Genomic DNA, 50,525 nt, shown 5'->3' on the forward strand with positions numbered 1-50,525 from the left:
CTTTTACAAGTAGAAATTCGGCGCGCGTCGTGTGTAATACTGCTCCCATCTCTGGGCCGGTGTTCCCAAATACCAGCTACTTCTATCGCCATCCATGCAGAAGTGGGCCATTCGCATTGTCAATAATCCCACTGTCACGGAAAGTTTAACATATCTGGATATACGGAGGGACTCCGGTTTACTAAGTGTTTTGTACCATATGTTCCATGAGGAGTGTTTTAAGGAATTTTTTGAGGTAATTTTAACATCCCATTTTTATCATCGCACTGCCCACCACAAGAATAGAGCTTATCCATACTGCCCAAAGGCTATAAAAAATATCAAAATAGAATAGTAATGTTAAAATGGTCGAAGTGGCCGGTTATAAACATTAATCCAGTAGAAACTGTAGCATATAGGTATTGATTTTGATTTTTCTCCTACCTAATTGGTGGCATCTTTGAGGGGCTATTCCAGCTTCACTGGGTTGGTGAGCGAGCTGACGAGGTTCAGCCCGAGAGAGCTGGCTCACGTCCTCCAGCAAAAGAGCAGTGATACGCTACATCTGTCACCGTAACCTATTTGCTTCACTTCGTAATCTTTCAACAAATGCGCGTCATGAAAAAATATGGATTCGATAAGTTTTTTTTTTGTATTGCCTTTGAGGGCAACCAATCTTGCTCCCGCTTGATTTTGAGTGATTATTTTGGACGGTTCAAGTTTGTATAGTTTGTTTTTCTCTTAAAAATGCAATTGTAACACGCTGTATATTGGCGGTCAGGTACTTACTGTCTGTCGTCTAATGAAGACGACAAGGATCCGTCATGTCCAGAACATTCTATACGATGTCCACATTTGGCTTAGAATTTTAATTCGCGGTTCGCACATATAATAACAAATCGACAGCATTAGTCTTGTTCAAGGTCGCAATTAATAGTAACCGTGAACTTGAATTTCTTTCGAGTCTTTCTATTAATAAATGGCCAATTATCATATATATGTATGTTAATTCGTTTAAAACGTATCCACATTTGATATTTAGTTTCATCGCTTTATACGAGCGCTCAACGCCTATATGAGCATTAGTGTTTTAAGCGATCGTTAATTTGTGTTGCTTTTAATAGATAAATTAAAGAAGCCTTAAAGTTTATTATTATTTATTTATTGCATAAATGGATAAACGTGCTAAAGGCTAACTTCTTATTAAGAGATTACAAGAGTCCATAGACATCAAAACTGAAGACCGCTGCTCACTTTGAACATTATTTTTATTGTACGATCTTCACTTCTTTGATAATGGAAGTCAGCCCACTGAGTTTCTCGCCGGTCTTCTCAGTGGGTCGCGTTTCCGATCCGGCGGTAGATTCTGCGAAGCACGGCTCTTGCTAGGGTTCGTGTTAGTAACGTCGTCAGATTTGAACCCCGTGAGCTCACCTACTAGTTAAGGTTACGCTGAAATAGCCTCTCAAGGCTCTCAGCTTAGGTAGGAATAAAAAAAAGTGGAAGTCGTTCGTGAGCTTTTACAACTATATATTTCATTATAAAAATTAATACTAGCCCATGATATTCGGCACAGGCGTATCGCTTAATACGAGTACACCATTATTTCAATGCAAATGAGTCACCAAATATAAATAAAAGTCTCTTCAAAGTCACTAAATAATGTATGACAGAAATTATAAACGTTATTTTTCAAAATAGACAAAGTCTTTGTGATCGTACAGTTCTTAAAAACGAATGTGTCTTTAACTAAGACTGTATTATTGATTTATTAATTCTTAAATCAGTTTGAGTTGAAACATCGTTCAATTGATGTTGTTTTCAAGGAAGCATAGTACAATGAAGGTTAGGAAAGTGACGCGCACGGAAACTAAAATAATTACCTAGTCAGGCCATAAATTCTGTCACATGTTTAATGTAAAATAATTGAAACAAGTTTATTCATTATGTAACCATTCATATAACAAAATGAACTTACAAAACATATATTCTTATGACACTAAAGTTTATTCAAAATGACCTCCGTGATTTTGAACACAGGCCCTCAATCTGCGCGGCAGTCGTCTATCGCAGCACGAACGAGGTCCATGTCAATATCGGCGGCTGCCTTAATCAAGGATGTCTTGAGTGACTCCAAATTGGGATGAGGCTTTGAGCACGCCTTTTCCTCCAAGTGTTGCCATATCTTGTAATCTAACGGATTCAAATCTGGACTGGAGGAGGGCCAGTCTTCGTGCCGGATGAAGTCGATTTCACGCGCCGCCAGCCAGTCTTGTGTGCTCTTCGCTCTATGAGCTGGCGCCGATTCTTGTTGGAATACCCAGTGCCTGTTATTGAACATGGTATGAGAAACAGGTTCCACAAGGTTCGTCAGGACTGTATTTTGATACACTGCATTCGTTTTTACACCTTTCTGACAAAAATGTACCTCTGTTAAGCCCCAATAAGAAACTCCCAACCATACCATGAGCGAGGATGGAAAATGACCTCGTTGGACACGCGGAATACGGTTGTTCGCTTCTTCACTGCTGTGTGCGTACACCTTATCATTTTGTTTGTTGTAGCTCTCTTCTACGGTAAAAAATGTTTCATCCGAAAAAATAATTTCCCGATATTTTTTTCCCGCGTACCGCTTCAACAAAGTGCGGCATCTCTTCAGTCTCAGGTCCATTAGACGAGCATTCAAACGATGTCCTGTTTTTCTTCGATATGCCCGAAGCCCTAAGTCTTCATTTAACACCCTTTTCACCGTGGTTCTGCTTAACCCCATCTGAAGGGCCAACAGTTTCTGCTTACGTTTGGGATTTCTTTGAATTCGCGCCTTCACAGCTTTTATTACTGCTGGAGTCCTAACAGACCGAGGGCGACCACTTCTTGACCTGTCATCTACACTAGAGTCTTCATTGTATCGTTTGATGGTACGATAAACGAATCTTTTGGTTATATTCAAATTTTTCAGTATGTTAAAAATTTGAATTGGCGCGTAACCGCAACGATGCAACGCAATAACTGCAACACGGTCTTCTTTAAGCGTCCACTCCATATTTAAAAATGAGTAAAATTCTAAAAGTATAAATTTTTTTTTTCATGAACAATTCGAAATTCGAATTCAATAAACTTTTTTGTGGCCAGCATTCTAAAAGAAAAGTTTTTACTGTGTGACAATACTTATGACCTGACTAGGTATATAAATTTAAAAACCTAAAAAAATATTGAGAAAACCGCAAGCTGAACTAAGATCTAATTTTTTAACTTAGTTATTCTAATCGCTATGAAGCAAAAGTAATCAAATTAGTGTTGTCACGCTTCAGACGTGTGCAAATTTTCAAGCTAATCAGGTGTCTTCAAGTTGATGAAAATTAATTATGTACTTATAAATGAAAATGTATTTACATCATCTATTTATCTATTTATCTATCGACATACATCGATATATAATTATATATTATTTAAATAATATTTAGACCAAGCAAATAATATTTGGTCAAGCTAGTAAACAGTGGGCTAAAGTTGGTGAATTTCTCAGTCGTGAAATATTGAAAAAGTAAAGCCACAGATTACAAGTCGATGACTCACCGGACTTAACTTGGCATATTGTTGTTCTGAATTAGCATTTGAAAGAATGACCGGTCATCCATTGCTGCCTTTCTTAAAAGAATTGTCAACATTATGACGAAAAAAAAATGGGGACAAACACAAAAATTACAAATCGGGTATTTCCGTTCCATTATTATTTAATGAATAGAAGTTTGGAATCCATTGTAAAAGCGGCTAATATTGGTCGTACAAAAGGTGGCAGAATAACTAATAAAGAGACTTAGTGGTGAACAGAAGCAGTACAAAATACAATTCAAAGAAAGAAAGATACCTTTAAGATAAAGGAATAAAGAAGGAGACTAATAAAATAGTAGCAATGGAGCGCGCAGATTCCCTAAAGACTATGTACGACCACTTGGAAACAAAAGAAGGCCAAAAATGTTAATATAAGCTCGCCAACAGCGTTGTCGGAGCTCGAGGGGTCTCGCAAGATGTAGGAATGTTAAAAATCCAAATAGTGAGCTACTGTACAATAAGATAAATAAGATAAGGATGTCCTATCAGCCTAGCATTAATATTATCAACCTCTGAACTCTACTCAAGTTGCTATACAGTTCATAATAAATGTCGGCAGGAACATTGGACTTATACCTCCAATACGTCCCAATGAGGTCAAAATGGCGCTAGAAAAGATGGCCAACAAGAAAGTCACGGGGCCTGACGGTATTTTAGTGAAGCTTGGAAGTGTCTTCGCGAACACGGAATCGTAACGCTCACCAAACTCTTCAACTGTTGTTGCGCTCTTCCAAAATGCTAGCGGTGTGGAGATTGAGTATCATTCCTATGTATAAACAACCATAGCGGGATCAAGCTGTTAAGCAATACTATGAAATTTTATGAAAGAGTGATTGACAGCCGCTTAAGATCAGAGTGTTTAATATCCAAAAAATCACTATGGCTTTATGGAGGGCTTATGTACCACCGATCCTATGTTTGCTCAAAATACGATCACTGAGGAGTATCGTGCGTAACTTGCGTGGCCATTGTATGTCGCATTCTTGGACATGGAAAAAGCATTTGACCATGTGCCCAGAGATACGATTTAGTGGAGCTTTCACAAGAAGAATGTACCCGAACGTTGTGTTAACATCGTATTTGACATGTACAGGGATGCGAAGTCAATGGTATGAACAGTAGTGGGTTAGACAAAACCAGTACCTAGCGGTTGCAAAAGGTCTCATCAAGGTTCAGTACTGAGTCCCTTCTTGTTCGGCATGGTTTTAGACTCACTCACTGAGTTGGTGCAATCCTCAGCCTCGTGGACTTTCATGTACGCAGACGACGTTGCTATCTGCACTTAGAGAGAGAGAGAGAGAATAGAAATTTTGAATGTGCAAATATCAGATGGAATGAAAGAATGAAGTTTCCTAAAACAAGCAAAAGTGTAATTACCTAAATTCCGGACCTCATGAATGACTTCTCTGATTACTAAATTTAACCATATATTTTGTGGTATATTGTGTAGTTTTTCTAACATACATTTTTCTAATATACAAAACCCTCATTATGACACGACTTCATGGGTATGTTTTGCAAATATGGACAGCTTGGGTACGGGAAAAATGTTTTCAATATTGTCTAAAATATTTCTGTACCAGCACTGACATCGGGTTGCGTACACAAAACATTGTCTTCTAGTTGTTTTGTATTAGATAATGAGTTGAGCTAAAATTTTCTTACGTAATCGGTAGTTGAGCCTTTTGATAAAATTAACCTATTTTCGTGAAGTTGATACGCCACAGACGTCATAGATACTACAAAATTAGTCTGGTTACTCACATCCTTTATTAATGACGTCACTTTATGCATACAGTAAGAAATACTCTGCAAGCCATCGATAAGTAGACTGATGTCATGCTATCTATCACTGTGCTGTAGTCTAAACAATAGATGTTCCTATCTCTGGTGCGATTGTGCTCTTTGCATTTGGCAGTGTCTACTGTTTTAATAAATGCATGTTTGCAAAGAGTATATTATATAATATAAAGTATAGTATAATATAAAGTAAGAGTATATTATATAATATAATTTATATAAACGTTTCGTACTTTACTGTTTTATGCAATAAATAAAAATTATATTATGTTCAACAACACTAAAGTGGAATTATCTTCTAACACGGATACCGGAAATTTATACGAGAGAACAGAATCGTTTTGAAGTCGTCGTGGCTTAGAGAATAAGACTGGGTATACTGGCTTCAAGTAATGCAACTTTATATTTTTGGAACGAAGTTCCTTTTGTGGCGATGCGGAAAGGCACCTTAACCAGGAAAAAACGTCCGTAACGTAAGATTTTTATTAGTAATGCACACAGTGTACGACTTATATATTTAACTTTGTAATAACGTACAAAAAATAACATATTTTTTATCATTCATTGACCACGATCTCAGAGCGTTCGTTTGCGCAATACACTAACTCTTTGGCAAACAACCGTGAATGAAGTATACCACAATAAGCTCGCACGTTACCGAATGACCGTGGGTTGTTGCGAAACCTCTAGTTTTATCTTATCTTATACCTTAAAAGAAGCAATTCTTGTATATATATAATCTGAATCTCGGAAACGGCCCAACGATTTTTATAAAATTTAGTATACAGGGGATTTCAGGGGCGATAAATCGATCTAGCTACAATTTATTTCAGAAAATGTTGTTTTATTCGTGTTTTCAATAATCAACTTTATCGATAATCAACTTTGTGACTCTTCCCGACATCTATTGGTGAATAATAAATAATACTATTTTTAATAATTGAGAGCAACTAACTGCTTTAAAGACACAATAAAACTAAAGCTATTTCAGCAGAAGGCGTTGTTAAGCCACCCGAAGCTAATGAGTGTTTGGTTTTAGAGCAGACCAAGAAAATGAATTGTTTATTTATATTATTTGTGTCTTTTTAATTCACGTGTTCACTTAAAATTTCTTAAACGATCTTGGAATATTTCATCATTTTATCGATACGTAATTCGTATTTAAATATAATTTCTAAAAAACACAATTTATAAAAAAAAAAAGCGCGCAAAGCTCGGTCATCGTCTAGTTTTCTTTATACCTCGAATAGAACTTTAAATTAATATTTTTATAATAAGGAACTTCGTTCCTATCCGGTGTCCCACGAAACCACACATCTTTTTTTTTATTGCTAAGATGGATGAACGAGCTTACGGTCCACCTGGTGTTATACTGGAGCTCTGTGCCATGGAGCTACTAGTGCTCTGTATGCTGCGAGTCCACGAGTAAGGCTGGCTTTAGCCGCGGCGACATTGAGGAGAGTAGATATGATATGATATTTACCTGCGTTATAAAATGATAATTTAATTAAAAAATAAAATCGTGTAAACTAAAACTACAAATATTCAAATATGTGAAAAGAATAACGTTTTATTCGCTTGCAAACATATATATTTTTTTAGTACCCTTGTAGGCAGACGATCATACGGCCCACCTGATGGTGAGTGGTTACCGTCGCCTATGGACTTCAGCAATGCCAGGGACGGAGACAAGCCGCTGCCTACCGTTAAGTACTCTCCAAAAGCCTCGTTTGAAGAAGGATATGTCATAGCCGGATTTCAAAGTCGGATGGTACGTGGCAAAAAAGTTCTTTGGAAACGTACTGTGGATGAACGTAGTGGCTCCAGTTAGTATAAATGAACTCTACTCCGGTGGCGGGCGGTGCTATGGTAAATACGAGATGATGGTATCATCACAAACAATTCCTCAGAGCACTCCCCATGGAACATACGGTACAAAATACAGAGGGAACTGAAGTCCCTCCGCAGACTCAGAGGTTCCAAACGATCAAAGACCGCGATTCCGATCCGGTAGTAGATTCATTCGCGAAGCAGTTGCTCTTGAGTTGTTAGGTCTTCTTCGGAGGCGCTCGGGCAGCTGTTAGCAAATCCCACCCCTTGGCTGAGTCTTGCTCGCCCCCCTGTCCTGGTGAAACTGGAAAGGTCTCCAGGCCACCAGTAATACTTCAATCATAAAAAAAAAGATCCGTGAGAATGGGATTATTGACAATCCGAACGGCCCTCTTCTGTATGAAGTCAAATGGAAGAAGTTGGTATTTGAGAGCCCCGGCCCAGAGATTGGAGCATTACTCTCCACACAAGGCCGGACTTGTGCTTTATAAAGCAAAAGTCTTTGTCCAGGCGTGAAGTACCGCTTCGCTCTGTTGAGGAGTCCCAGTATTTCGGACGCCAACTTGGCTTTGCCTTCCAAATGACTCCGAAATTGGACATCGCTACTCCTTGGAATTGCGGCGCCATCACAAAGTGGTCCTTCTTCGCAGTGAATGCGCAAACATGTGTCTTTAACGGGAAAAAAATACTTTAGGAAAAATACTCATGTTTTTAAACAAAACACTTCTAAATTATATAAAGCGTGCAATTTTTTATTTGTATTTTTTGTAAATGTTGATTTTATTCAAGCGACTACGAATCGACAGAAAATTAGGTTGACATTTGAAAGAGTCATAATTTTTTAATGTTCACCATTAATATGCGGATATCACGGATGCCTGATGAATTACCTTTATAATTTAAGATAGAACGATAGAGCGATTGCTATGTTTATTTTAAACAATCACTGCCATTGAATTTAGTATTTTGTCTCATCAAGTAGTACTAGATTTAACTTTTTGACTTTAACTTTAATTTTTTACTGCTGGTAGGACGTCTTGTAAGTCCGTTGGAAAGGTAGGGCAGCCGTGGTACTGTAAAAACTAAGACCTTAGAACTATTATCTTAAGGTAGGTGGCGGCCTTTACGTTGTATATGTGGGCTGCAGTAGCCACATAACATCAGGTGGGTCGTGAGCTCGTCCACCCACCTAAGCAATAAATAAAATAAAATAAAAACTATTTTTACTATTTTAAATGACAGTTTTTAATTTGCCTCGAAAATATCGTTTTTCGGCCATAAAATTGTACTTCATAAAGAACATAACTTTTAACTATGTTTCCAGGCGACTTTCCATAACGAATGAAATATCTATGAAGTAATATAATTGATACTTAGATCTTACGCCGTTGACAGCATTCAATGCTTAATTTATACGTACACTGATAACCTTGAAACCAACCAGACCGTTAGCTGGCCTACCCATGTATATGAACAAAGAGACCGCAGTTGACTTTTTTAATATAACGTACATTTAATACGTAATTAGAAATCAATTCGTGGCAAAAATAAGCAGGATATTGCCTACTCGTAAAGGCTGATAACATGCCCTACCTACTACCTACGACAAGAATTAACAGGATGTTATGAATTAGAGCAATTACAACATGCGCTATAGTACATAAAGAATTTAAGATATGCATTACGGGAATGTTATGAAATAGAGAATAGTTTTTAACAGACAGACAGTTTGGATTCACGTGCTTTTTTTTTGGATACCAAAAGACTATGTATTAAATGTTCTAACATTTCTCAAAAACATGTTTACTACAGAAAAATGTAACATTTAAATATTGTTTGATTAAGTGTGAATTAAGTCAAATTATTAAAATCTAAAACTAATTTATAAACCAGTTGATAGTAAATGCAAATTGTTTGCCAGTTTGTAGATTATGTTTTAAGTTTCTTCTTCTAGGTTACAAAACAAATAGCTTGGTAGTTGGCAAGGAAATAGTATTTTAAATACCGAATTTTGATTCATGCTAAAGAGAATTTCGAGATATTACGAGGTTTTGCTCACTGACGACACGAACCGAGTGGTTGCTGCCCCGAATTCTAGATAAATATCAGGGATAGTAATATGTAACATTGCACCAAGAAATAATGTGAAATTTTTATCATGAATTATATATACTACAATGCAAATCTGATTATTGCTAACTGAACAGTATTTTTCATTAGTCACTAAAAAATAATTAAAAATATTAATAAAATAAGTCAACATATTATATTTATGGGCTGGAGAATGCTATGATATTTTAAGTTGTTTATAATAGATATAATTAAATTAATAGATTAAAAAATTATAAAGAATGATAAAATAAACTAAAATAAACGATGAGAAATATCAAACTGGTGCAGTTCTGTGATCACGATCCCACTCAGTATGCAGGGTATGCAGCAAATTGCGTCAGAGGTCAGTGCGCACGTGTTTTATATTGCAATGACAATATCAGTTGCGACAGCCCTGGAGGTTAATATGCCCATACGAACTGGACTAGGATGGACACCTAAGTCTTTTTTTTTTATTGCCTTGATGGGTGGACGAGCTCACAGCCCACCTGGTGTTAAGTGGTTACTGGGGCCTATAGAAATCTACAACGTAAATGCGCCACTAACCTTGAGATATAGGTTCTAAGGTCTCAGTATAGTTACAACGGCTGCCCCACCTTTCAAATCGAAACGCATTACTGCTTCACGGCAGAAATAGGCAGGGTGGTGGTACCTACCCGCGCGGACTCACAAGAGGTCCTACCACCAGTAATTACGCAAATTATAATTTTGCGGGTTAGATTTTTATTATTTGATGTTATTCCTTCACCGTGGAAGTCAATCGTGAGCATTTGTTGAGTACATATTTCATTAGAAAAATTGGTACCCGCCTCGGATTCGAACACCGATGCATCGTTCAACACGAATGCACCGGACGTCTTATCCTTTAGGCTACGACAACTTCAGAAGTCATCTTTAGGAATTATTTTTACGGAAACCGATTTCTTTTATCTAATCACATTTTGGGTTTACAAGATTAAAAGTAATTTAATCTTATAATATAAACAAGAAAAAGTTTACAGCAATCAAAGTATTGCTGTTAATTTTTTTTTTTCATTTATTGTTTCTGCCATTTCCTTTTCTGGTGCGTTTTATGACAGTGTGTTGATTTCTTTTTAAATGTGTCAATTTTTAATAAGCGAAAATAAATTGAGACTTGGAAATGCTCGGCGCTTAAAAATGTGTGACTAAGTTATATTATCGTCATATTATTATTATTATTATTTTTTTTTTTTTTTTATTGCTTAGATGGGTGGACGAGCTCACAGCCCACCTGGTGTTAAGTGGTTACTGGGGCCCATAGACATCAACAACGTAAACGTGCCACCCACCTTGAGATATAAGTTCTAAGGTCTCAGTATAGTTACAACGGCTACCCCACCCTTCAAACCGAAATGCATTACTGCTTCACGGCAGAAATAGGCTCGGTGGTGGTACCTACCCGTGCGGACTCACAAGAGGTCCTACCACCAGTAATTTAGGTTGAATGATTCTAATACTTACGAATGATTCTAATACTTACCATGATTCTAATACTTACTCTAATAATGACTTACTCTAATGATTCTAATACTTACCACCAGTAAGTATTAGAATCATTCGTTGCAGAAATAGCTCAATTCCTGGATAAATTTTAGTTATTATTAGAGGCACATTTTGGATTGGAAGTCGTCTATATTATAAAATACAAAACCTTGCAGATATATTTTTATCTATTTTTGTCGACGGTCAGACGAAGTCATGGTACACCTGGAATTTAATAGTAATTCTAGCCTATAAACAATTTGAATGCCACCATCTATAATTAATTCTACTACCTACTTACCTCTTAGCGACAAGATCGCCCATTGCACTTGTTTTGCTTTTGACCGATACTGGTTTCGCTACTGCGATCGCAATGTGTGAGCTTTGTGAATTAATTAGATGAGTAAACTATAATAAAATTTAAATGTCAGTTTCAAATTTCAATAAAAAGATTTATGTTACATCTAGAGCTGTAAATGTACTATTATGTATTTTTAACTAATAGGTACAATGGTTTTTAGGAAAAAAATATAAAGGATTCAAAAAAAAAAACACCCTCTGCTTAAAATTCAATCAGCTATATTTTGCTGATTAATTAACAGTAAAATATAATTGCATTTTCATAATGTTGAAGTGATCGTCTGGGCTTCGTATAAAAAGACGAAGATTTGCAAGGATAGCTTTTATTCAAACGGCGATATGCATATTTGTGTCATTTGTGTATTTATATTATACTAAAGGTCCCGCAGTAGTCGAAATTCGACTATAATTAATTGGAATTGTAAGTTTGTACACTATTATGATTGTATTTTATACTTCTGTAATCACAAATTTCGCCAAAACTACACTATAAAAATATTAACAAAGACAAACAATATTTAATCTCAATTTGACAACAGACGTCAAGAACAAAAGTTTGACAATAAATAGTATGCATGCATGTGTGCGTCAAATACATGGTATGTAGTGTGTGTAATGTTTTCTTTATTGATTTAAAGTATCTTTTATGCATTATTTCAAAAAAATATTAGCATTGTGCACTTCTTCTCTATATTCTCTATAAGTGTGGAAAATTTCATACTGCTCTGTCCGCGCAATTTTCATAAAAAGGGATACACAGTTTTTGCTTCACGTATTAATATATAGATTTGTGTATTTGGTCATAGACTACGAAAGAATAAAAGGACGACCACTACAATTGACACATATTAGGCGAGTGACAGCTGTCAGTTGATATTGATATAAAGATGCGTTTACGAATTATACAATTTATATTATATTTGTGTATTTGGTCATAGACTACGAAAGAATAAAAGGACGACCACTACAATTGACACATATTAGGCGAGTGACAGCTGTCAGTTGATATTGATATAAAGATGCGTTTACGAATTATACAATTCTCATTCCCGATCCTGCGGATCGAATGGAAAGTAGTCGACGTCGCCCAAAACACGTCATTTCGAATCCTCCCGATCCACTCACGGTGCTTTTAGGTACCTCAAGCACCGGTCATCGTTCTCGTCGAACCCGTCGCTTACGACGAAGGGCTTCGCGAGTAAATTAACCGGTGGTAGATTCTGCGAAGCACGGCTCTTGCTACTAAACATCGTCAGGTTTGAGCCCCGTGAGCTCACCTACGAGGTTGGCGAATCTAGAATAACCCCTCGAGGTTACTAGAATAGGTAGAAGAAAAAAGTACAATTCTAACATCATATTCATTGATGGGGACCAGAAACGCGATTGAAAGAAATTAACGATGATGTTATTAATGGGTATAAAAAGTTGGGTTTTCTATTACCTGTCTCGGGAACTCACCGATGTATTTTTCGGATTAAATTAAATTAAAACATAATTAAAAATAAACAAACACGCATCGTTTCCTCGTTTCATTATAAATGTATCACTTATTTGTAATCGGTGATATCGTTTAACATTTTATAACTAGCAAAATAAATTGTTTATTTTAAATAAATCGTTCGTGCTACAACAAATAATTGAAAATCAGTCTTGAGCTGTGTGCTGTCAATAAAATATTAATGATCAATATGGTAACCGAAGTATGCGTATAAGTTGACATGTGATTTAATAGTCTCATTCGCAAAACGAACAAGACTATTTACACAGCGTATTTACTTAATCTATTATTCATATAACAGATGGCCCCTATCGTACGATCGTTGTCTAGTATGGACACCGTTTGTAACTATTGTTACTATTAGTAAATACTACTTTTTTTTCTATTCTATTCTATCAGCCCATGGACGTCCACTGTTGGACATAGGCCTCCCTCAAGCCTCGCCACAAAGACCGGTCCTGCGCTGCCTGCATCCAGCGGATCCCCGCGAACCTCAATAGGTCGTCGGCCCACCTTGTGGGAGGCCTACCCACGCTACGTCTCCCAGTACGCGGTCGCCACTCAAGAACCTTCTGGCCCCAACGATAATCATGTTCTCGTAAAAGATATTTTACAGATCTTATTTTCCCTGCGTCTATCTCGTTCTAGTTGAGTAAGTTATGATTTTATCGTATTTTGTTTATAAATAATCTATGAAGCAACTTCACGAATGTGTACAGGACGAGCTTGTAATTTAAAACTTTGCCTTTGTACATTAATTCCATTGTCCCTTTTCAAGTTGTTGACCCGAGCTTAGGTGTAGATAAATTAGATCTAGAAGCTTTCGGGGCTTTCCTCTAATTAATTGTTTATGTAATTAATGTTTATTTATTTAGAATGTGTGCTTTGATAAATAAACATTTTTTTTAATTACGCTTAAATTAATATAATAATAGTTAGCTTACATTAATTAGTATTACATAAAATTTTCGTGATAGAACAGCACTATTTTGTAAAAAATATTTAAATCTCAAAGTTCAAGAGTAAAATCTGCGTATCAGTATCACTCAAATGTGATAATTTAAAAGCTAATCTGTCTGAACCAGTGAGTGTGTGACACTGTGAAAACATCCGCCTCTGATTTATATAATGAGACGATCCAGCGTTTTCATTTAAATTGAGATTGATTTGCGTTTATCTATGAAAGTGAGATAGCTTTCATTTCCGAATAAGACTTTAACATTGTTTTAATGTTGATATAATTATTCATTACATTGATAATTAATTATTCATTCAAAAACGTAATCCATCGTAAAAATCCATGAAAATAGTAGCAAATTTTGATGAATGCATTTTTCAAATTTCGCTGCTTTAAATACTCTTACTTACTGTCGTACTGCTCTTAGGTTTAACATTGCCTAAATATCGCATCGCCAAATCGAAAATATGATATGCATTATATTATTACATACCGGTTATACAAACAAATTTTAAAAATCGGTTCGCGCTTTATTAGTATTCCAAAAATAAAACTGGTCCAAACAAAGCTCTGAGGAACACTTTTTTTATTTTCTCATAAAACCAGTGGAGAATCTTTAGCTGTATAAAAAATATCGATTTCTGGAAACTACTCGCTTATATTCTTAACTAATCGCGATTCTTCAACTTATCTTAAATTGATGGTCCTGGCTTTTGTGGAGCTAGCTTAAGATAGAGCGAGAAGGATATTTTTTTGGAATGAGAGATTTCTGGTGAACAGGTGAGTAAGTACGAGCTGTAGAAGAGGTCTAGATTTGCTAACACCTGCCAGAGCACCTCCGAAGAAGACCTAACAGATCAAGGGCAGCTACTTTGTGAATGCTTGCAGTACCGAATCGTAATCGCGATCCGCTGAGAAGATACGGAGAGAAACTCAGCGGGCTATGTATGGGTTAGGTTTCACGTCGAACTCTTTGACGAGCTCGACGGACACGGGTCCCTATTAGCTGCAGACGACTAATGATAACATTAGTGAATCAGTTTCAGAGAAGGTTGGTTGTTCTAGGTGCCACACAGGGACGCCAAAATGCCAAATGCGAAAAACTATTTCGAGTGAAAGATATAATTTTTGAAACCTTTTCAGACGCGCGATTCTGTCCCGCATGAAAATGAAATTATAGTTCAAGAAAATAAAACAAAGGTTTTTTTCCCAACCTAAGCTGAAAGCCTTGAGAGGCTATGTCAGCGTCACCTTAACGTGTAGGTGAGCTCAAATCAGGAGGCGCTGCTAACACTGACCCTAGCAAGAGCAGTACTTCGCAGAATCTACAACCAGATCGGAGACACGACCCACCGAGAAGATCTAACGAGAAACTGGGCTGGGTGGCCTGTGTCTATCACTCACTTTACTTGCCGAACCCTTCGTCGCAAGCGGGTTCGACGAGAATGGTGACCGGTGCTTGAGGTACCTAAAAGCACCGTATATAAAGCTTAGGTATGCGGCGTACCGTACTTGTGCATATGACAAAAGTAATGCTTTAGAAACTCATAAAATAATATAAATTCGAAACATTTTTAATGTTTTTAGTTCAAACGTATTTACTACATATTTTCTTATGAGTGGTTTGTTGAGATATATTTTTACTAACATTGAGTTTATTTCCTTGAGAAAGAGCACTTTAATGGAGGGAGCCCATTCATAAAAAAAACATATTTTAATGGGAATTAATTTTTTTCATGGCTCAATCGATCACTACAACCCCAAAAAGTGCATTTCATCGCCGATTTGAACTCCCATCTACGGTGTTTTCCCTTGAAGCGCGGTTCGAGATAAGTTTTCAGTCATAGGCAGCAGTTTGTCTTATATGCTTGTCATCGACGGTAAGAGATGAGAGACGATGACCACTCACCACCAGTTCCGCCGTATGCTAATCGACCTTCTATGAAATTTTCAAGATATATGCATGCAGATATATGTTATATGAGATATAATATATATGTATGCAGTAACCGTGGTTCTATGACATCTTAACGAGCTATAGACATACATAACCATCTAGAATAGTGCTAGAAACGGTGAGAATTAATAATAGACTTAATTTGTTGGTATAGTTATTTGAATTGACATGATTAATGCAAATAGCGGATATTGATACGGATAAGGCGCAGTTCAGGTATACTAAGCGTGGCTCTATCCTTTTCAGCCTTCGCGCGGCTTATTGTCGAGAACAACTATTCAATGATGGCGATCCCCATTTTTTGCGAGGTCGTTACCTTCTGAATAGAGACGGTGGAGTGAGGTGGAGAAATTTTCTTCTATGCTCATTCTCCCAATCATTCTTCACAGAGCCGGAGTTAGTTGGACACTGGGATTGCCCTGACTACGACTTCGATGGAACCTTGGTGGACGCGCGGAGGCCCCGGCACGCCGTACGTGCTTGTGTTTCTGAGCTAAGTCGTCGGATTGCACGAAAGCGTACATTTGCCCTTCATTACACTGTATAAAGTGTGGAGCAGGCATCCACAGAACATCATTCAGCTGTGCACTAGCTCAATAACAATCAAACAAAATGTTCAAACTGGTGAGTTTTAATTTTGATATTATTTTAACATGTAGGTTCGCAGACTGTTATGTTTAATGGCAAGGAAACTTAAATATTAATTATAATTATTAATCTTAAATACTGGTTTTTAAATCGAATTTACCTATTATTATTTTATTTTCATTTACTGGTTATCGGATCATTTGCTTTCTTGACTGCTTATGCTGGATAATTAGAGAATACAGCTGAAACCTGAAGCAGGTTAGTAATGAAAAGTTTTATTTTAACCAAGATTTATGTTTTCCAGTTCATCTTCGCTTGCTTCCTGGCCTTCGCCGCGGCTAAGCCCAGCGTCCTTCTCAGCTCGTACACGGCTCCCGTCGCATACACCGCGCCCGTCGCGGCTGCCTACACCGCTCCGCTGGCCTACTCAGCCTACACCGCACCAGTAGCAGCCTACTCCGCCTACACATACGCCTCACCCTACGCCGCTTACTACCTCCGACGTTAATCGAGTTTCGCAAACGCAATGTACCTTGGAATATATCATGAACGATTAATCAAATAAATACATTTTGTTGCTATTTGGAAAAAACATTATTTTATTAAACCCGTCCACTTCGCTGGAACTGCCGTTGATATTAATGAAGAAGATATCTAATTGCATGATGTTATATTGTTTTATATTGTTAATACTATTCTAGCAATAACAGAATATATTTAAAAAAAAAGAATAAAAGTATTTTAGCGCCAAGTGGTGAAAAAAAACGTTTTGTCCGTTTGACACCTTTCCGGTTTTTGTTTTAGATGATTTAATGTCGATGCAAGAAGGCAATGAGATCTTAGATAATGCAATTTAAATAATCAAACACTTCAATCATTCTGTTAGTAAAGTATTGCTGAATGACAGACATTAAAGCACATGAATTGTTTACAAACATTACAAAAGAACTGGCAGTGTAGAATGTTAACCACATAAAGTCACGTTTGACGAAATAATCAGCGAATATAAATCTTAACTACGAGTTCAGCATTAAAATCAGCGTCAACGTTTCGATGGAATGCTTTTATTTTGTTTTCTTAGCTTTTCGCAAGTAGATATAATTAATAAAAAAAATACGGTTTTAATAAGTATCGAGTGGAAGATAACTTGCTTAATCGTCTCCTGTAGTAGAAAAAATAATGTTCTATTTATTGTGTAAATATGTAATTAGGTTATTATCTACTATATTTAGACAAAGGCATTTAAAAAATCAAAACCGGTTTTATTCCGGAAGATAATAAGTAAAGGGTGCCTCAATCAAAAAAATGCACGATACGAATGTACGATAATTGGTGATTGAACATATTGTAACTCCAAGCGGAGGGCTATCAATCGGAATGTTTCTCCCACGAATCAATAGGCGTTCCAGGTTTTGAGTACACATATAATACTAATATTACTACCTCATGTCTCAAAGTGAGCGGTGGCTTTTGCTTTATTATGTTTACGAACCCCGGTAACTACTTAATATGGATGGCCCGTGATATCTTCTGCACATTGTATGTAGGAAAAAGATTTTTTTTAATGTACGGTTTAGCTAAAACTTTATGGATAGCACCTGGCATAAGTACAACAATTAAATAATAGTTAAAAAAAACAAAAAAAAATACGCTTTTATAGAAAATCCAACTAAAAAATAGAAAATAAATTTTAATAAATTTGAATTAAAAATAGTGTAAGAAAAAAATATTTTATTGTAATAAAAGCGTGGGGTGCTTTTCAGGATATTATAAAAATAACCCTTCTTTCTACTCATATCTGTTCATAAAATATTTATAACTAGCTGACCCGGCAGACTTCGTATTGCTCGATAAATAAAAGACCTAAACTTTTGTACAAAATAAACTTAAAACAAACAAAAGGAATCCGTCCTATGGGGGACACATCAAAGGAAAAATAAAATTGTTATTTTTATTTAATTCCGAGCATTTTCATATTTATCTACCTTTTAAACCTTCTCTGGACTTCCACAAATAATTCAAGACCAAAATTAGCCAAATCGGTCCAACCGTTCTCGAGTTTTAGCGAGACTAACGAACAGCAATTAATTTTTATATATATAGACTACTGATACCATGCATTTCTTATACTATTTTTAATTCAAATTTATTAAAATTTATTTTCTAGTTTTAGTTGGATTTTCTATAAAAGCGTATTTTGTAAATTTTTTTTAACTATTATTTATTTTGCACTTTTTAGGTTCATTTTCTATAAAAGCGTATTTCGTTAGTTTTTTTAAACTATTATTTATTTTTCATTTTTTAGTTGAATTTCAATTTTTTCATTTTTTTTTAAATATTGAATTGTCATCGGTCCTTAATAAGTATACCACAAATTTCGAGTTAATCCGCCGTTTTGAAGGGGGTCAAAGATTCCGTAACATACTAACATACATACGTCTGAAGCTAATAAAAGCGCATTAAAAAGCACGAAAAATATAATTGTAAAGAACTATATATATTGATCATTTATAGTTACAAAATACCAGAACGATAAAGCAAAGCATTGTTGCCACGTTGCATTGAAAACAATCAATTAAGTGTAATTAATAATATTTATGAAATTCTCAATAACATAAACTTCGCTTAGAGCGTGTTAATTTGTATATTTTACGCACTGATCATGTACTGTCAATAGTGTGTCTTTGTAACAACAGCAGCATTAAACAAAATAGTTTAGAATCAAATATATATTTAAAAAACTATGTTCTTGATTGAATATAAGTTGCTTTCCATCGAAAATAACAAATTGATACATCTTACGAAGGGTAGGTGACATTCTAATGTTATATTTATTATGTTAAGTACAGACTCTTGTTTCTACTTGCAGTTTGAGGACAGATTCCCATAGACAAAATCTACAGGGTTTCTTGCCGGAACTTCCAATCCGGTAGTAGATTCTGCGAAGCACTGTTCTTGCTAGGGCCAATATAAGCATGCTCTCTCTGGTGATCTATTCAGCGGGTCGCGATTCCGATCCGGTAATAGATTCATTCACGTAGCAACTGCTCTTGAGTTGTTAGGTCTAAGTAGACTTCGGAGGCGCTCGAGCAGCTGTTAGCAAATCCCACCTCTCCTGGCTGAGCCTTTGCTCGCCCACCTGTCCTGGTGAAACTGGAAAGGTCTCAGGGCCACCAGTAATCCTTCAATCATAAAAAAGCTCTCTTTGGTTGAACCCGTGAGCACACGTAACAGCCAGAGCTTAGCTGGAATAGCCCCTTAGGCTACCCGCGAATAGGCAGAGAAAAAAATAAGGCTGGCAAAAACGTCACTTGGCCTTTTGAGAAATTTGGTATTGAATACTTGTAAAATGCTCCAAACCTCGCAAAAAAATATATATTAAAATTCAGTTGCAAAGTTTTTTAATATAGTTAATACATATTTTAATGCATATGTTCACTATACACGGAGTAAGATAATGATTTGATTAACTGAACGTTCGTGTTATTCTAGAGATATCTTTTTTATTTCCAAATTTCGAACAATCACTTACAATTACACACAATACTTTATATTGTATTTTTTATTAAGTTTAAATTAAAGTTCATAAAATGAAGATCGGGTCCACGGCTTCGGTAGTTTAACTGACAGATATAAAAAATTATAATAATAGTCTTTACATATTTAAAAAAGCTTTTATCGTTTAATCTCTTGTTTATTATTTTTATGTTTTTCGTGATGCTTGGAATACATTTCAGTTCTCTATAAGATATTTATATCAGATAGATCTTTAAGACATTTATATAAGATATTATTTGTCTATGGTGGAAATGGCCCTCTGAGTTTTTTTTATTGCTTAGATGTGTGGACGAGCTCACAGCCCACCTGGTGTTAAATGGTTACTGGAGCCCATGGACGTATTTTTTTTATTATTGCTTAGATGGGTGGACGAGCTCACAGCCCACCTGGTGTTAAGTGGTTACCGGAGCCCATAGATATCTACAACGTAAATGCGCCACACACCTTGAGATATAAGTTTTAAGGTCTCAGTATAGTTACAACGGCTGCCCCACCCTTCAAACCGAAACGCATTACCGCTTCACGGTAGAAATAGGCGGGGTGGTGGTACCTACCCGTGCGGACTCACGAGAGGTCCTACTACCAGTAACCACTGTATAGATAGACTATAAATATATCCTATAAATAATAGACTTTTTTTTCTATAATTAATTTGAAATTAAGCCGTAAAAGTTAAAACTTAATTAAAAAAATATTTTTAAGACAACCGAAAACCGTATAAAAAAAAAATACATTTTTATTTTGATGTAAAAGGTGTTAATAACGCTATGTTTTATCTATATCTCGTACGTCTCTTTAATACATTTGTATCCAAAAGCCGTTGTTACTTGATATAAATCTAATTACAATTCAATGTATACTGTATTGAACGAACGAGGAGGTTACACTCTCATTGCGTGAATGCGTGCACTTGTCCTTCATTACTTTGTATAAAGAGTGAGGCAGGCTTCCACAGAACATCATTCAACTCTGAACTAGTCCACTGACAATCAACAAAATGTTCAAACTGGTGAGCCTTAATCAGTTTCATAATTATTTTATCTACTTCTATCAATATGAAATCGCTTCGATTTTTGAAGTTCAACTACATGTGAACGATATGAACCTATTGCACGTCGAATAGGAGAGTTTTATGTGGATCTGGATATTTACTGGTGGTAGGACCTCTTGTGAGTCCGGGTAGATAGGTATCACCGCCCTGCCTATTTCTGCCGTGAAGCAGTAATGCGTTTCGGTTTGAAGGGTGGAGCAGTCGTTGTAACTATACTGAGACCTTAGAGCTTATATCTCAAGGTGGGTGGCGCATTTACGTTGTAGATGTCTATAGGCTCCAGTAACCACTTAACACCAGGTGGGCTTTGACCTCGACTACCCATCAAAGCAATAAAAAAAAATTATAATATTATATAGTTCTTGTGAAACAATGCGTGTATAACAATGTCTTAAAAATATTTCTATATATGAAAATTATCAAATCATTTCCAGTTCATCTTCGCTTGCTTCCTGGCCTTCGCGGCGGCTAAGCCCAGCGTCCTTCTCAGCTCGTACACTGCTCCCGTCGCGTACACCTCGCCCGTCGCGGCTGCCTACAACGCTCCACTGACCTACTCAGCCTACACCGCACCAGTAGCAGCCTATTCCGCCTACACATACGCCTCACCGTATGCCGCTTACTACCTGCGACGTTAAATAATTTTATGCGGAAATATGTATCCACTCTATCTGCCGAAATAAATAAACCAATATACTTGCTACCTGAATAATGGAAACTCTCATTTCTTAATGCTCCTATCTATCCTGTGTCATTTCATTTTTTTTTAATGCCATTTATAGAGATTCAAAAAAGAAGACCACATTTGTCAAATTATCGTGATAATTGAACGAATGAAAAAATTTACATATAATAGTTTAGTAAATTAACTATTGTACCCATATATTATGTGAACTACTCTCTCTCCTACAAGCATACGGTACAAACTTCACATGGAACCAGAGTCCCTTGACCCAGAGATTCCAAACAACCGTCCAAGAAGTACATGTAGAAGATGCTTAGCTTTAGCTTAATCTTGGACGTGCATGCAACACATTTCTAATTCATCTATAGCTATAACTTATTATTAGCTTAGCTCTGTATGTGTAACAGTCTTTGCTGCAAAAGGAATTTTAATTAGCTAAAACGCTATAATTTTCAAGTTCAGGATTTTGTGGTACATACATAAATTGTATTGATTACATAGTAATTAACTATATAATTGTGCTAGATGGATTAACGAACTCGTGGTCCTTTCTGTGTGAAGTAGTCACAGGATCTCACTGACACAACCACCCATCTTCGGACACCAGTTCGAAGTCTTAATTGCGAAAAACAAAGAAAATTCAAATATTGTGAGATAATATAGAATACTGCAAGTTGAATGCAATCGTCCACTTTAAAACATGAAGTGTCAATCGAAGTCTCAGTCCCGTGTATTTCTGACATATAGCTGACCAGATCAGACTATCACTTGCGAAAGCTTTTATACAGTTTTAAAGTATTATTTAAAATAACATCTTAATATATTTGATACCTCGAACTCTCTTCGAGTAGATAAACCGTGAATTAAGAAAATATCGCTCAAAGTGATGAATTTATTTTAAGGATTTATTCATTTTAACGGCTAAAATTCAAACACTCTTTTAAATAATCTGTGACAATAACTGATTTCATTTTCACTATTAAACTTACACACCTGACTCGGACGACACGACGGGGCAGCCGCCGCCGCGCCGTCGTCCTAAACGAGTTATTTCGAATCCTTCCATCTCGGAGCTTTTAGGCATTACAAGCATAACCTTTATACTATTCTTCTCGAATTCGTCGAATAAAGAGTTCGAAGCGCAATTTTATCCACAAACACAACCCACTGAGTTTCTCGCCGGGTTTTAGCCAGATTCGGATCTGGTGGTAGACCAGCTCTTGATAGGACAGATTCTAATAAATCCTATCGGACTGAGCCCTGTGAACTTATCTACCACCCAAGACGAATAGCCTTTTGAGGCTACCGGCAGCTAAGTAGAAAAAAAAGAATTCAGAAAGAAATATTACGATGTTTTTATTAAAACGTTGAACTGAAATTAACAAAAAAAAACGCTCTTAATAACTAAATAATTCTTCTTGCAAATAAAAGAAGCATTTATCAAATTTCGGGGCCGTCATAGGCTCCATCCACAGTTCCTTCATTTACAAAATAAATTATAACAAAAACTTATCGAAAACTTAGTAAAAAAATCCATAAAAGTCACACACAAATACTTCCACTCTCTAATAACATTGTCTTTAGACGCGTGCAGCTCTAGCATTACCACCCAAACTCAGCGCGCTAATATTTCGGACATTAGCCCGCTGAGTTTCTTGCCGGATCTTCTCGGAGGGTCGCGATTCCGATCCAGTAGTAGGTGTGGTCGCCCAACAACTGCCTACGGCTGTTAGGTTTCCTTCAAATGTTCTCAAGCAACTGTTAGCAAATTCCATCTCTCTTGGCTTAGCCAATCTGTCCTGGTGAAACAAGAAAGGACTCCGGGCCATGTACAAGTCAAACTAATAAACCGGGTTAAAGAAACATTTAAAACGATTACTTCCAGATGAACTTAATATAACTTATTGACGTAGATAGGCCGATCATGTATTTTGTGATGTCTTATATCAAGCAAAATGTTACCGATTCCATAGAGAGCTTTTTGCTCTTCACAGAGCGAATGCGGTATCCATCGGGAAAACAACTTTTTTACACCTAATTGTTCATGCAAGACTATTTGTATTTGACTCATGCCAATGTCTAAAGTTGCCTGAATTTCGCGGTATGTCACATGTCGATCTTCCTCAATCAGCTTACGCACAACATCAACGTTTTCTTGGGTGCCTGCAGTTTTTGGACGACCTTGACGGGGATCATCACTGAGCTTGACACGTCCACGTTGAAACTCAGCAAACTAGCGATAAATTGTGGTTTTGGATGGGGCTTCATCACCAAATACAGAAATCATCCGGTCAACACACTGTTTTTGTGTTAAACCACTTCGAAAGTCATAATAAATCATCGCTCTTGAATTTTCTCGAGTCAATTCCATTTTCTCAACGACTAAACAAGTTTGACAAAACCTCGTGACAAGACCGAGAATCTTTTTTTAAATAAATAAATGGTATTAGATTTTTAAAACCAAGGAGTTTTCAATTAAAAAGATTTTAATATGACAGGAACAGCGGAAATATTTCATTCCCGATACTTTTAGTGCAGCCGTGCTAGTACTCAACCATTATTCTCTTCCTCCTCATGCTTGCATCGATAATCCTCAATGCTGAGGGTCGTGGCCTCCTTTAATAACTTTCTCCTGCATTATCCTGTTTTTTTTTATTGCTTTGATGGGAGGACGAGCGCACAGCCCATCTGGTTTTAAGTGGTTACTGGAGCCCATAGACATCTACAACGTAAATGCGCCACCCACCTTGAGATCTAAGTTCTAAGGTCTCAGTATAGTTACCACGGCTGCCCCACCCTTCAAACCGAAACGCATTACTGCTTCACGGCAGAAATAGGCGGGGTGGTGGTGCCTATCCGTGCGGACTCACAAGAGGTCCTACCATCAGTCAATTATTATTATAATTATTATTTGTATGTAAAACATTTTGAATGCATTCAAATAAGTTTAGACTTTATTTTTTTTATTCAATTCCGATTTAAATAGTAACTGCTCTGCTTATTATTCAACGCATGGGAGCAAGCAACGAATCCGTGAATTCTCGCGTTGCGTGAATGCGTGCACTTGTCCTTCATTACTTTGTATAAAGAGTGAGGCGGGCTTCCACAGAACATCATTCAACTCTGAACTAGTCCACTGACAATCAACACAATGTTCAAACTGGTGAGCCTTATTTTGACTCTCACTTTTTTTCTTCTACGTTCAATTCACAATCATTCAAACAGCTCGATTGATGAAAATTAACTGTTTTAAAGATTGTTTAAAATATGTTTTTTCTACATTCTCAATAATATAGTATTTAATAATAATATTTATGTTTTAACTCCGTTAGCTGATCATTTTAGCGATGAAATTTATACATCACTCTCCATCAATTTGATCGCATAATGAATTACGTGTATAGAAATGGCATTTATAATTTCAAATTTCAAAAAACTTTGAATCATTGCCTTATAATGTGCCATCAATATAGTAACAGTGACGTACTCATATCAACATGATATAATAATATTATAATAGCAACAGTCACAACCAAGCTTATGACAGTTTAAAGGTTCAGAGTTAGGACAAAAAATCTCAAATATGTCAAAATTACAATTATTGGGATAACTTTTTAAAAATTATTTGTTTTCATTTTTAGTTCATCTTCGCTTGCTTCCTGGCCTTCGCGGCGGCTAAGCCCAGCGTCCTTCTCAGCTCGTACACTGCTCCCGTCGCGTACACCTCGCCCGTCGCGGCTGCCTACACCGCTCCGCTGGCCTACTCAGCCTACACCGCACCAGTAGCAGCCTACTCCGCCTACACATACGCCTCACCCTACGCTGCTTACTACCTCCGACGTTAAATACTCCAGATGCAACAGTTACCCAAACATGATACAAAAATAAAAATTGATGTTATTGGAATTTATTATTTTTATTTTGATAGTATTATTTATGTGGGATTCTCTATTCGGTTTGAGCCAATGAAACAGTTAATAGCTGCTCCCAAACTCGATTTTAATTCCGTCTATCTTATTATAAGTAAAAAAACAAAATGTGTGCAATTCACACGTGGTAGAAGTGAAACCTTCCAAAATTAAAATACAATTATCCTAAACGTCTTAAGTATATGTAAAATTTTGTCATTAGTAAATAATTGTAAGGTAGCGCCCTCTGTGAATTGATATTTTAATTTCACGTATAATCCTAAATTAACAAGAGCTTCCATACACACGTTAGTATTAAAAAATCTCACAGATGGCGCTGTAGTATGTATATTTCTGTCTCATTCTTTGCTGGCTTCATCCTACACATTTTTGTATTTGTGTCTCTTACCTCTCGTTTTTTCCGTTGCATCCGGTTTGAAATCACAACGATTCTAAAGAAGTTTTCACTTCAATAAAATATAAACGTCTTCCGTCTTCCGAGTTACACTGCGTCTATTCACTGCTGTGTCCGGTATTCCTCCTCTCGCTTAAAAATAAAACTTTGCTTCCAACATTGATTCGCCGTTTTTCTTAGCTTCTAACGCGACATATCTCTCTCACTCAGTCATGCTCCATATCTGTTATTCATTCACAAATTTCGTTCCCACATTTATATATTTTCTTTTTGAAGTGAAACAAACTTCTTTAAGCGAGCTGTGAGTAAAATTTAACTCGCGACAGATTCATTACGGCTAAAGAGAAAATATACAATTTAGGAAGAGTGCGAGTGAGAAAATAGACAGAGCGTCTCGCGAATCACTCGACCGCGGAGAGAGGGAAGGGACAAAACGAGCTAGGTCGTTTCTCTTATACACAGCATTCCCTATTACAAGATAAATTTTATTTAAGGATGAAAAATGAAGAAAACCAAAATACTACATACTGCAAAAGAAGTTTTATTTTCGTTTTTTTCACGTGCACCGAGTTGCACGCTCACCATTTTTTATCTGAATATCTGCTGCGGTGTATGTATAGATTGTAAGGACTGATTCCAATACTGAAATGTTAATAAGCTACTACTCTAAATTAAGTTAAAAATAATGGTTTAGGGCGAATTGTTTTGAACATTTGCGACTATTTATGTTACATCCAATTTTGTTGAAAACATACATTACAGTCTACCCGTGATCGCGTGATTTTTGCAACAATGCCGAAATATTGGGAAGTAATTAAATGTCAAAATCGTAGTGAGAAGCCGTTTAATAGTGTGTGAAATTACTTATTAGTTTTTGGCGGACTTCCTCCCTTTCACTTAATGATTCTCGTGGTATTTAATTATAGTACACTTTCTTCGCTTGTGTGAACTTTACTATAACATCCCGTGTTCGAAGACCCATGCTCAATAGTGGTATGAAAGGGAGCCGATACCCTAGAATTCATACTAATTTTGTACTGAATTTCATTAAAATCGATTCAGTGGTTTAGGCATTCAAACGCAATAATCAGATAGTCACATTCAGATTAAGCTTATTATTTGTACTAAAATTTGTAATTGCAAACAGCATAAAAGTCTATAAATAAAGCAAGATAATACTCTTAATCTAATTTTAATGTACCAAATCCTTTTCATTCTGTTCCATATTAATAGTTCTCTACCTGTTCTCAAACTGTTCTCTACATATCTCTACGTTACTGGTAACTATTCCGGAAACGTAAAAAAATTCCATAATTATATAAAATAATTCTAAAACTCTATGGTTAATTTTTAATACTGTGGCTTATAAATGTTACATTTAATATATTTTATTTAATAAAACCGTTTTCATCTTCATTACGTTCTTCAATCTAGGCACAACGATATTTTATTATATTTATTGATTGATGATGATTTCAAATAAAGTAACAGTTTGGAATCCTGAAGTTTATAAATTACCATGTCGTGTGTATTGAGTAATACATCCCGTCTCTCTCGTTTCGGGAATATATGAGTTGCTTGTTGTTAAACTACATAATTATAATGTAAGTAACGCTGTAAAGCCGAACGTTATCATGATTTGTCTTAAGTTCAGAACAGTTTATATCAATACTTGCCGTTGTTAGGTTTAAGTTATAGGGTACTTACAAAACCTTACAAAAGGGTCTTTAAGCGAAATCAATTGACGAGACTATTTATGTCACAGAGATGCCATCTATTAAACGTCATTACGAAGTCACCCAAAATAAATTGTGCAGGAGGAGAATTTAGACGTAAAAATTTTTTACGGATACACGAGGATTTTTTGTATTTATTGCTTAGATGGGTGGACGAGCTCACAGCCCACTTGGTGTCTAGTGGTTACTGGAGCCCATAGACATCTACAATGTAAATGCCGCCACCCACCTTGAGATATGAGTCTTAAGATCTCAGTATAATTACAACGGCTGCCCCACCCTTCAAACTGAAACACATTACTGCTTCACGGCAGAAATAGGCGGAAAAGACTATGACCATGGGGTATTAGCTTCTTATTAGGTCTTGGTGAAATACTTTTACTTTGAATTTTTATGATGTAACTGACTTGTTTTCTTAATTGCCTTGCAGGCAAAAGAGCATACGACCCGCCTAATTGTAAGTGGTTATCGTTGCTCCTGGACGACAGCAATGCGATGGGCGTAGACAAGTCGCTGCTTACTTAAGATCTCTCCAGAAGTCGCGTTTGAAAAAAGGCATGTCATAACGCTCAGTGTAGCGTAGTAGCTTACTACAGTGTACAGGAGTTCATTCTAGAGCCGGATGGTGAATGGCAAAATAGATCTATAATAGAAACATACGATACGATCTATGATGATAGATGTATACAGCAATACATTAATTTGTCACCATTTAAGCTTCTTAGTCATAATTGGTTTATGTAATACTAGCGACCCGCCCTCGCTTCGCTTCGGAAACATTAAAACACACATGAAACAAAAAAAAAAAAGTAGCCTATGTTCATCAGGGACAATATCGGCTTCTAATGGAAAAACAATTTTTCAAATCGGTCCAGTAGTTTCGGAGCCTATTCGAAACAAACAAACAAACAAATCTCTCCTCTTTATAATATTAGTATAGATATTTAACAACAAAACTTGTATAACAGAGTAAGCTTTTCATTTCGTGTAATTAAATAATTATTAGTTTTATTTTCAATTTTTACAAACGATAACCTGGGTTCGATATAGTGACTAATATGCTATGCAATTATCGATTGAAAAGAATGAAATAACAGAAATCGTTGATGAATATTTGGCATTCAATGAAATTGTTAAAAAAAGAAACGAATGTTTTGATCAGGTAGCAACAAAGTCCATTTATTAGGTCAGCCGAACATAGTTTTGAATCGGAAAGTTTTTAAAGATAGCATTAACGTCGGAGGTAGTAAGCGGCGTAGGGTGAGGCGTATGTGTAGGCGGAGTAGGCTGCTACTGGTGCGGTGTAGGCTGAGTAGGCCAGCGGAGCGGTGTAGGCAGCCGCGACGGGCGCGGTGTATGCGACGGGAGCCGTGTACGAGCTGAGAAGGACGCTGGGCTTAGCCGCCGCGAAGGCCAGGAAGCAAGCGAAGATGAACTGCAATAAAAATACATTTGATTAGCGATGAATTGAATTCTTATTATACTTTAGAGGTTAACGACAAAAGGAAGATCTTACAACGAGCGAGTGAAATTGCTTGATTAGACCCATAGTTCTTATTTGATTCTTTTGAACTTGTTTATATGCAAACTTGTCTTGATAATATCGTTTTTTTTTTTTTTTTTTTTTTTATGATTGAAAGTTTACTGGTGGCCCGAAGGCCTTTCCAGTTTCACCAGGACAGGTGGGCGAGCAAAGGCTCAGCCAAGAGGGGTGGGATTTGCTAACAACTGCCCGAGCGCCTCCGAAGGAGACCTAACAACTCAAGAGCAATTGTTTCGCGAATGAATCTACTACCGGATCGGAATCGCGACCCGCTGAGAAGATCCGGCGAGAAACTCAGCGGGCTGATGCATGGGTTAGGTTGCACGTCGACCTCTTTGTCGAGTTCGACGAGTACGGTTACCGGGGTCCCTAAGCCTGCCCCTAGTATTAGAGCTGAAGGCATCTAATGCAAAGGTTATTGGATCTGATGGATCCGTAAGGACGTGTCTAGGGCGTCGACGGTGACTGGCTCCTGCATGATCAGGATTCGGAGAGTAGTCAGCGGCGGCAACGATAAGGCGATTATCATGACGCATAGCCTTATCGAAGTATCGTTCCGACGCTGACTTCATGTATTTCCGAATTGATTCGAGGCCCAGGTCGTCGTGTAGGTCAACGTTCCTCACGAACCACGGAGCGCCGACAGCTAACCTGCAAAAGCGGGATTGTAGGGATTGGAGGGTGTCTATGTGTGTGCGGGCCGCGTGAGCGAACACCACACTCGCGTAAGTCATGACGGGCCTTATGCAAGTTTTGTAAAGTGTCACCTTGTTCCGAAGGGACATTTTACTCCGCTTACAGATCATGGGGTAGAGTCTACCGAGAATAAACGCGGCACGGTCACGGACTGATTTTATATGCGGGCGGAATGTCATCGATGCATCCAGGGTAACGCCCAGGTACTTGACCTTCCTGGCCCAGGGTATGGGTTGTCTAAAGAGAGTAATCGGGGGTGTGAGATTCCTCCTCCTAATCCGGGAGGAAATCCGTGTGGAGCTTCCCCTCTGAAATAGCACCGCAGTACTTTTCGCTGGGTTGATGTCTATGCGCCATTTTCGGAACCACTGTCCTAGGGCTAGGGCTGCGCTCTGAAGCTTCTTCGCGATTAGGGACTTATTTCTACTAGAATAGTAAACAGTCGTGTCGTCGGCGAATAAAGCTAAATGGGTCGGCGGCGACCGGGGAATATCGTTGACGAATAAGCTAAATAGGAGGGGTGAGAGGACAGAGCCTTGCGGGACTCCAGCTGTGAGAGGTCGTGGGGAGGAGCGGGTTCCCTCGACTCGATATCGAAAAGAGCGGTTCGACAAGAAGTCCCGTATGATGAGCACGAGACTATCCGGCACGCCCATGTTGAATAGTTTGAAAATCAAACCATTGTGCCAGACTTTGTCGAACGCTTTTGCGACGTCGAAGAAGAGAGCTCCCGTGTATAACGGTTTTGGTCGATTAAGCCCCACAAGAATGTGCTCCGTGAGGCGGTGCACCTGTTGAACGCATGAGTGATTTGTACGGAATCCGAATTGTTCATCGATGAGAATGCCCTTGGATGAGACGAAATCTCTGAGGCGCTTGTAGAGCAGACGCTCATACAGTTTGCCTAGAGACATGAGGAGGCTAATCGGGCGGTAGCTCGTCGGATGATTTTTTGGTTTACCGGGTTTATGTATGCCGATAACGTCCGCTTCTTTCCACACCGCGGGAAAGATACAGTTCGCCATAGCGGCATTGAAAATAGATGCCAACATCACGATGAGTTGGACGGGTAGAAGTTTAATAACGCGGTTAGATATACCGTCGGAACCGGGAGCCTTGCGAGGACGTAGGTCTTTGATCAAGTCTTTAACTTCCATCGGGGTGACGGGTGGTAACGCATCCGAGGGTGGCAAGGAGGCTCTGCGTTCTACCTCACTGTCTACTAATTCTACATGAACAGGGTCCACGGATTGAGTGCTGGGCGTGCACTGGGTTTGCAATGTATCGGCCAGCAGCTCTGCTTTTTCGTCATCATCAAAGGCCGCGAGTCGGCCTGAGGGGCCTACGAGGGGGGGCATAGTTACTACCGTATCCGATTTGAGAGTACGAGCTAAGCGGTAGTAAGACCTTTGGGAGGGCGCGAGTCCTTCTAAGAAATCAGACCATCTGGCATCTCGGACTTCGGCGATGCGAGACTTGATAATACGACGAGATAATATCGTTAGCGCGATTCAGGAATTTATTCAATTTCTTCTTTTCTATGATCTAACTCTACAATACTCGTAATTCCGGATGAACTTTAACTATTCCTTACAGAAAAAGTGTCGAGGTTACAATTAATTCATAAGACAAATAAATAAATTCTTAACTCACCAATTTGAACATTTTGACTGGAGTCGTACACTGAGCTACTGCTGAGCTGAATGATGTTCAATTACCGTGTAGCCCGAACTTTATACTAAACATTGAAGGACAAGCGCACGTACTGTGTCAGAACTGGGGCCGATGGTAACGTTCTTCGCATAAAGATAAGGTCGGCGTGTTGATGACACGTTAAATTCTTATTAACACAATAAGCGGTCTATCTGATACTAGGCGGCAAGTGGAGCTTGAAGACAGCACAACCTTCGGTTCAGTCGGGCCTCATTCAATACTAGAATAAGACGGCATTGCCCGGTCGACGTCCTCGCCGAACCCGTCACTTGCGACGAAGAGCTCGACAAGTAAATTAACCCACAGACACAGCCCACCGTGTTTCTCGCCGGATCTTCTCAGTATCAAGTGGTGGGAACCAAATCGAGTGTACTCACGATATGTCCTACCACCACTATTCAATACACGAATTAAGGAAAGAAGAAGGGTCGTCGCGTCACCTTGCGGGGGCGCGGAGCGGACCTCGGGGAAACCCCTCTGCCCGGGCATGTGACTCCCTGTCTATCGAGGCTGGGGTGATGCGCGACAGGACTACATGTAGCAGGTTTGGAGTTGTGATGGGTGGGATCGCTTCTTTCTTCTCTTTTTCTGCTCTTCGGCTTTTCGGTCTTCTATCTTCATTCAGCAGGGGGCGGCTGCTTCTCTCTTCCATGCGTGAATTAAGGAGAGGAAACAACATCGTTAAATAGTAAAATAAAGGATGTAAATACTACGGACGGATGATAACGACGTGTGATCTAAGGTCTTTCATATTAGTTTCTAGTGTATTAAGTTTAATGACACTATCATTAGCATAATAATATCGAGGGGTGAAAAACTATTTTGGTTAATAGCGGTATTAAGCGATAATTCGCTTAATACGCGACATTTATCTTTGTAACTACAGGTGCTTTTTATTTGGTACTAGCTTTTGTCCGCGACTTCGTCCGCGCGAAATTATTATTTAGCATAACGCAAAATTTTACCCGTCTCTTCATTTACGTAGAAAGTGAAAATATTTTTGAATAATAGAATGTTAACGAGCTATTTAAGGTACCAAAATCACACTCTTTAACCGACTTCAAAGAGGAAGTTATCAAGTGGACCATAATTTTTTATCTATGTACGTTCACCGATTTTTCAAGAATGCTTGAACCGATTTTGATAATTCTTTTTTCTTTTTTTTTGTTCGAAAGGGTTGACTTCCCCAATGGTCTTATAATCATCAAGATCTGATGATGGGATCCTGGAGAAATCCAGAAAAATCTATAATTATCAAAGCCTATCTAGAAGTGATTTGGGTGTTTCAATGATGTAATGAATAACGTATTTATTTGGATAGGAATTAATATCATCTTTATAAAAACACCTTAACAAATAATGCTTTATTTTAGAACAAATTTGCTTAGCATAAAAAAACGTTATAGTGAGCCAACCTTAACATATAGACATATGTTGTCGCGAACTTTTTTTTAAAACTTTTAAAGGGGAGCAATTTTGTCATACAAAATTTTAGCGAAACTTTAACCGTTTCCGAACCGTGTCCGTTCGCAGGATCTTATGAAGTATATATAGGTATATGAAAAGGGCTCCACGAAGTTTTAAATTTATAGGCCAATTGTTTATACCTTTTATCCCATTATTTATGCCAACAGAGATTAGAATTTTTTTCGTTATTTAACAATTGAATAACTTTTTGAAAAATGGGGATAAAACTTTTTTCCAACGGGGCTCAAAGCTTTCAAGTGTTAAGAAGATACTAGAACTTTTTCAAATTTTTAAAATGACATTTTATGTTATAAAAAAAATATTTTATCTCATAAACCGTACAATGGGGTAAATAGGGACAAAATCGACCTTCAGATTGAATTTTAAAATAGTTCCAATTAAATAGTCACTGCTCAACCAAAGAAATAAGTTGAGTCTTGAACGTACCTAGGTGATTAAAACCGTTACATTATTTTAATTATTCATTTTATAGAAATAATGGGTAAAATAATGGCCGTCCCAATTTACCCAGCGTCCGGGGTAAATTGACACGGTTAAGGGTTAAATTGGGATATTTGTAAGGGTTGTCAACTCGCAGGACTGCGATATATAGGTAGGTGCCATATAATTATTTATATGGACCGAAATGATGAATACAATCCATAATTTAAGCACAATACACAACATAGTGTAAATTAAGCTGGTTTCTATTCCGAAGCGATGTGACGTGAATGATAATCAACAATACAATGATCAAAAAAAGTATGTGCATGTTATATTTTAGAAAATTATTATTTAATTTCCTTAAAAATCACAACTCTGAAACAAAATCATAAAATAGAATAAAAAATAGAAAACAAAAGGACTGGATATGCATTAATACAATTTTATTTAATCAACATTTTCAAAATGATCTTTGAGCAAGAGTAAGATATCAGGTGAATAAGATAAAAAACAGCTTTATCTGATTACTGTCAATAATAACAAAAATAAAAGAAATTCTTTCCAAGCTAAATAACTAAACTCAATTAATTCACTCACTCATAATTGGATATCTCGGATTTTTAATTAATGTTACATTTAAAATCTGAGGCCTGTTTTTATTTGTGTGTGTTCGTTGTGAATGTTAACAAAATCATGATTCGACGCGTGAATAGATTCTGAAATAACAAAAGTTTTGATTTGTTTGAGTTCTTTTAACTTTTAATTTTTTTTATTGCTATAAAGAACATACGACCGGGCAAATATTACAAGGTAAATGTCGCGAAAAAAAGTAATTATATATATACTTTTCTTTTACCTATAATACTTACATAAACTAACTGATAAACATATTAACCTTCTTTACATCACGCAATTAAGTGATAGTATAGGCTAAAAAATCTATTATAAGATATCAGTGACAACCCTAACAAGCCATCCCTATTTTGTCTTTTGGCGTTCCAATTTTGTGTTTTCTCGTCCCTAATTTTTCCAGTCTCGTTCCAAATTACCCTACATACGTCCCAATTTTCCCCAAAAAGAAAGGAAAAAATATACATTTTTTATTTTGTCGAAATATTGTATTTAAAATAAGAATATTGCAACTTACCGTTTGTTGTGGTATTTCCAGGTGTATTAAAAACTTATATAAACTGTGATCTTATTGAAAAAACGACGATAATATTACTTTTTTTAAAAGTTCTTTAAGCTGTTTTAAAACGCACTTTTCAACCACTATTTTAAATTTAATTTGACGAATTTTTGGGACCAACTAAACTCATGTTTAGTACTTCCATAGTTAACTTGGTTTTTCTTCTATACATTGATAAATATTACCTTAAAGAAAATTAGGTAGATTCCGTGCTACAAGTACTTTGAGAATCTTCCGCAGGTTTGTCCCAATTTACCCCAGAATCCCAATTTACCCCATGTCATGGAACTCTTTTTAGCGGTGGCGCGTGCATTCCGTAACAGCCGCAAGAGCCCTATTTTCACGTCAAATTAAAATTATAAATAATAGAGATAGAGTTCCGGGAGTACGGACTTTTCTATTGGAAATTTCCTCCTCTTTAACGAGCATTTTTCAAAATTCCTTATACCTATATTAATATATTTCGAGTTATTAACGAAAAACCAAATATAATTTTTTTTCATCTTATTCTGTTAATAACAATTGCAATTTTTTACCTGCACCATAATCCATCAAAAACATTTTTCTAGAGGTGTTTCCGAATCGAATGAGCTATCACTCATATTTTTACTATTTTTCACCTTTTTGTACTTGTTGACTAGACTATGCGTATAATAAAAAAATACTAGACCAATGAAAAGACAAATTAGAACTAATCTGTTCAAATTTTTTGCCTCGATCCTGCAAATGAGTAGTTCTTTAACACAAACCCAATCATAAAGTACAAGATGACCTACAAACAGCTATGGAATTTGGCAAAAACTTGAACAAGATTCATTTAGAACAGATCAAGTAAATTGAAACATCGTTAAGAAAACAGAAGTGGTACAAAATCAAAAGTACAAATCTACCGATTACATTGAAACGCGTCGTAAATACAGATCCCTCTCGTCACGTTTTGTGTTTTGAAGAAACGTTAATTAATAAAGAGACTTTAAAGAGAATTTAAAAATAATAATATCCAAAGTTTGTTTTAAGTTTTGCGTAAATAATATTACGCAACGACTTATTTTTATTTTGAATCGTAAGCTCTAACTGATAGCAGCTCACGAAAATGATGAAGATATCAGTGCATTGAAATTATTATTACTGGTAGTAGGACCTCTTGCGAGTCCGCACGGGTAGGCACCACCATCCTGTCTATTTCTGCCGTGCGTTTCGGTTTGAAATGTATATTAACTACACCGAGAGCTTAGAACTGATATCTGAAGGTGGGTGGTGGTATTTACGTTGTAGATGCCTGTGGGCTCCAGTAACCACTCAACACCAGGTGGGCTGTGAGCTCGTCCATCCCTCTACGCAATGTTTTTTTTTTTTAAAAGTTAAAAAAATCGGGTAGCACTCTTAACTACGTATCATGCATTTCGTGAAAGGTTTCTTTTATCTATGACCGTTTACTCCCACATCGGGGCGACTTTACGGCCCAGAACGCATACAGTAGGTACCGGAGCTTATAACGTGAACGTCATCACACACTTTGAGGCATTGCGTTGAACTCTCCAAAATATTGCATTAAAGCTGTGCCATCCATCAAACTGGATCTTATGAATGGTTCGCAGTAGAAATGGGCGAGATAGAATTAACCCCCACGCGAACATCGACTTTTTACCGGCAATTTAATCTCTCATCTAAAAATTAAATTAGTATTATACGCTCCTAATACCTGATTCACGTTTTTGTGGTACGATCCGTAAGTAAGAAAGCGTTGAAACGTAACACACTAAGACTGGCTTCACACGACATTATCCTGCCGTTTATTTGCAATATCTTTATATAAATACGTGAAGCAAAAACTTTGTACCCCTTTTTACGAAAATTGCGCGGACGGAGGAGTATGAAATTTTCCACAATTATAGAGAATATAGAGAAGAAGTGCACAATGATAATATATTTTTTTTAATAATGCATAAAAGACCCATTAAATCAATAAAGAAAACATTACACACACTACATACCATGTATTTGACGCACTCACGCATGCATACTATTTATTGTCAAACTTTTGTTCTTGACGTCTGTGGTCAAATTGAGAATAGATTAAATATTGTTTGTCTTTATTATTATTTTTTATAGTGTACTTTTGGCGAAATTTGTGATTATAGAAGTATAAAATACAATCATAATGGTGTACAAACTTACAATTCCAATTAATTATAGTCGAATTTCGACTACTGCGGGACCTCTAGTATGTCTTAAAAAAATGAACAGTACGCACGTACATTGTACACAGAACCATTCACATGTCGTTTGTATTGCAATAAATCGTACACCCAATACCGTCTTTACCATAAGGGCACACGGGGCCCGTGCCCAGGGCCCCCATTCTCAGGGGGCCCCGAAAGACCAACCATTTCTCTCACACGTTTTTTTCTCAAAAATTTTTTGTCAGGCACATTACACTTTTTTCACAAATCAGTAATCAAAAGGTATTTACAAGGCATATACTATGCCTATAGTAGAAGATTTTGCTCAACAGAAATCCCGAAAGAAACCGTTATCGAAATCTTAACCAAAAAACCAACAACATTCTAATATCATTAATGACATATTATATCATACTGTATTTGATTACCTATAATAAATGGTCATACTCAGTAAAAAAATGTTATTATAATTCGCTTTTTTTACTTTCCAAAAGGGCCTCAAATGCTTGTGTGTCCAAGGGCCCCATCCTAGTTTAAGACGTCCCTGCGTACACCGCTTATGCGTTTAAACGAATACTCAGCGGAATTGTCAAACAAATCGAATGAATTTTCAACGTATTCGGCTTGCAGTGCCGTATAGTATAGCTCTGTCTCGTTCACACGACACAACTGTCACGTGACAACTGTGTAAAGCTGCTTTCAATTCGTTTTTACACAAATGAAAATCTACCGTATGAGCACCCGCGTGATTTTACTTTATAGTAACGAATACAAAGAAAACGTGCAGGACAATGTCGTGTAAAAACAACTAATGTGACACAGTCACCTCCTTTGCATAGGCGCTGACTACAACTCGGATAATCAGCGTCACCACAAGTGTAGTCACGTCGTGATGGATCCACCCGATCCCTTCTCGATGCAGTTGGACGTTAGACGTTAGTAATAGTTTAAGTCGTCGTGGCCTAACGGATAAGACGTCCGATGAATTCGTGTTGAGCGATGCACCGATGTTCGAATCTCAGGCGGGTACCAATTTTTCTAATGAAATACGTACTCAACAAATGTTCACGATTGACTTCCACGGTGAAGGAATAACATCGTGTAATAAAAATTAAACCCGCAAAATTATAATTTGCGTAATTACTGGTGGTAGGACCCCTTGTGAGTCCGCGCGGGTGGGTACCACCGCCCTGCCTATTTCTGCCGTGAAGCAGTAATGCGTTTCGGTTTGAAGGGTGGGGCAGCCGTTGTAACTATACTGAGACCTTCGAACTTATATCTCAAGGTGGGTGGCGCATTTACGTTGTGGATGTCTATGGGCTCCAGTAACCACTTAAAACCAGGTGGGCTGTGAGCTCGTCCACCCATCTAAGCAATAAAAAAAAATCTAAATCCAGCTACAGTCGAAGCTCAGGGCACAGTATTCATCAAACTCGACCTACGAACCCCGCTAAGCTAGTCATCGAATTTTCTCGTAAATTGAAAAAATAAAAGATGTGTGGTGTCGTGGGACACCGGATAGGAACGAAGTTCCTTATTATAAAAATATTAATTTTAATTTCTATTCGAGGTATAAAGAAAATAATTATTCGGGTATACATTTTTTATTATGATTTTTTTATTGATAAAAATAATAAAAACTACTTTAAAAAGTTATCAACTTTATTTTATTCACAATGATTTATAAAAAATATATAATAAAAATATGTTATTTTTTTTACATTATTACAAAGTCAAGTCGTACACTGTACATCTATATATATATAAAAATGAAACCCGTTTTCCGTTGTCACGACATAACATGAAAACGGCTTGACCGATTTGGCTAATTTTGGTCTTGAATTATTTGTTGAAGTCCAGAGAAGGTTTAAAAGGTTAGATAAATATAAAATTTTCGGAATTAAATAAAAATAACAATTTTGTTTTTCCTTTGATGTGTCCCCCGTCGGACGGATTCCTTATGTTTGTTTTAAGTTTATCTTAAACAAAAGTTTAGGTCTTTTATTTATCGATTGAGGCACTACGAAGTCTGCCGGGTCAGCCAGTTACTAATAAAAATCTTAGGTTACGGATGTTTTTTCTAAGGGTACCCCTCCGCATCGACCCATAAAGAACTTTGTTCCAAAAAATCGTTCGCATTCAATACGCGTAAACATTGAGACTGTCTATTTGTTATTAATGTTTATTCCCACCATCCACCCATCTAAGCAATAAAGCAATAATAAAAAAAGCAGCTTTCCCAGGCCCTTTGCAACCCCTAAGATGAATCTAGCCAGCATTAACGCCGAATTCACTTCGTATCGCTGTAAACGAAAAATCACTGAAGCAGTGGTAACTTCTATGTAAATAACCTTCAAATCGTCCTAAAAAATAAACTGGCATATAAATGTTTTTGGGTACATAAATTTAATAATTATTAAATTTTGCAATAAGCCATTACATGTTTTTAGACTACATCAAGTCATACAAACATCGGATGGTTCAATGTTCAAAGTTTGATCGTTTTGAACAAGACGTATCTTAATTACAATTTTCAAAAATATTTATACTGTATCTATAGTCTCACATTGCGCACGTGAAGTGAGCAATCTATAAGGCTTTATTCGCCCAACTGATTAATACGATAAAAATGTGACGCAGTAAGTATGACACGATTTGTGGAGGCGTAAAAAATATTCTCTGAAGCGTAGTGTTTATCGGAGGGTTGTTTTGATCCTGTTTCGTTTGACGTTCTGTCGAAAATATTATCGTTTACTAAAAAATATTTACTTACACATCTTTGACACACACTCGATACTTGAAGGACAAAGGAATTTTTGAAGGACCAGGTTATTGGAAAAGACTCTTTGTTGACGAATACATGAATTCTTTAGAGATTAGCGAATTTTTTTGATACGCATGTGTTTAATGTTCATAAGATTTACATGATTAACATGATTGTCGGCTTTTTATTTTTATTAACGACGGAGGTAGTAAGCTGCGTAGGGCGAGGCGTAGGGGTAGGTTGAATAGGCAGCTACTGGTGCAGTATATGCGGAATACGCTGAATAGGCAAGAGGAGCAGTGTATGCCGCAGCTATAGGAGCGGTATATGTAGCGGCTACCGGTGCGACATCACCAACCAAATAACCTGGCTTGGCTGCAGCGAAGGCAAGGACACAGGCGAAGATAAACTGTAAAATAGATACGATTACAGCTCTTTCTTTGTGAGAAAAATCTAAATATCCATAACTTATTTTTATATACAACTAACCGTACTCGCCCGCTTCGCTGCGCATTTAAAATTAACATTATTATTTATTGTCATTATTATTAGGGAGTCTATCACTCATGTAAAAATTTGCCTATTCATGTATTTTTTACATGAATACCAAGTTTCAAGTCAATCGGTTGCGTGGTTCGGTAGTTATAACGGAACACCCGTAAAAACCAATGTAGATTTATATATTAGTATAGATTAAACGGTAGTCATAGATGTCTGTGATCACGAAAACTGTAAAGTATTTGTAAAGTCGAAAATAAAATAAAAACACTAAACACGTGATTGTTCCGGAAAAGTCGGTATATTTATATCTGCAATTCGACTAAAGAAAATTCCGTAAAACGATCGGAAATAATTAAAATTTGATTTCGCATATCAGCTACTAGTGATAGGTGAAAGTGTAAGATTAGGAGGCCTACATTGAAGTTTACGTTGGGTCACCGAGCCAGAGGAGTTAGCTGACTCCGAATTACTTAAGGCTTTAATTTAAAATTCTTTACACTTTCAAAAAATCGTACCATTGAATAAATTGTTGTTAATGTCGCCCACAGAACCTGTTAAGCTTAATTAAATGAACAAATAAAGATATATTAATCCATTAAATACGTCACTTACCAGCTTAAACATTTTGTTTATGTTTGAATTTATGGGAGCTAAAGTTAATAGTGGAACAGAATTTTGACGTCTGGTGCCCTTTAGTAAAATTCAATCCGTTTTATACGTTTGTTTTTGTTTCAAGATACTAATGATGAAACAACCTTCCCGTGCCTGTTTGGAATACTAAGCCATTCGAGCGTTGAAATTCGAATATTTGTCACACTGCACTAGAACAGAGAATTTGGTATTGGCCAGCAGTGGACATCAAGGGCGTATCGATAACCTAATCGATATAATCTAACTCGATAATTTAAGATGCAAATGAATTTATTAAATTTAATAACCTGATTGACATAGTACACATATATTATTAAGTTATAAAATTGTTTTGAGGTCGAAATTTAGCATAGAATCTAACTCTAGTGAACACTAAAAAACTGTATTTATTTATGTGTAGTAGTTATGGCAATAGTGGCGAGTAAGAGTAGTTATGGTAAATAATAGCTAAACAATAGCTTGTGATATTATATGGATGAGGTTCCGCCTTCTAATCAATAAAACTAGTTAATTAATAAATATAATAGTATATTTGTTTGTGCTTTATTTTTCCGTCACCCAATTCCAGTATTTAGCGGAAATCCTACATCAACGTCAGTTGACATATAAATTATGTGACAGAACGCTAACAGAGCAATCAAACATCCATAAATAATTAATACTAAAGATCGAATTCGCGAGAAATCTTGTTAATGAACATGTCCATTTAACAACTAAAAAACTGGTACTATTCAGACCCTTATCGGAAAATAGCTATTTTTCATATCGAGTTGTTTTGTAAATCATTTAAATGTAATTTTCATAATTATTATATGTTTAGTTATTTTCTATCTATAACATTTATAATACTGTTAATTGTAATCTAATTCGTAAAATGTATGTAAAGAAAAACCTTCATAGTCTAAAACTCTTTTGTTTTCTCATTATACAATATACATATAACAGAAAACGCAATTAAGCCTTTTATGGTTGATTTATTCTGGAGTACCCAATATCATTATATGTGTAAATAATATTATTTTACTAGCATATGTGGGCAGACATAATCTAGGCTCAAATAGGCCGGTCAGACCTAGCGATGAGACTACCAACATTACGCTCACATCCGAAACTTAATATAGGTGATATGGGGTCCAGGGTTACGGAATCGGGTATCAAAAGATCGAATGATAATTTAATGAAATTATTGGTAAACCTCATGTTAGATACATATTTACGAACTGTAACTATACTTGTAACTATACTTGAGACCTTAGAACTTATATCTCAAGGTGGGTGGCGCATTTACGTCGTAGATGTCTATGGGCTCCAGTAACCACTTAACACTAGGTGGGCTGTGAGCTCGTCCGCCCATCTAAGCAAAAACAAAAAAAGAACAATATACCAGCGCTAGAGTCGGAGCCAATGCACAATCGAAACACCTTACAAAAGACACCGGATGTGTCTTACCTTTCAAACTAGAAACAGTTTTGTAACTATCATTGACTTTGACATTCACACGTTGAGCTGCTACTTATTTATTTTATACTTGTACACGTAAGGAATGAAAGACAATTATAACAATGCCAATAGTCCAATACTAATATCTGATAGAGGCATAACAAGGTCGGGTCTGCTTTTTTTAAAATAACGTTTAAGCGATGGGTATAATTTTTAAGCTTATAATATCTCTTTAGACCTTTATTTTAGAGACGAGTCGTATAGGTACAAGGAGGAGGAGAGCAACGGGGGACAGAGCGCTTCTTTTATAAATTAATTTATGTTGTTTACCATCTCTTTCATATAGGCGACTCAAACATAAAACTTCAAAAATAAAAGAACAGGCGAACAGAAAATACTTCATAAGTTTTTCTAAACACGTTACTGGTTTTTTGAGTGACATAATGTAAATTTTATTTTTAGTAAAAAATGCAAAAGAACCGGATACGAATCCTTGATCTAGTAAGTAATATTTTTAGTAGTGTGCCCTGAATGAGAAGGCCGCGCGTGACTATAATGCTAAACGGGCTAGAGGAGGATATCGGACTGCTTATCCGGGTGAGTAACCTTATTCTATCCAGAGATATACAACAGATGCTTGAATATAAAAACAGGCGCGAGTCAATTGTTGATCATTGTGCATCGGCATTTTGAGAATAATACTTGGTCATACAAGTCTACTCAATCAACATGTTCAAATATGTGAGTACCTTTATGGTTTTTATTATTATTAAATATTGAAAACGATTTCAATTCGACTCCTTGGATAGCTCGTAGGCAATTAATTAATACTAATTTTCCCTAACACACGAATAATATTCATTATTTGGACTCTAATTTATTTGTTGCCACTGGAAATAGATAAGCGTACAGTCCTTATATGCTTACGCCAGGTTTATAGCTAAGTCGCTGCCTACTGGCTAATATATTTTATTTTATTGCATTGATGAGTGGACGAGCTCACGGCTCACTTGGTGTTATGTGGTTAAGGGAGCCCATTGACATCTACAAAGCAAATGCCGCCACCCACCTTGAGATATGAGTTCTAAGGTGTCAGTATAGTTACAACAGCTACCCCGCCCTTCAAGCCGAAACGCATTACTGCTTCACGGCAGAAATAGACAGGGTGATGGTACCAGTAGGAATATAATACATTGTCATTTTTCAGCTGCTGTTCGCTGCTATTCTTGCGTTTGCTGCCGCAAAGCCTTTGGTGTATGAGTACCCAGTTGCCTACACCGCCCCAGTTGCCGCTGCATATACTGCACCTGTTGCGTACTCTGCATATTCCGCCTACTCACCTCTTGGCTATTCTGCCTACACCTACTCGGCCCCATACACTTACTACGTTCGCTGATTGACAACCAAAAGGCAATTTTAAATGCGATTGAATTTCGATTATGTGATACACTTACTAATTATATACAATTAAAATGTGATAGTAATTGTTGTTTTCATTTACTAACGTCTCGTTCATTTTTATTAAAGATCGTATCTTAAAAATTTTATTTTTACTAGTGGTCCCCGGTAGTCGATATTCGACTATAATTAATTGAAATTATAAGCTTATTACACTATTATGATTCTGATGTCAAAAATTATTATACTTCTTTAATCTCAGATTCTTCTTTATAAAAATAATTATGGTTCTATTGTCAAACACTATTAGACTTCTTTAATATAAACACAGATTTCGCCTACACTGTAGATAAATAGTATTAAAGACAAATAATATTAATTTATTTTCAATTTGACCACAGACTTGAACAATAAGAAAGGTTTGACAATAAACGCAGAGTATATGTGCGTGTATATGTGTCGCGTCAAATACATGGTAATGTGTGTAATGTTTTTTTTTATTGATTTAATGTATTTTTTATGCATAATTTCAAAGAATATTAGCATTCTGTACTCCTTCTCTATATTCTCTAAGTGCGCAAAATTTCATACTCCTCCGTCCGCGCAATTTTCGTAAAAAGGGGTACAAAGTTTTTGCTTCACGTATTAATATATAGATATTCACGTCTCCGCGTCACAGTTTTGAGTCTAATATTATTTATTTTAATGTGAGAAAAAGTCGACAATTTGATTTCAATACAACGCCCCCGTCGGGTCAATGTAGGTATTATCACAAAATAATATGTAATTGTTTGCACTGCGATAACTTTTCAGCTACATAATAGCATAATATGGTGTAACACAATATAATTATTGTAATAATTCACGTTGTGACTTCATTTAACCTTTTGTAGAGTCAATAGTCTATTTGTAAGTACAACAATAGTGAGCCTAATAGTGGATTAAAATTTCGAGAAAACGAAAACGGACCACTGTGGGTTGCGACCATTGGGTTAAAGGGTAAATGAATTCTCGTAAAACGTTCAATTTGTAAAGTACGATGTATTTATAAGATGTCTTTGAAATTTTCGTATTATGCCATTATTATAAACGTTCGCATAATAATGCCTACTAGAGTTCAATGGAGCTGTAATCGATATACCTTATTATTATTTCTATATTATGCGTCATAGTCGAAGCTGCGAGAAGTCCGTGTTTATAGAGACTATTCTCAAATCTAGTTACCCTCGATTGGCTTTTTCACATTGATTGAAATAAATGTTCAGCCTTTCTAAATTATTTATTTATTAAAAATAACAATAAAGCAGTTATCCTCGATACTGCACGCATTGTGAGGAGGTTTCTCACTCTGGAGTCCTAACCACTGGTGGCTTGTGTCGTAGACACCGCCATCAGCGGCAATCTATTTTTATATAGATTTTTTTAAGTATTGTACTTTTAATATCTTTTTAAAAAAAAAAATTGTGCAATTAATAAAATTTTAAATAAATATAAATAAATAACAATAATAATAAATGAATAAACTTTTTATGTCATAAAACATATTTATGTCTGTTGCATGTTATGTTATGCATGATATAAAACACGAAAACTTATACAACATAGTGATAACAAAGAATATCAAGTCTAAATGATTTAAGAACTACTCAATTGTAAGTGTTGTAACAATAATTTTGTAGAAATGTAGACTTAAATATAATAGGTATTAAAAATTTAAAAGTACCACCTTCTACAAAATTTCAAATATAATACATTTAAAAGCTTATCGCACATATAACTCGAAATTTAAAATCGTTCGATGCTCGAATAACCCCCTCCTGACATAATAGAGTGTTTACGTTGCCAATGGTAAAGGTTACCAGCACGTGACGGCACGTTCTGTGCATTGTCTGAAATCACTAATCAATTTGTTTGAGTCACGGGAACGCGCTTTAAAGAGGTTTGCAACGCAAACAAATTTGCGTCAGTAAACATGTGTAACATGTGAGACATGAGTTATATTAGGGGTTGAAGTATAAAATAGCTGATTTGTACTGTAGCTGAATTGTTTTTTTTTTTCATTTAACATATTTATTTAATCAAAATATATACTATTATTATGTATACATTACTGCCGTCTAATAAGAAGGTCATTTATGCCTTTGCGATAGAGCTCTGGTGATTTAGATTCTACAAACTGTGTGAAAGCATTTTGTACTGCCTCCTGGGAAGAAAGCTTTGTTTCACATTGAAAATTGTCCAAATCACGAAAAAAATGGTAGTTCGTTGAAGTAAGGTCTGACGAATATGGAGGGTGACGAATTGTTTCTAATCGTGGTTCCTGTAGAGTAAATACGGTTTCTCGTGCTGTATGAGGTCTCGCGTTATCATGGAGCAATAATGGAGAAAGTCGATTTATAGGCTTGGGGTTGTTTCACTACAAGTTTGGCTATAATTGTTCGGAATTCGGCACAGTAGACATCTGCCGTTATTGCTTGACCAGATCGGAGTAAGCTATAATGAATAGCACCATGCTGAAACCACCAAACAGTTACCATTACCTTTTTATTGGTAAACTTTGCTTTAGGACACTGTTGCGGCGTTTGACCTGAGGTCGGCCATTGCATTTTTCGCTTACGGTTATCGTAAGAATTCGCTTTTCATCACATGTCACAATTCGATGCAATATTCCTTTATTTCTGTATCGATTCAACAAGCAACACAAGTTTCAACACGTGTTTCTTTCTACAGATCAGTCAAATCATGAGGGACCCGTTTTTCATTTTTATTTATTTATCGATTTGACGCAAATAAGTCAATATTGTTAGTAAGGTAACTTTAAATCATGTCGATAATTCCTGGGTAGTTTCCATCACGAAAGCGTTTAAATCAAAATCGCACGGTGCGTTCCTTTGCAGACCCCTCTCCAAACGCAACATTGATATTGGGAGCTGTTTCTGCAGCGTTACTTCCGCGTCGGTACTCTTATTCAAAAATCATTCGAATTTTCGAAGTATCCATCTTTCTTGTCTAAGCTGGATAAAAAAAACAACTGAAAGTCGTTAATTGAATGTTTCACCTTTTTTAAAAGGAGAACCTCATAGACATTAGGTACCATTTGAAAAAAGTTTCACTCACAAAACTCAAACCATGAAGGTTCTATGTCAATTCGAAGTACCTATTACAATAGAACGGCAATTTCATACTTTAACCTCTATTATACCTAAATACCTTATATTTCGGTTTAGCTAATATTTTTCACAATTCCTCCACATTTAAATTCAAACTTATGGGCGGTATAGAAGAAGACGATAGAAGTTATATTTATACAAGTTTATGAATAACATTAATAAAAGTAATAGCAAAAATGAATGGAAGCGAAGCAGTAATGCGTTTCGGTTTGAAGGGCGGGACAGCCGTTGCAACTATACTTGAGACCTTAGAACTTATATCTCAAGGTGGGTAGCGCATTTACGCTGTAGATGTCTATGGGCTCCAGTAACCACTTACCACCAGGTGGGCTGTGAGCTCGTCCACCCATCAATGCAATAAAATAAAATAAAAAGATTATGAGTACGTATGTTCGATTCTAACTTCGTTAAAGACTTAAATTAATTTTATATAAAAATCGGAAATGACACTGAAAAAAATAAACATATCTAAAGGATTTCGCCCTTGAAAGAATGATATAGAATTTGTAATTCTAAAGAATTTATTTGTTCCGCATGTGAATTGTCCAAAGTTTTTTTTAAAATTATACTCTCAAATTTCTCACCGTATACGTTTTTAAAATTTATGTGTTTTAATTATTAAAAATAACTAAAACCACATTCAGCAGAAACAACGCGGTGATACCGATGTGAGCTACACTGTATAGTATAATACGCCGATCACCAGTAAAACGTATATAACTTCAATATAATCGGATAAGCAGTACGAGAGAATGCATAAAAGATAATTCAGCTTGCATTTTATCTAATACAAAACATTATACATAACGTTTACTACTTGTTCAAAGCGTCATGGCCTGAACGATATTCGATATTTCGCATCGAACGACTAAGCTGAAACTTAAGTCTCGCCGGCACGTGATGATTTTTCAAAGGAAATACGTATTTAGCACGTGCTCACGAACGACTTCTACAATAAAGGATAAAGATCGTGTAATAAACATCAAAGCTCTGTATTTTATTAATTTCTGAAATAGTTGGTGGATGGTAAACATAATTTGAGAAGTGGAAGATATTTGAGAATAGAATGCGATGAATGAATTAAGAAATTTTAGACAAACTAGATTGGCCGAAGTCACGATTCTCCATTACCTTAATCAATGGCTGACTGAAAGCTCTTTTGCAATGTCAAATTTTCTGACCACAGAAGGATCAACTGTCGGAAAGACTATCGTTCAACTATATGACCAGAAAATGTGCCCAGAAAATACGGAAATTTATTTAAAAAAATAAAACTGTAAAATTTTTAAACATTAGACGTTTGTATGTATGGATTAAATCTAATTTCCAACACGCATTTCACGACCAACTTCCGATCACGTGAGATCAAAACAAATTAAATGCGGGATTTCCTATTGTACAGTCCGATACAATAGGAAATTATTAAGGCTCTACATGTTTATCTTAAATTCGGAAAAAACAACGAAACACCTTGTGTTACTAAACATAGAAAAGCAAAGAGGATGTAACCTTTTTTATATTAAAGAAAATATCTGAAATACTAATACTCTTGTTATTAGTCTAATCGCATTTGAAACTGCTTTAATAATGTCTTAATAATGCTTTAATAATGATTAATAATGTAAAATTTAAACAAAATTAATTAATACGCTAGAACAGAAATTTCGGTGGTTTTTTTTCCAAAGAAATCTATTCGCAGTGGTATTTACTGTTAGGTATACAATGGTGGAGTCGACATATATTATAGACACCTCAAGTGTAACAGCAATCGAGATTTTTAAATATTATGTTAATGACGTACATATTTATTAGACAAAGACATTCCGTATGTGATTATTGTCTCAGTAAAATTAATTTATGAGACCGAGATTCAGTAGTAATTTAATATTTCAATCGCAATTATAAAAATAGGAATGTAAATAGGGAGACGCTCCAAATCAAATTTATACCAATCATTAGCATACAAATTTCAAAGTCAAATAAATTGAAAAGTAATAGTGTACTGAATCATTATTATTGTTAATAGAATTAGTTTATGTGTTACTATTTATACGTAGTACTGAAATTGTAGAATAATTCTGAAATTATTAATGACTCGGTACAAGTTAATGTTTTGTTTAACGAATAGGCTCATGAAAGTTTTGTTAGCACGCGTCTCCTTGGGGTTACTGAGGCCTACTGCGTCAATGTTTTGTTCAAATGGCCCCAATAACATATACCGCGTAGAACTTTCTAGCGATAGAAAAGCTATTGAAGGTTAAAGCGCTAATAATGAATACGTGAAATTTACAGATAATTTGATAATATGTTCAACGAAATTTCACAGAGCGAAGTACTAAAAGGCAAAAAAAAATTGTGTGACGTCATCAGTGCTACGTCACTAATATCGTCGCCATGGTGGATTAGAAAAAAAAAACTCTTGTTACGGAGTCACTATACTCAGTATACTCGTAATAAGAGTGAAAATACAGTCCAATTTGTGATATTTACCTCCATTCCATTAGAGGCAATAACCGTATATTTGTATTGCATCACATTTGAAGGATATTGCTGACAACACCTTTTTTTTGTTTCTTTTTGCTCAGGAGGAAATCACTGGACTTCCGCCCCTACACTTCCTTCTAATACCCGGATGCCCTTGCGTAAAGCGCATGCACAGCAGCTTGCACGTCGTCTTTTTAGGCCCCCCTCTCTGGCCGACATGTGAGGGGATCCGAAATACTAAAAGGGCCAGAGCTTGGGCGAGATCCACCCCCCTGGCCCCCACCCGACGGCGTTGACAACACCTGCGATTTTTTTATATTATTGGATTACGATGACAGCATTTAAGGGGAGTAAGCTATCGCGCACGCCAAAGTCTAAAGGGCTGCACCCTGGTATTTATTTATTGTATTTACGCATTGTAAGCCCACACCATCCTGTCTATGTTTGGACCGAAGCAGTAATGCGTTCCGCTATGAAATATGAAACAGCTGTTATAGAATGTAATAGAGATTCTACCCTCAAAATGTGTGACTATATTCACTTAATGATATTTTGGGCCTCCGATAATTTTTTCAAAACAGCTACACTCACATACGCAAAATAAAATATAATATTAATAGTGTAGCGCGATTTATCTGAATATTAAGCGTATACATAACATGAAACATGTGAGTCATTGCGAAAACTATCCACGTGGCACGTTTCATTGGAAAGTAATTTAGGCAGGTGAGGAACAGTGTGAAACTTTCTGAATGTTGTCCCTTTTTAGAGAGGAAGCAAGCAAAGGAGTCAATAGACTAATTTTTTTACATTAACTTCTTTTATAAGTTCATAATGTCTGAAATTATCTATACGTCTATACTAATATTATAAATACTATACTATATTACTATTACTATATAATATTAATATTATAAAGAGGAAAGATTTGTTTGTTTGTTTGTATAGAATAGGCTCCGAAACTCCGGAACCGATTTGAAAAATTCTTTCACTGTTTGGAAGCTACACTATTCCCGAGTGACATAGGTTATTATCTTTTTTGAAAAAAAATAGGGAATCTTTACTCCAATTATGTAACCCAAGGTGTAAAAAAATTACCTAAAATATTCTTTACATCGCGTGTCCTGCGAAAAGTATTGATGATAAAATAAAATAATGCACTACGACTTTGTAGAGCACTTCTCAGCGGGTCGCAATTCCAATCCGGTAGCAGATTCATTCGCTCTTGAGTTGTTAGGTCTCCTTTGGAAGAGCTCGAGCAGCTATTAACAAATCCCACCTCTCCTGGCTGAGCCTTTGCTTTGTCCTGGTAAAACTGAAGAGGCCTTTGGG

At 36.4% G+C, this 50,525-nt stretch overlaps 6 protein-coding genes across 6 annotated transcripts; 4 read left to right on the forward strand and 2 right to left on the reverse strand.

The window, feature by feature from the left end:
- Positions 1-16,074: 16,074 nt before the first annotated feature.
- On the forward strand, positions 16,075-16,789 carry LOC114249615 (uncharacterized). Its single transcript, XM_028183249.2, has 2 exons — positions 16,075-16,233; positions 16,502-16,789. Exons 1-2 carry the CDS (start codon positions 16,222-16,224, stop codon positions 16,703-16,705), a joined length of 216 nt encoding a protein of 71 aa, XP_028039050.1. The 5' UTR covers positions 16,075-16,221; the 3' UTR covers positions 16,706-16,789.
- Positions 16,790-20,624: 3,835 nt separating this feature from the next.
- LOC114249617 (uncharacterized) lies at positions 20,625-21,493 on the forward strand. The gene is made up of 2 exons (XM_028183252.2): positions 20,625-20,764; positions 21,241-21,493. The coding sequence occupies exons 1-2, from the start codon at positions 20,753-20,755 to the stop codon at positions 21,442-21,444; spliced, it is 216 nt and encodes a 71-aa protein (XP_028039053.2). The 5' UTR covers positions 20,625-20,752; the 3' UTR covers positions 21,445-21,493.
- A 3,025-nt stretch (positions 21,494-24,518) lies between these two features.
- On the forward strand, positions 24,519-25,397 carry LOC114249614 (uncharacterized). The gene is made up of 2 exons (XM_028183248.2): positions 24,519-24,654; positions 25,133-25,397. Exons 1-2 carry the CDS (start codon positions 24,643-24,645, stop codon positions 25,334-25,336), a joined length of 216 nt encoding a protein of 71 aa, XP_028039049.2. The 5' UTR covers positions 24,519-24,642; the 3' UTR covers positions 25,337-25,397.
- Positions 25,398-28,702: 3,305 nt separating this feature from the next.
- Positions 28,703-31,600, reverse strand: LOC114249616 (uncharacterized). The gene is made up of 2 exons (XM_028183251.2): positions 31,443-31,600; positions 28,703-28,985 (listed from the first exon to the last, which is right to left on the reverse strand). The coding sequence occupies exons 1-2, from the start codon at positions 31,452-31,454 to the stop codon at positions 28,782-28,784; spliced, it is 216 nt and encodes a 71-aa protein (XP_028039052.1). The 5' UTR covers positions 31,455-31,600; the 3' UTR covers positions 28,703-28,781.
- A 7,568-nt stretch (positions 31,601-39,168) lies between these two features.
- LOC114249613 (uncharacterized) lies at positions 39,169-40,765 on the reverse strand. Its single transcript, XM_028183247.2, has 2 exons — positions 40,663-40,765; positions 39,169-39,958 (listed from the first exon to the last, which is right to left on the reverse strand). Exons 1-2 carry the CDS (start codon positions 40,672-40,674, stop codon positions 39,743-39,745), a joined length of 228 nt encoding a protein of 75 aa, XP_028039048.2. The 5' UTR covers positions 40,675-40,765; the 3' UTR covers positions 39,169-39,742.
- Positions 40,766-42,754: 1,989 nt separating this feature from the next.
- On the forward strand, positions 42,755-43,625 carry LOC114249622 (uncharacterized). The gene is made up of 2 exons (XM_028183258.2): positions 42,755-42,882; positions 43,349-43,625. The coding sequence occupies exons 1-2, from the start codon at positions 42,871-42,873 to the stop codon at positions 43,535-43,537; spliced, it is 201 nt and encodes a 66-aa protein (XP_028039059.2). The 5' UTR covers positions 42,755-42,870; the 3' UTR covers positions 43,538-43,625.
- Positions 43,626-50,525: the final 6,900 nt, after the last annotated feature.

Source organism: Bombyx mandarina, chromosome 11, assembly GCF_030267445.1.
Source record: "Bombyx mandarina strain Sakado chromosome 11, ASM3026744v2".
Lineage (NCBI taxonomy): Eukaryota > Metazoa > Arthropoda > Insecta > Lepidoptera > Bombycidae > Bombyx > Bombyx mandarina.